Source organism: Calliphora vicina, chromosome 5 (assembly GCF_958450345.1).
Source record: "Calliphora vicina chromosome 5, idCalVici1.1, whole genome shotgun sequence".
Classification (NCBI taxonomy): Eukaryota; Metazoa; Arthropoda; class Insecta; order Diptera; family Calliphoridae; genus Calliphora; species Calliphora vicina.
Genome location: NC_088784.1, coordinates 58152882 through 58219949, shown reverse-complemented (window position 1 = coordinate 58219949; position 67068 = coordinate 58152882). Strand labels below are relative to the sequence as shown.

General features: G+C 29.3%; 1 protein-coding gene across 1 annotated transcript; it reads left to right on the top strand.

The window, feature by feature from the left end:
- The first annotated feature begins 18062 nt into the window (after nucleotides 1-18062).
- On the top strand, nucleotides 18063-25701 carry Or43a (Odorant receptor 43a). Its single transcript, XM_065513612.1, has 7 exons — nucleotides 18063-18365; nucleotides 21708-21846; nucleotides 21920-22190; nucleotides 25092-25191; nucleotides 25258-25359; nucleotides 25437-25544; nucleotides 25597-25701. Exons 1-7 carry the CDS (start codon nucleotides 18063-18065, stop codon nucleotides 25699-25701), a joined length of 1128 nt encoding a protein of 375 aa, XP_065369684.1.
- The last annotated feature ends 41367 nt before the right edge of the window (nucleotides 25702-67068 follow it).

Below are 67068 nucleotides of genomic sequence, written 5' to 3'. Positions count from 1 at the left end.
GTTTTTATGTAGAACCTACAAGAAGAGAGCTACAACTATATTTTATCTCTTATAGTTTACCTTAGTCTGGATTTTTGCTAATAGCGGATCCAAATCTCTCACGATTATTTAAAATATATATTTTTTAATTAACAACAAATTTATTAGGATAGAAAAAATTTATACTTAGTCAAAAGTTATGTGCTTTTAAGTTTAAAAAATGAGAAAAGTAGATGTAGCGTGAATTTTTTTTTGAAAAAAATACTTACGTTAATGTTTATTTGTACAGAAAATAAAAACAAAATAAATAATGTGTTTATATTTTTCTGAAAGGTAACATTTTGAGAAGACCTACAGAAGTAAATTACTACAGATCAAAATTTGTGTTATTGCGAGGTCCAAAGCCTTCCGAAGTAGACCTATTTTTTATGTAAATTTCAACTTTATGCCAAATTTTCTTTACTTGCATAGCTGCTTTCAAAGAATTGAAACCTCTTTTGTATGTGCCAATATATTCCTAAATATTTTGCAAACAGAATTAATAGACCGGACCTCGCTACCGTCAACAGAGTCAAAAATCTAAAACATATAATTTTTGGGATTTTTGAAAAGTTTTTTGGGAATTGTGGGATTGTCAAAAACAGTTCACTTTTTCTTTTTCACTTTTGAATTTTGATAAAAAATTTCTATATCATGATACAATAATTGTAGAAGGTAGAATCACTAGGGAGAGTCAAACTTAGATTTTGATTTTTTTCATATTTTTTTATATTTTCTTTTGTTTGGCGTTACAAGAATTGTATAATTGAGAATTTATTTTCTACTGGGTGTACCTTATGTTGTTGTATCATGGTCTATATAAGTTTAAAATTTCATCAAAAACGATTCATAAACAAAACATTTATTGCTTTTTAAAAATTAAAAATTCCCATATTTTTGAAAAAAGTATTTTATAAATTTTATTTTCAAAATTTTAAAAGCGGACATAATTTACTACACGACGATCTATAACATGTATCTTATCTTATCTTTTCCACTAGTCAAATTTATGGATTCAAAATACATAACTCGCAGTAATTAGCTTCATATTGTAGTGTTCTCAGACGTTTGATATCACTTTTAAATGATGCCCCACATTGGGGCATTGTGGCTCGGTAACCCCTTGGTGTTCAAATTCAAAACCTAAATTTATCAACACCCCCTCTATAGCCATGGGAAATTATATAAAATCGGGATATCCGTTTAGATGTTACAGATAATTTCTACTTTTTTCAGTTCCCCCACTGTGCGTTGAGCTGTAAACAAACATTGTTTTCAATCTTTATCTTAAAGTGTGCTTTTTTGAAGGGAATCTTAATTCGATATACATACATAGCTCTGTTACTTGAAAGAAAAAAAATGTGTTGATTCTAATAAATGCTAAATGAGGATTGAAAATGCAACCACACAATACGCGTTCCATAGGTTGCCAGACACCGCAACACAACAAAATGTGTTGCATATATCCATGTACAACTCCTACCCGTGCATGTTTAACACATTGTCCTCGAGTATGAGAGTGAAGTTGATGAAAACATTGATGTTTGTTTTAAACATTAAACAATGAATTTTAAGGGGTCGATACCGAACAATGACAAGGAAAGAAGGCCACTCTAATACAAATGGCACACAGTTCAATGTGTTGAACAAACTATTGAGTGGTCACTGAACGAAGTAATTAATGTCATCATGTGGTTTATTGGTTTGTTTGGAAATTCGTTTCCATAGATTTGCATAGAAAAATATTCTTACAGCCACAACAGCAACACAACATAACAATGTGTTTAATTTAAGTTTGAATGCAAGAAAGAGATTTTAATAAACAATTTTAAGCATTTAAAGAAATATATTAGAGGGGATTGCAAATGGAAAAAGGAAATTGAAACAGGTAAAAAGTTGCAAATGTTCCATGTTACCATGTTGGATTTTACCGTTTTTGTGAGCAGGACAATTTTTGAAATACCTCTCGATATTCCCGTTGAGATAAGATAACAAATTGGTTCCTTTTTACTTTTACTTTAGGAAGTTCAAAAGGTATAATTTGTATTATTAAAAAATATGTATTTAAAATTGTGTCTTAAAATGCATAAAAACAACACAAAAACACCAAAAACTTAAATTTCTATTTTGCAAAAAGTTTCCAAATTTATTTCGTTATTTTAAAGTATAAAAGTAGAAGTGGCAATTTTTAAGATATTTCGAACACATTTTTTACATAATCTTTTTCGGCACAAAAAAGCCTATTGAAATTTGTTAAAATCGGTCCATGATTAGCTCCCTATAAATATCCTCCCTGAATAAGTGTTAAGTCTTGCTGAATATCTTAAATATGTGAATGTTCATAAAAAATTCAACGCAAATAGACACATCACATACACCATCAAATTTTGTGAAGATCGGCCCATAGTTGACCTAACACCCGTATAAAAATATTCACCCCTATCGTGAAAAACATGTGACATTTGTGTTCCCATGAAATATCCATTTCCCTCGAAGGGAAAATTGTTATCGTGATATTCCCCTAAACTTTTCATTCACAATAGTTAATTTTGTTCGTAGCAGCTGTTTATTGTTTACAAAATTTCATCTAAAAGTTTCACAACATGGGGAATTTTTTCACGTGAACAAAGTTTATGAACTAAAAATGGGAAATGGGAACATATCTCATGTGAAATATTAATTCGCGATAGGGGTGATTTAAAAAAAGTTTTTTCCATTTTTTTTTTAATTGTTGCAATGGACTTTGAAATATCTATCATTAGATATCCATATTGTCTATATTAATGACTTAGTAATCCAGATATAGATCAAAAATAGGGCAAAAATCGAGGTTGTCCCGGTTTTATCCTTATATCTCAGCCATTTATGGGCCGATTTTAAATAGCAACCCTACCCATGGCGAAGGGTATAATTAAAATTAAATTCCGCTTCATTCTATAAGTTTAGGCTAAATCTTACTAATGATTCATTAAAAACTTAGTGATGATTTTACCAAACGTTAAATTGAATTTGATGTACATATCATTTATATACATACCTTCTTTATATAAATTTGACTTCATTAAATTAAAATTTAATTTAATTAAGCATTTCGTTAGCTTAGTGTACAAAGCGCTAAGTTCCTTTTTAGAAATATTGCAGGAGAGACATAAATTTTCTAAAATCATTGATTTTAAATATTTTTGAAATCTGTTAATGCAGTTTTATTACTTATTTGGTATGATATATAATGACAAATAATCACAGTTAAGAAGAAATGCGTTTGCACCTTATAGGTCCTTTTTGGGAGTTGAAACATTTACAATTTTAATAACTTCTTAAAGCTTTTGTTGAATTAATTTTTATATCAATATAAATTTACATTTTTATCAAATATAAATTTACTGTAAAAAATTGCACAAAGTTTAAAAGGTGGGTTCATGAAACACGTCGCTCAAATTTGGACAACTGCACATAGAGTGACAGCCGATTTTTTTTAGATTTCAAAGAGTTCCGGGTGGAATATTGTGACACTAGGCCTAAAAGTTAAGTGCTGAAAATTTGGGCCAAAGATATATGCTAAATTTTACTATTTATATGGAATAAGTAGGTGAAACTCGTTAACTTTCTGCATTGTTTTCTAGAAATATGTAGATTTATTGATATTAATGAATATTACATTAAAAAAAATGTTTGGAAATTGACCCTGTATCTCCTTTGGGTCAAAATGACCCAAAAACTGTATTATCGCCAAAATTCAGGAAAAATGCAAATTTTTCAGTTTTTGTAAAAATTTTGCTACTAAATAAATACTTTTCCAATTGAAATCGAAATGTGTACGTAGTTGTCGTTGTAATGAGATATAAACGACAAAATTTGGTTAAAAAATGGTAAAGTTATTACAAATTCGCCAGACCATTAACGTGTCTCAGGCCACTTGAACAAGAAATTTAAGAAAAAAAATTAACATATTTCGAGAAAAATTAAAATAAAAGCTAATTTTTATTTAAAATATATCCGTATTAACTTGTGTATGAGTTTTTGTCTTCGTCGGATACCGTTAACCTATTCAAAGGTATGGCCAAAATAAAATATTTTTTTAACGGCTGTTTCGAAACTCCATTTTTAAATTTTTAAAAATTTTGTTAAACTAATTTCATTTGATTTCGCTATCATTTCATTCGAAATTCCAAATATTGAAAAATTTGACCTTTGACCTTTGACCTTCACGATTTAAAGGTTAAAGTTATCCGATTTTAATAAAATGTTCAGACTATATTTAAAACTACCAGGGCTATAAGATTATGGATAGATTTTACTTAAAATTTATAACAGTAAGGAAATTGGGCTCACTCGCCAAAAATAGTTTTTCTTGAAAATCGCAAAATTTAAATCGCAGGTACGGAAATAAAAACTATTGACATAATTTTTTCATATTTGTATTCCCTATTATGATCTCAATAAATCCCAAGGAGATGATCGAAAAATTCTGAAATTAGTTTAACAAAATTTAAAAATGGAGTTTCGAAACAGCCGTTAAGAAAAATATTTTATTTTGGCCATACCTTTGAATAGGTTAACGGTATCCGACGAAGACAAAAACTCATATACAAGTGAATACGGATATATTTTAAATAAAAATTAGCTTTTATTTTAATTTGTCTCGAAATATGTTAATTTTTTTTCTTAAATTTTTTGTTCAAGTGGCCTGAGACACGTTAATGGTTTGGCGAATTTGTAATAACTTTACCATTTCTTAACCAAATTTTGTCATTTATATCTCATTACAACGAAAATTACGTACACATTTCGATTCTTTTGCATTCAATAGGAAAAGTATTTATTTAGTAGCAAAATTTTTACAAAAACTGAAAAATTTGCATTTTTCCTGAATTTTGGCGATAATACAGTTTTTGGGTCATTTTGACCCAAAGGAGATACAGGGTCAATTTTCAAACATTTTTTTTAATGTAATATTCATTAATATCAGTAAATCTTCATATTTCTAGACAACAATGTAGAAAGTTAACGAGTTTCACCTACTAATTCCATATAAATAGTAAAATTTAGCATATATCTGAACTTTGACCTCGATGCGTCGAGAAATCGTTGTCCGATTTGGCCCAAATTTTCAGCACTTAACTTTTAGGCCTAGTGTCACAATATTCCACCCGGCACTCTTCAAAATGTTTAACAAACATTTTTTTCCATACAACTGATTGTCACTCTACTGCACATATGAGAAACTTAAGCGTTTAAATGAGTTCCCTTATTAAGTTTAATTGTACACAGAAAAAAATGTTAGCAGTCATTATGTAATTGAAAAAATTTGTTTGAAGTATGATTTAAATTTTCAATAATTTTTTAATTCAATATGTTTTTTTCAACAATTTCTTTTAGATATTATTAATAATTTTAGTTGTTTAAATTCAATAGGAATATTATATTAGGTCTGTTCATTTACTTTCCCAGTAAATACTTGCAACGAGAGAATAAAATCAAAATTTACAAAATTACTCTCTTAAATTCTTAAAAATAGTAAAAAGTAAATGAACGATTTTCCAGTAACAATTGTTTTATACACACAATTTTCTTATTTTATTCCTTTTAAAATGTATATATACTCAAATTTTCTTAAATTTTATTGAAAATTCTTTTTATTTACATTAGCGGAGTTCAGTATTACGTGCGAATGGTCTAGCATCATTGAAAATGCAATATTTTACCGTAATCCAATAACAAATAACACGCAAAAACCTTTACAATTTTGCATTTGCAATGATGCAATACCATTCGCACTTAATACTGAACTCTGCTATTCTTTCACCACAAAAATAAAATTGTAAATAAATAAACAATAACACAAAACATATGAAATATAAGATGCTAACTATTACGAGTTCAAAATAGAACTTGTAATAGTTTGCAACGAGAGAACATTCTCTAAAATTTGATTTTTTCTCTACTTGCAAGTTTTTGGAGTTAATGAACGCTTTTCCAGTAACAATTGTTACTAACTAGTAACAACTTTTAGTTATTGAACATAGCTATTGAAAGTAACAAAAATAAACGTGTCAAGAAAATAAAAATTAAAGAAAATATACACATTTTTTTGTTTCATAAAAAATATGTTTTCTTTTATAAATTAAAAACAAATTGGAGTATTTAAGATGGTTAGATGGTTGAATATGTAACTAAAACATCGATCATGGATTTTATATACAAAACTTTTTTTCAACAGGATTTCAAAGGATTCTTTTCATCATCAAATGCTTCGTGTGTAGAAGGAACTCATTTAAGAACAATACTAGAGGAAAATTGATCATAATACTAGTTCAAAAGGTGAGAAAATGGATATATGCATGACTTAACTTTATATTTTAAATTTATATATGTTATTATTATAATAAATTGTAAATTTGTTTATAATAATAAAAAAACAATTAAAACCATCAAATTGCATTAATTAATAAACTAGTAAAAATATATTTATTCAATGTTACAAACCTATAGTTCAAATTATATTGTTGACTATTATCAAATTTATTGTTTAATTTGACAAACTCGTTAAAACATATTGTTGAGAGTTAACAATTTCAAGTAACAACAATATTTTTTGTATCTACAAAATCGGTTCTTGGTGTCTTTTTAATTAAAAAAATAATTGTATTGGCGAATGTGGTAATTAATATGACAATTGATTTGTCGTAATTTTTTTCTGTGTACGAATTTAATAAAACTCACCATAATTGATATAGCAGAACGTGCATTTTACTTATGTTATGTCGTTTTTTTGTTGAAATTTTTAATAGATTATTTTTTTTTTAAATAATAAAAATTAAAACAATAAGCCACTAAATATGGTTTAATAAATAATAACGAAGGATTATAACCAGACAAGTTGGCAAACATTAAAAATATTTGAAATATTTTTCTCTTTTTAGGACAAAAGCACAGAATGTGTGTATTTATATTTATAAATACATACTATGAGCCAAGTGAAAAATACACACATTGATATTGGTTTTATCAGAATATTTAAAGAATTGATTCTTGGTTTTTATTCAAGCAAGACACTCTAATATGAAAACAGTGTAAACCGACTTATAATTCACATACATATGTGCAATTCCATGTCATCGTACGTGGCATTTGCACTTGTGTAGAGTGGAATAGATTTTGCAAAAATAAGAGTATCTGAAAAATAATTTGGTCTTTATGTTTCATTCAGAGGGTACTATATTTTAAAATAATAAAAAGTACTTTCGAAACATTGTTGTCCAAAATATCAAGCGAAATAAGGGTATATCGTACGTGACATACGTACGCTAAAATTTACGAATCGTGAGAGGCATTATTTTTTCTTTTAATTTCTTACATTAAACCAAATATTAAAAAATTAAATATAGTCAGTTTAAACTATTATTTTTGCCCTAAAAAGTTTGTAACAAGTTCTAAATACCTTCACATAGTAAAATTTTAGTGTTATCTCCTATTCAAAACATCTTGACAAAAGTTTCAAGGGTTTTTGTGTTTTCGGTCGTGGTTGTCATTCTCGTGGAATTGCCCATATACTATTCTACCATTTCGAGAGATTTCTGTTTGGACCCATCTGGACCCATTCTAAATTTTTTCGGCAGAGTTACCTGCAAGCAATATAATATAAATTTCTTACTGAAAAGTATGAACTTCCTCTTCGTTTAGTCATTGTTGACTATAGCAAGACATTGAAAATAGAAATCCAACATTTTATAATAGTATCATAAATTTACACTTTAAAAGTCTGTAGAAAAGCAAGAGTTTTACTACGTGGCAAATAATTTTGGCAGTAGAATGTAATGCAATGTCAAAAAGATAGTAGAACACATGGTCTGGAAGAAAACGACAAAATGAAAAAAAAAAAAAAAAACAAACAGACAGACACACAAAAATTGCAGCATCAGCAAATATTATAAAGACTCATACTCGAATCGTACTCGTAATATAAAAATAAAAGGACAAGCAAACAAACAAACATACAAACAAACGTACGAACATTAATGCCACTTACTGAAGCGTTATGCCACAAAAAAGCACAAAGGCAGACAAATACGAGCAGACACAATGCGACACAAAACTCAAACTTAAACATTGGCACACACAGAACAGCACCTCAAAGGACATGCACATCCTTACAAAAGGACAAAAACCAATACAATTGCATGAACATGTGCGAGTATTTACATGAAGCTGCTTAAAACAAACAATATTTTGTGCAAACATGGACACAAATGGACGGAAACAACAAAAAAAACCGCAACAAAAAAAGAAACAAATATTAATAATGGCCATGATGTGGCTCTCACTAGCCTACTGGTTGTTATTGGTCTCGAATATTCAAAAATTAAATAAAAAACCAAATAATGTCAGTTACAGATGACAGGAATTGTTAGGTGTGTGCTACTGACGTCCCTGTTGTCCATTTGGTCTGCCAAAACAAAACTTTTCTTTTTCCCTATTTAGCTGGTTAGAGTGCAAGGTTATGTTAACTACGCATAATAAATCATTATGGTAGTTCCGGTAAAATGTTGTAAGTATTTTTTGAAAAAATAATCTATGTGGGAATTTCTGTTTTTATTTGATCAAACATCAAACACAGTTATAACGTAGTAAAAAAAATATGGGTACAATCATTGGGACCATACAAACAAAATATCTAAAGACATATTTCGTTAGGTATAGTCGAACCTGATTCGACTATACATAAGTTTGATATTTATGAACAAAATGTCCTTGAAAATTAAAAACTTATTAGACCGTCTCACAGCAAAAAGTGTTTTTGTTACCCCTCTCAAAATATATCTTCGTTATGTTCGTTCGCAAAATATTTGGGTCGAACGGTTACAACTAGACTAGAGAAACATCTTAAAATAGAACAAGATATATTTAGAAAGGCTAATACAAATTATTTGACCGTCTCCACCAAAGTTTGTCATTTCGTTTGTAATTTCATTTGCCACCTCATAAAGTATATACATATAATCTGGATCATTATATCATTATGAGTCGATATAGCCATATGTGTCTGTCCGTCTGTATGTTTAAATCAAATTTCAATAGCCTCCAAGTAACTTATATACATCATTCATACATCAATATATCCGCTATAGTCCTGGTTCGGTTCCAGAAATGGTTGATACACACACAGTTACTAAAGTATACATAGAAACCGACTTATTGGCTTTTGAGTGAATGAATGTGTCAGGCCTTGTATTTTTATATATATATATATATGGGGCATTTCACCTTTTTTAATCTTTTTTTTTAGGTCAAACAAAAGCTTAGATATTATCCTTGAAGACCCTTTTGGTCGCTTAGTGGGATGCGAGTGGGATATCTATCAAAATAAATATTTTTTAACTCAAGACTTACAATTTTTGACTTTTTTTTTTGCAAATACGATTTTTTTTCCAAATGGGCCCTTTTTTTAAAATTTTTTTTGTAGTCAAAAGAAAGCTTAGGTCCATTCCTTTAAGATATTTTTAGTCCCTTAGTGGGATGCGAGTGGGATATCTATCAAAATAAATATTTTGTAACGCAAGACATACAATTTTTTAATTTTTTTTTGCAAAATCAAAATTTTTTTCCAATATGGGCCCTTTTTTAATTTTTTTTTTTTGCTCAAAAGAAAGCCTAGGTCCATTCCTTTAAGATATTTTTAGTCCCTTAGTGGGATGCGAGTGGGAAAAAAAATCGTATTTGCAAAAAAAAAAGTCAAAAATTGTAAGTCTTGAGTTAAAAAATATTTATTTTGATAGATATCCCACTCGCATCCCACTAAGCGACCAAAAGGGTCTTCAAGGATAATATCTAAGCTTTTGTTTGACCTAAAAAAAAAGATTAAAAAAGGGTCCATTTTGAAAAAAAAAGTCAACAAAGTTTTTGATTTTGCAAAAAAAGTCAAAAATTTTATGTTTTGAGTTACAAAATATTTATTTTGATAGATATCCCACTCGCATCCCAATAAGCGACCAAGTAGGTGTTCAAGGAAAATATCTAAACTTTATTTTAAGAAAAAAAAAAAAAAAAAAAAGAGAAAAAATTTTAAAAAAAAGTCAAAAAAGTTTTTGATTTCGGAAAAAAAATATTAAAAATTTTTTATTTTTTTTTTTAAATATTTTTTTTCGAAAGATCGAAGAAATAGCTATCTATACTATTTGGGACACATTTTGCTAAGAACAATAGGTAATAAGTTACATGGATAAGAAAAAACCCCTGTTTGACCAAATTGTCAAAATTTTACCCCCTATAACTCAGAGAGTTCTCGACCGATGTTGTTGAAAAATTGTGTCTGAGTTACTATCCAATAGAGCTAACCTTGGTGCAAATTTCATCCCGATCGGAAGACATCGATTTCAAAAGTTGGTTCACTTGACATGAAATTCCCCATATATATACAGTGGTGGCCAGGAATTTAAGACAAAAATTGTTTGCTAAATTCCACGTGATTGTCAATTATTTTTTCAAATATTTCCACAAATATGTATGCATGAGTTTCGGTCATATCATGTTATTAACAGCGGATGTTCGCTGAGGTGGGTCAAGGTATTTCCCTATATCTTTGTCCATATATGTTTTACCGATTTTTCCAAACATTTTTCAGAAACTAGAAATATTAATAATAAATTTCATACCATTAGAGGTCCTTTTATTTTGGCTCTATCGCACTTAAAATTCAGTTGAAGAAAAAAATACAAGTATTTGTCTTAAATTGGTGGCCACTACTGTAGATCTTTACAAAAAAGCCAATAAGTCGGTTCGTACGTATACTTCAGTAACTGTGTGTATAAGCAAAAAGCACGACTATCTCGATTATTGCTCTATATAAGGATTACTAAGTCATTAATATCTGAGCTGTAAATGAATCATTAATTTTTTAATTAAATCACGAATAAAATGAATTGAATTAAATTTGAGTCAATTCAAATAAATTTATAAAATTCGTTATTTTTCCTGATTTTTGATTATTTGTGGAAGACAGTTTAATTTTTTTGAAATAAATATTAGCAAAAAGTTTGTTGTTGGGTGGTCGTGGGTCACAAAATTTCATAAATTATTAATTGCTTCTTGAATATTAAATTTGTTTTGTCGTTCAGTGTATTTCAAAATAAAAATCAGTTCTTCTTGAAGAAACAAACTCCTTTGAAAAAGCTGAGATCAAGAAAAATATTTAAAAAACTTAAAATCCACCCAAATCCACTGGCCCGCAACATGTTAGATAACGGGTGGCCACATTCGATTAGTTAAAAATTGATTTAAAATATTTTTTAATTTTGTAATAGTTTTCATGCAATAGCTTTTTTAAGTGCCTATTTATTGACTTATTTAACTAAATATTTGTAAGCTAGGTACATCTAGGTACATAACACCATTTTTTGAAAACACGAGAAAAACACATTTAACGTTTTAAACATATTTCACTAATTACTAGGGTATTCAATTAATCGGGTTTCTGGTTTAATCGGTTAAGCGAGCAAATAATTAATCGGGGTTTAGATTTATTCGGTTAATAATCGGTTAATTTAAAATTATTCGATTAACCGAATAATGTCTCTTTTAATTTTAAATTGAAAATATAACCACGAATTTTGTGTACAAAAACATAAAAAACAAACTAAACATAACAATTCAACCAAAAAATAATAGCAAATATGGTATTTGAGATACTTATTGTATATACATTTTAGTTTCTTTTAGGATTTTAGTGAGATCTTCTGAAATAATATTTTAAAAAAAGAATATAATTAATCTTTAGATTTAATAAACTACTTGGAAAAAACTCTGTCGCTGATTGTAGATGCTGGAGAAATCGAAAGCATGATAAAGAATATCCAATATCTAAGTTTTTTTTTAGTTTTTTCTAAGCATATCAGATCTTTCCTTATACCATTGGTGTCCTTTTTGGATTGTTTTAGATATTCAATACTTTTGATATTTTCGTTTGGTTTCGTTAAGTTCTGTACATGTAAATGCAAACAAAGTTTTAAATACATGTACATTAAATATCTCAGTAGTTATTCTCACTAAACATTTTTCTTGGATGTTCGAAAAACTAAATAATTTTAATTTGTATTTGAATTAAAATGGAAAAATAAATACAAAACGATATGTTACAGCAAAAAAAAGGAATTTTGGTTAATCGGTTAATCGACGCAAATTAACCGTTTTTTTGTTATTTGAAAATCGGCAATTTTAAATTATTCGAACAGTTAACCGTCCAAAATTAATTAATGAGTAAACCGATTAACGGTTAATCGATTGAATACCCTACTAATTACACAGGGCAACAAAATCGAAAAAATTTTAGAGGCTTTTTAAACCACTACACAATTTTGATGTATTGTGGTTCCAGTGGTACAAATATGGTCTAAATTTTAAATTCTATGGAGAAGTTTTTTTTAAATTTGTTTTTGTAAATTGTGAATTTTTTTGGACGTTTCTCCACATAATTTATGACAACTCAAAAAGGGTTAGTCCGATATTATTGAAGTAAAAAGTACAAATTTACATGACCTTTATTATGAGGAGACAATAATAAATAAATGTTGTAACCGAACTTGTTTTAATCTAAGCCATAGTCCCGCAAATAGAGGCATTAAATTTGTGTGCATGTATGGGTAATAGAGTGTTTGGAATTTCGGAACGCACATTTTTTTTTTATACATATAAAACAATAGTTAAATATGAAATTTTGTCTTTCTATCATGATTGCAACCCGTGCCGACTTGCGATTTAGTTTTGTGGTGCATTTACAAGGGGGAAAATGCAATTTTTTCAGTTTTTGTAAAAATTTTGCCATTAAATAATTACTTTTGCAATTTAATTTAAAAGAATCGATATATGTACGTAATTGTCGTTTTAATAAGACATAAAACACAAAAATTGGATAAAAAATGTTAAAATTATTAAAAAATCGGCAGGCCATTAACGTGTCTCAGGCCACTAGAACAAGAAACGTATGAACAAAATTAACATATTTTGAGATATATTAAAATAAGAGCTTATTTTTACTTAAAGTATATACATATTTACTTGTATATGAGTTTTTGTCTTCATAGGATACCATTAACCTATTCCCAGGTATGACCAAAAAAAATTATATAGTCTGAAAGTTTTACTAAAATCGGAAAACGTCAACCCTTAAATCGAGAAGGTCAATGGTCAGACATTAAAAAATAGTCAATTTCAATAGTGCTGATGAAAATTTGATTTTTATAGGAAACAAACTTTAAAATACTGTGTTGTGTATTAGAAAATAGTATTACGAAGCTATTTTGAAAAATGTTCACAATTTTGTTCAATTTTTCAAACGCCAAAATATTGTATTTATAACTGATTTGAGGATTTTTGAATAACAAAATTGATTTTAACCCTTTAGTGTACTTTTGATTTATTAAATTTAAAAAATAAAATGATTGAGTTTATTTAACTCTGAAAAACATTAAAGTTAGCACCATTCATATCGAATGTGTTTTCGTGATTTTAAAAGTTGAGTGTCTTTTTAACCCAAAATTTTTTACGCTCTATTGTTTGCAACTAAATGAGTTATTTGTATTTTTTTCGTTCTTGCTGTGTGTTTTGTTTACATTCGGGTTGTGTACGTGTCAATTCACGAAAATGTTCGTTATCTCTACAATATGAACGCCTACCAATGATCTGTACATTAATAAGCTACACGTTTACGAATTAATTAAAATTAAAATGGCAAATTCTTTTTTTCGTTATTTAGTTATTCAATATTTTTGTGTTGGGACACCGGTGTGCCCGTGGTCGTCAAACAAACAAAAGATAATCATAATATTAATAGGCAAGTCGATTTCTTTAGACCCCTTTTACGCTCACATTATACATTCAATTTGGGCAAGAAATATACCATTTTAAAGGGATTTATTCGCAGAAGTGCAGAATATATATTTTATTGAAATCGGTTCAGTTTTTTATGAGTTATAAGCGTTTAAAGATGTTACTAACACATATGCAAAAACGTGTACATGTGAACCTTAAGCTAAAAAGTAAACAAAGCAATGCGTGTTTGTTCAATTTGTTGTTGTAAATAAATAAGAGAAACAATTAAACAATATTGATTTTGCTCTGTTTTAAGTGAGAGTTGTTATAGAAAACAAAGAAGAAGACTTTAGTAATTTAAAGTCACAAAAATATATTTTGAAGGTGTTTTTCTTATTTTCTAACTCCCATAAGCATTAACAATTTTTAAATTGATCAAAATTTAACAAAATTTCCATTAAAAATTTCTTTTATAAACCTTTGACAAATTTAAAAACTGTTAATGGATATGTAAATAGTAATTGTACATGAGTAAATAGTTATTTTTTTTAATATGTGCAGAAATATAATTGTGACGGTTTTCAAACTTCATACGAATCAATTACTTATCACTGCATGAAGTTTAATCAAAAATGGGACGGGTCGGAAAAAATGGTAAGACGCCTCCCATACAAAGTAAATAGATGTTTCTAAATATTTTGTGAACTATAATTGCAAGATTCTTCAAACTTAGTCTAAATGGCTCTTTTATAATTTTGCATAGTTTCGCTGAAATTGTTCGGGATTGGAATAGTGGGCGTGGCTTAACCTTTACAAAGTATATAATTCATTTCAAATATCTGTAGAACTATAATTGTAAAAGTGTTTAAACTTTTAGCGAATTAATTTCTTATTACTGTGCGGAGTTTAGCTGAATATAGACGGAATTAGATTAGAGGGCATAGCACAATGGGAGGGGTCGGAAAAGGAGGTGAGTCACGTCCCATACAAAGTAATAATTACAAGGTTGTTCAAACTTTGTCCGCATAGATCTCTTACCATTTTACACAGATTGGTTGAAAATAGTCGGGATTGCATTAGTGGTTGTGGCACAAAGTAAATAATTAATTTTGAATATCTGGAGAACTAACTATAATTCTAAAAGTATCTAAACTCTGTATCAAGCAATTTATTACCATTCTACGGAGGTTAGCTAAAAACGAATTTATTCCTGTTCCCTGTTCGATGTTTAGCTAAGCATGATCGGCTTAGTAGGAATTACATCTCCCTTATAAAGGAAAATTAAAATAAATATTGATATTTACATAATTTACATAAAAGGTTAAAAAAATGGGTGGGATCAGAGCAGTGGAATCCCCCACACAAAATTAGTTAGTTATTTTCGAATATCAAGTGAACTGTAATTGAGAGATTCAAAAATTTTGTATATGTTATTTTCGTATTTCCATTCATACATTTTTTAATTTTACTAGGGTAGGGGTAGCGAAGTGCACCGGGTTATCCTAGTTTTAAATAATTTTAAAGATTTATGGTTCCACTGAACTCAGTTTTGGACATTAAAACCGAAAATCGATGTAGTTACCTTGTTTTTTTTTCGAAAAATGAAGTTACCTAGTTTTTCCAAAAAAAAAACTTTTTTTTCAATTTATTTTGATATTTTATGGAATTAAAGCAACTTTAGAAATCATTTGTGAAAAAAACATTAACTAATTAACTAAACACGTTAATTTACCCGTTTTATTACGAAAAAAAATGGAGTTACCTAGTATTTTCAAAAAATATTTGTTCCTTTAATTCTTATATAGATATCTAAAATAAGCCGAGTTTTTTTTTTAAATTTGGACCCATAGTGCTTGTTCTATTTCACTCTTTCTCTCTTAGTTTTCGAAGCAACGTCGTTTTAAACTTCTAATTTTTCTGTTTTTTAAGAAACTATGGAGTTACCTTGTTTTGTTTTAAAAAATGCATGGAGTTAGCCAGTTTTTACATTAAACTAACTTTTAAATGAGAAACTATATCAAAATTTCAATCTGACAGAGCGATAGTAAATGAAACGCACTTTCTATTTTTAGCAGTTATCTAGTTTTTCCATACGACCAGAGACTTGTTATAAAGTCTAAGAAATAAATATTTAAGGCCTTATTCATACAGTTTTTAAATTTAAACATCGTTTTAAAATCAAATTTTGTATGGAAATTTTGCTTTAAAACATTGTTTAAATATCATAAATAAAACGTAAAAATGGTTTTTAACAAATATTTTATTATTGTTTTATATTTTGTTCTCCTGGAACATTTGTATGGAAATATATATTTACCGAATAGATATAGTGTTTAAAAACAAACTCATATATCAAGCTATACAGATGAAACCTTGTATAGTTTAAAGACCTAAAGTAGTTTCACTAAAATAAATAATTATTGTATCATTTCTCTTTAATGGTTTAAAGCGTTTAAAATTTACTGACATCATTTAAACCAACTGGCTATTTTGCTGGTTTTATTATGTACAATTGAGTAAAACCAAAATCAATTGTATCTGAAACCTATAATCCAACCACTGTAATAGTGTAACATTCAATTAGTAAAATTGGCACTTGTAATACACTAATTGGCAATTTTGCGCCATAACGACATCCTTGCCACCAAAGTGGCGAACAATTTTAAATTAATTTAAAATGTACGTATTCACAAACACACATACATACACCTTATACACACACAAATCCCAGGAAACACTGAGGTTTGAACTTATTTAAATCGACTTTTCGACTATTTACGACTTTTTTCAACTTTTTACCATATTTTGTGAAAAATACATGGTTTCTACATTCATTGATTTTGATTTTGTATTGTTTAGCAATAAAAATAAAATGTATCGAAGCGATATTTTATTAAATAATATTATCTCTTTTCTTTCTAATAGTTAGATTTAAAATTAAATTAATTTTTCATTTACAAAATAGTAAACAAATTTATTTATTTATTATTCTCAATTTATTGTAATTTTTTTTTACAATCTAAAAAGTCGACTTTTGGGATAACTTAATCGAATGTTCGAATATTTTCCGACTAAAAAGTCAATTTCGACTTTTTTCAGCAAAAAGTCCATTGTTCGAACAATCGACTTATAGAACCCTAGTACTTTGAGAAATTACTTTATAATCAACATACTAATAAACCTAATTCAGTAATATTGTTACGAATTTGCATTAGCGATTTGAATTTAACGGTCTGTGGCCGAGGATAAAAACACTGAGTGAATACTTAGTTCTGTTGTTGTACATTTGAATAAATAAAGAGTTGTTACAATTTTTAAACTACTAAACAGATTTTATTTGCAATCAAAAGTATCCGATATATTTAAAGGAAATAAACCAATGTTTTAAAGATGTTAAAACGTAACAATGTTTTTCAAATGTGGTTCCTAATTTCCAGTATTTTTTCCATTTCAAGGAAATGTTCTAATATTAAGTTAAATCTGAAAAAAATCGTAATTTGCTTTCGAATAATTTGAAAAAGCGTAATTTTTAACAACCAGTTTTCAGTTTTTTCTATCAAAAACCGTTTCTAATAACCAATTAATTTATTTATTTATTTTAATTAAATAATAAACAAAAAAATACAAATACACTTATATTTGAAGTGGGATTGGTTTTAAAATGCATTATAATTTATTTAATATTTTTTAAAATTTTTCACAAAACTAAATGAAACATCTTATATAACTTTACACAATATGCGTAATAAAAATAATGCAAATTTATTTTCTTCGTTTTAGAACAGCTTGAAAAGATATTTCGAATTATAGAAGTTTGATTAGTTTTGTAAAATCATATTTGCTATTAAATGTTAAAGTCATCATAAGTCAAACGTTTGACTTTGTGTATGCTGGGATATTGTGTCGCAGCATATGAAGGCGGCGTCAATTAGTGGTTGGTGTAGCCCAACAAATACTTGAGGATATTTAAGTGAGACTATTTTGTCAAAAACTTTCATTTGAAATACAAATATTATTCGACACTGATTGCCGTCTTCTCTAAGACTCGTTCGCACTGTGTGTGCTCTTCTAGTGTTTGGCATATAAAACTTGACTATTTCCGTTTCCTTAACATCATCATTGTACTTACGTACGTATTGTATTGTTCTGCGGTTTGTCTTCAGTTTTTTTTTGTTTAAGTGTGATAAAAAGACATCGTTTTTATTTCTATTTTTCATACTTGAAATTGCTGCCTGCAGAGGATGCTTGAAGACAATCCAATGTTGGCGATAAATGTTAAATTGTGGAAATATTTCGCTGTCATATTTCCGGGTCGTGACAATCAATGGCGTGTGTATGTATTTGTGTTGCCCATTTGCGTAATGAATGTGATGCAATTTGTCTATTTGTTTCGAATGTGGGGAGACTTGGCTCCATTTATATTGAATACATTTTTTGCGGCCGCCATATTTGATGCTCTACTGCGGACGTGCCTTGTCATTATCAATCGGGATAAATTTGAGGCATTCATTTTGGAATTGGTGTCCATGTATAAAGAAATTGAAGTAAGTGTTTATTTTAATAGTGTTGTGCTGCGAGTAATAGAGAATCAATTTAAACGAAATATTTAAATTAGTCAATATTTATTCATACTATTGTTACACATACAAATAAATGTCTTCCTTATGTCTTCGATTGGTTAGGGGAAAATGTAATTTCGTTTTGAATCTTCAATAAAATGTAAAATCGTAATTTTATTAAATTCTTCGACAGATTTAAATCAAGTAAATTCTCAAACTTATTTTTTTCCTACATTAAAAAGTTATTACGGGAATACGGGAATGGTAAGATTAAGTTTTCATGTTCTGAATTCCGAATTAATATAAATTCACTGAAATTTAATGTTGGGGAATAAGTTAGTTCCTATGCGCATTTCAATGGTTGCCTAGGCCAGATCATCGGGAAAACTTTGCCCAAACGGCTTTAGAAAAGCTAAAGATATTATACAAATAAAACTATAGAGTGAATGAGAATTACAGACACTCCAGCTTTATTTGTAAAAAATATCAAAGATTAAACAAAACACCAACAATAAAACGTTCACCCTAACCTTGAAAGAAATTTTAAAGTTAATTATTGTTAAAGTCGGCTTTATTTTAAAATAGAACTTCTGTTTTTTCGTACCATAAGAAATATTTAAAAAAAAACTTTAAAAATTTTTCCAACATATACATTCAAATAATTGAAAATATTTTGCAATGAATGTAAATAAAAAAGAGAAATTTAAAAAAATTAAAAAAACAAAATGTACATAAAAGTTCAAAATAAAAAACTTTTTTTGAAATAATAAATCAACATTTTAAATTATATTTGAAATTTGTTCTATAGTACGAAATTTTAAATAATAGTCAACTTTATGGACTTAAAGTTGACTTTAGGCTTTTGTAGTTAGGCTGAGTGATTTTAGTGTTTCAAAAAAAAAAAAAATAAAATAATCGGTTTTAATCGATTTTGTGCTCGTTTATTAAATATTATGGATACATAAAGCTATTTTTAATATTGAAAAATGATATAAAAAAGTTGCTCATATGTTGAAAACTTGTAAAGAACTTGTGCTGTCTTAACTCAATTTGAAGTTTAATTGTCAGGAGATATGATCAATATTTGTCAATGAATTGGTAAGATTTCAAAATAATTGCCTCAATTTGAGCTTAATTCACTAAAATCTTAATTCGTAATTAAAAAATGTCAGACATTCATTTCATAAATCCATTCTCAACATCTAATTTTTTAGCTTCATTCAAATGCTTCTATTTAAATAGAATTCATTATTAATTGAATTAATTCATAATATATTTAAAATATTTTCTCTTCATTTAATCATTTACAAAATGATTAAAAGCCATTTTGTAATAGATTTCACTTCAATAAAAATTGCATCATTCAATACATTTTTAAAGCTATTTTGTTATGGATTATAATTCAAGAAAATATGAGTGGTTTAATAAGGAATTAATTCAGTAACGAATAAATTTTCAAAGGAATGAATTCAACACGTTTGAAGTACAAAGAAATTAAATATGAAATAATTCATAATAAATTCATTAACCGAATGGTTAAGAGATAACATTTATTTTGATTTCGAAAATGGAATTAAGAATTAATTTAATTTCTAGTTACATTTTTATATCGGTTTGACTTCAGACAACTTAAGCTCATTGAATTATGATTATGTTTCCAAATACTCCTTTAAATCACTGATCCGGGTCTCAGTTATTTATTTCATAACTTGAAAATATATCTTCAAAAATCGTATTTTAATCGGAGCATGTGGCTTCCACAAAGCATCTCCATCTTATACGAATTGTTACAGTTGTTTTTTGCGTATTTCCCATGTAGATTACACTGTCCTAATTATTGGAATATTGTGCGTCTCCATGTACGATGTTGCCATTTGATCCATTGTTATTTGTTGTATCAGTTTAAACGGTTATTGTTCCAGCTAAGTAGATGATTGGTCTGCTGTAGCGGGTCCTCGGATACATGTATGATGTTGCCATAAGGATCCAATCGATTGTTATTATTGCCTTGTGTCAGTTTCGTTAATCGGTTGTTGATGCAGCTAAGTAGATGATTGGTCTGCTGTAGCTGGTCTAGGATAATGGAGCTGCCATCTGTCGTTGCCTAGAAACAACATCCTCAGGGGTGGCGGGCTGCATGACCTTTTCCATGATGTTAGAATCTTTTCCAGGTGGAGGAGTGATCAGGGGGCTTCTTTGATGGATTATTTAGAGGGAGGTTAAAATCGTATATTTCACATTTAATTAAATGCATGTGAACAATTAGTATTTGAATCATAAGGATCTAAAATCCTGCTATTCAATGTTAGACCTACTTTTCCATACAAATTAATCCTTTTGGAAATTCAATTAAAATAATAATCTTGATTTTTAGTTCTAAATTGAAATTAGTTTTAAACGAAATATTTTTATGATTTTGAAAATTAGTGGGCCCTAAAAAAGTGGTGTCATCAGTTTTTGACCAACAGCTAATTCAGACTTAGTGATAGCGCTTTACTTTATATGGCAATAATATAGCTAAGAGTCCACCAAACTAATTTTGTTAACATTTTTTTATGAAAAAATAGCTTACGTGCATTTTTTTTTAAAAAAATATAAGAAGAAAACATATATTTTTTACTTTTTTTAGAATAAATTCAAGGGATTCCTAATTTATTACTAACAATATTTAGCAAAGTTGTAGCTACGGTAAAGCTGAATAACTCTTGTGAATATATCAATGCATTCTGAACGTGTCTAATCACTCTAAATAGGACATAAAGATCACTTTGTACCAAAAAATAGTAAAAAACTAAAATTTTTAATCTACAAAGTGATTTTTGTGATTTAGAGTGCCTAGATATGTTCAGATGGCATTGATATGTTTACAAGAGTTGTTCAACTTTACCGTAGCTACAACTTTGCTAAATATTGTTACTAAACAAATTAGGAAGCCCAGGAAGTTATTATTAAAAAATAAAAAAAAAAAATGTTCCTCCTATATTTAACAAAATTTTTTTGGCGGACTATTAGCTATATTATTGCCATATAAAGTTAAGCGGTATCAGCAAGTGTGAATTAGCTGTTGGCCAAAAACTGATGACACCATTTTTTGAGGGCCCACTTATTTTCAGAATCTTTGGGGGCCCATAAAAAAATTGGTCACCAAAATAGACAAACTGAGTATAGGATTTTACTACCCTTTGGTAGTAGAGTCGAACGTATACTGTCATGCAACAAATGAAGTCTTCATTTGTTGCGTAGTGTTTTTATTACATAAAAACTACGAAATTTCTGTTTAACTTAACTACTATTCTGTATTCTTCTATAATATTCCTATGTTTACAGCTAAGTAATGATGCTTATGCCAACGCAATTTTGAAAGACGCAATCATTTCAGCCAGGAAGGTATCAATTTTCAATTTAACAGCATCCTTTTTCGATATTGTAGGGGCTTTAATATACCCTTTGTTGTGTGACGGAAGAGGTATACATTTTAAACATCCTACCAATTAAATGTACAATGTAGTGAATAAACTTTATTTTTATAATATTTTTAGTTCATCCCTTTGGCGTTGCTTTACCGGGTGTTGATATGACAGCATCTCCAATCTATGAAATTTTCTATATCATACAATTTCCAACACCTGTGATTTTGACGGCCATGTATATGCCCTTTGTTAGTTTATTTGCTTCATTTGCCATGTTTGGTAAAATAGCATTAATGATATTGCAACATAAACTTGAAGGAATATGTGAGGATGGCAGGACTGAAGAGCAACAATATATTGCTTTAAAAGCTTGTATTAAATATTATAATCGTCTAGTGAGGTAAGACAGGTTAAAGTAAAATAAGTTTAATTTATATTTAAAAGTTTAATGTAAATCATGCGATCATAATGTTCCATATTATTATACCCTCTACCACCAAAATTGGTGAATGAGTTTGTCGTTCCGAGTGTAACATTGAGAAATTCGAAGTCGATTGAACTATGTATATCTGTCTGTACGTCCATTCGTCTGCCTGCGTAAAACACTTCCCAGTGCAAAATACACAACCAAAAATAATTAAATTTAAATGTTTAAACTTTTCTAAGGCAGCTTGTTATTGAAAACCAGTAAGTTCGGGTCAGTAGAACCTAGCTAGTAGAAATTTGGGGCTGAATTGCCGCACTCAATATGTAATGAGGATTTTAATACAACTAAGTCAAGATTTATACGCGACCCGGTTATCATCGCATTTTCCCTCGTTGAAGCGTTTCCTGCAATATTTGCATGACAATCCATCGAGGAGGCTACCCTCTTCATTTCCTAAAGCATCAATTAGGACATTGAATGTGTAGCAGAACTTAATCAATATAAATGTGATCAGAAAAGGAAAACTCAATCGTCACTTCTCAGTTCTTTAACAAAACTAGTATTAACTTTACTCTCTACTATAAATTTAAAGAGTGACTTGTTGGTTGCGGACATTGATATTCGCTTGGTGGAACGCTTGCGTAGATGCTTATTAGTCTGACTGTTCCGTTTTAATCTTAATAATAGAATAAATGCTTATAGGTTGTTTTTAACCTAATAAAGGCTCAAGTCATACCTTCTCCAGCTGCGTACACAATACTATATCCATCGCAGTTTAATCCGCAAACACAATCTTTGATTGGATACGGATGAACTCCTTCGCGAGTGAAACTAATGCGACCACTATTGACCGAATTGGTTGCTGTCAATAGTCATCATCCTATTCCAGTAGAGCGTCTTCATCTTCTCTGAAACATCAATCTGACCAAATAAGTTTTTGCTAGCAGCTAAATACGAAGTTTCGCTGTCACAGCTCATGTGCTTTGGTTCTTCTCTTTGTCGATACTAGAGTTGTCAATTACTCGAGTTTTATCTTAATCGAATAAAAGTTTATACTTTTTTGATTTCGAGTGGTCGATTAATTTTTGAAATTTCCTCGATTATTCAAACGAATAACTAGTAAAATTATTATTCGAATGATTTAATAAAATATATTTAAAACCAGAAAAATTTCGATACTTTCAGAAAAATTTAAGGCGTTTGACTAAAATTAATTATAAAGTTATTTATTGTAACTCTATTGTAGAACTTTAACCTTTCCTAGGCATGTATTTAGTAGTCACAATGTATTCGATAGACTAGATGATTGTGTGCTCGACTACCGATTGCCCCTGGTTATTTCGGCAAACAAACTAAAAGGCTTTGTAGTTTGTGTTTGTAAAAAAATTAATGTAGAAAGTCGTTTCTAATAATATTTCTAATGTAACCAACTTGAAATAACAGTATAAACACTTGGTCTTATTTCTTTGAGATATTTTTCTAGATTTATTCGAGTATTCGATTATTCGACAATTATTGATCAAATAATTTTTCATTATAAATTGAACAAATTTATTCATTCGAATGATACCTTTGTAGACTCGGATAAAGATAGTTTCAAAATCATAGAACACCTTTCTCAATGTCTCCCGAAGTAGCAGAGTTGTATCACTCACCAATATGACAGATTCCCTACTGGAGACTACTGTTTCTGTAATATTTGAAACTTTTTTGTTCTGAGTATCTGAGGTTAGCTGAAGGTTATTGAAGATTATTCATCTCCAAGCGAGAAATCCATTTTCTTTGCGCGAAATAAAGGCTCATTGGACATCAAATATACGTATCCACACGAATAATAAGAAGGCGCTTACAAGAGTAGGGATTCCGTGGATGCGGAGCTGTTTGCAATCGAAATGCTTAAAAAAAGATTCACGTTACTGGAATATAGTTCTATCGAGCGACGATGCCAGTTTTTAATATGATGGAAAAAACGTATGCGAGAAACGTACAGTGTATAGTACCCACTGTAAAACACGCTTATACTGGAAATTCATTTCTATGTCTCCAAAAGCCAAAATTGCGGAAAAAATTATTTCCAAGGGAGCTAGCATCATAAAACTTTGTGAAGAGACCCCTGTTGCTAAAATACTTTACTTTATAATGTATACGAATTCACTTGAAAAATACAGCACACTTTAAGGCACTCAGTTGATGTTTACTCGAATAGCGTCTCTGATAAACTCACTAACGACTGCAACCTCTGCCACTATTTATAACACTGCATTACCATCTATAAAGCTCTATTTCTACAATGTTCTTTAACTGAATATTCGAATTCGAATATACGGTCGCAGCAAACAGCGTTGCCAACTTACGATCAATGGTCAACTGAAAGCTTTTATTTGATAATGCCCACAGATATGTTACAGTTTGCTATCACAGCACTGTTATTTGAAAGCATTATGCTACTTTTAAATCAGCCCTAGAAATCGTTATATTTGAATTCAAGTACAATTTCGTAACAATATAAACATTTAGTAAAATATTTTAAGTTTTTTTTTAAGTACACACAGTTATAATAAATTTTTTACAAAAAATCGCTTTTTCCTTAATGCAATTTTTTTTTAGTTTTTTCAACTTGAAAAATTCATTTAAAAAATGTAAACTTTCACAGCCGTTTGTATATAAACTGAGTGGCCAATTGGAATACATTTCTGGCATTTATGTCATCGTAATATTAGGAATTGAACCGAATTTTTTTTCTACAAAAAGCGAAAGTTGAACATTTGAATTTTTGCCGAAAAAATTGGAAATGGGTACATAGTGCAGTGTACATACATATTAAAGATATTTATATTCATACATACATTCACATTTTTTCAATATATATTTCAGTTACATTAAAAATTTCAATTCTTTGGTCACATATATTGTCTTTGTTGAGTTTATGCTGTTTGGAGCCATAATTTGTTCTCTGTTATTTTGCATGAATATTGTAAGTTTTAATAATTGATGAAGATTAGATTGATGAAATATTTTGTTTATTACATACAACTTTTAGATAGAAACATATACTCAAATTATATCAATTATAATGTACATATTGACAATGATGTATGTTCTGTTCACCTACTATTGGCATGCAAATGAAATGTTAATTGAGGTACGAATACAAATCCTAAAGACTCTAAGCCCATTTTAATTAATTTCAATCTACTTCAAAAATACTTATAATTACAGAGCATCAAAGTGTCGGAGGCAGCTTATTCTATACCCTGGTATTGTTGTAGCAAACGTTTTCGTAAAACATTATTGTTGTTCATAATTAGAACACAGAAGCCTTTACAGGTAAATTGACTTATTGAAAACACTTTTATGATTTAAATATTGCATTTTGTAGATAATGGTCGGCAACATTTATCCCATGACTTTGGCTACATTTCAATCTTTACTTAATACATCTTACACATATTTCACCATGTTGCGGGGTTTGTACAATCAATAATGGATTTACATTTGGCCTGTAACTAAATGGAAAATTGAAATTATGTATTATGACTGGCACAATACAGTACAATACATCCACTACTTTATGGCAACTTTAAATTTAAAGTTTTCTCACTTTCACCAGGTAGCACAATTATGGAGGAAAGCATTTCAGCAAGGAAAATAGCACTTTCAAATTTGTTTCGAAGCACTGGCAGTTAAACTAAATAAACGTTTATTATAATGACATTCAAATTGTTTTATGTGGAAATTTAAACGAAAAGAAGCACAAAATTTGCTGTAGAAAGGTGAGCTATTTTTACTTCGTTCAAAGTGTTTGGCCACCATCATTTGTACAATGTATTTAGAACAGAGCCAAGAGCTCAATTTACAGTTTGTGTGTTTTGCCAACATTTTGTTAATTCACTGCAGTGTTGGAACTGAGTAGTAAGTACACTCAAAAAATATTATGTCTTAAGTATAGTAAAATCATTTGCAGGATTTCTTACATAAGACATTAAATAATATATAGTAGATCTAATACTTTCGTAGAAATCTTTACTTACTACCAATGAGGAATACACAAATGGGGGATTTTATGTCAAGTGAATCAACTTTTGAAATCGATGTCTTCCGATCGGGATGAAGACAAGATCGGTCAAGAACTCTCTGAGTTAGAGGGGGTCAAAATTGAGATTTTAATCCATTTAACTTATTACCTAATGTTCTTTCCAAAATGTGTCCCAAATAGTTTAGATAGCTATTTCTTCAGTCTTTCGAAAAAAAAAAAAAAATATTTAAAAAAAAATTTTATATTTTTTTTCCGAAATAAAAAACTTTTTTGATTTTTTTTTTCAAAATGCGCCTCTTTTTTTTCTTAAAGTAAAGCTTAGATATTTTCATTGAAGGCCTATTTGGTCGCCTAGTGGGATGCGAGTTCGATATATATCAAAATAAATGTTTTGTTTTGTAACATGCAATTTTTGACTTTTTTTTGCAAAATCTAAATTTTTGCTCAAAAGAAAGCTTAGGTCTATTCCTCTAAGAGCTTTTTGGTCTCGTAGTGGCCTGAAAGTTTTCCTAAAATCGGAAAACTTTAACCCTTGAATCGTGAAGGCCAAAGGTCAATTATTCAATATTTGGAATTTCTAATGGAAAGATAACGAAATGTTATATATTTTTGCGCCGATTTTGATGAAACTTAAGAAAAATATAACATGAAGTCTAATATTTACAATAACAGCACAAAAATGGAAATTAACCCCTAAGAGCACTTGAAATATAGCTGCTAGGTATTTTTAGAAATCCATTTCTCAACAAAACAGTACATAAAGAGTGAGTCAGAAAAAACATATACACACTATTCCAGATAAAACTTATCCTTGGTCCAACAAATGAGTGTTTTTTAATCACGTTAGCTTTTAAAAATATGTCAGATATTATATTTTCTAAATCATTAATTTACAACTGTTATTCCGGCAAATTGCCAACGAAAAAAGGACATGATAAAATAATTAAAACCAATATGGAGTTTCAAAAAAAAATAGCAAAAGATCTGAAGTAGAGATGCCAAACGGGGAATCCCGTTCCCGAAAATCCCGGTGTTTTCGGGATTTCTTAAATCCCGAAGCCCGGGATTTTTTACTTTAAATCCCGGGATTTTCCAAATCCCGTTTTTCAAAAATAAATAGGGGAAACTGTAATTTTTGTGTGCTATTTTCATTCATTTTGACATTCTACATGCCCGAATATCGCAAAGTGATGTTCAACAAAGTTGTTAAGCTCAACTCCTGCTACAACATAGTTAATAAAGAAAAGCGGTATTTTTGTTTTTTCTTGAGTGGGGCTCTAGAAAATCAATTCTTCACCTTTTTTTGTAAGTTGTCTAACAAAACTCAATTTAAATCCTCCTCAAACGAAATTGATTTTATCTCAGATGAGGAGCTCGAACAAAATGAAAATATTTCGATTGCTCAAAGGCTAAAAGATATTATTAATAAATAAAAAACCCAAAATAACAATAACGAATCCAAGTTATAATGTAGATTTGAACATGCAAAAGAAATATATCATTTTATCTCTGAAGGAATAAGAGGATTTGCAGATTTGTTATAAGTATTTGTAAACGGTTTTGTCAATGTGAAAGATGTTTTTCGGCAGCAGTATATGTCGGAATCAAAATTCCTTCCAGAATGGCAGATGAAACCATAGATGCAATAGTATGCATTTTAGCGTCTAATAAAAATGTATTGCTAAAGAAAAAAATTATTTTCAATTGTAAAGACATAATTATGTACGTTTCATTCTTATAATTTTCGGGATTTTAGATTTCCCGAAACCCCGGGATTTTCAAAAATCAGTCCCGATTAGCAACGCTAATCTGAAGGTTCATGGTAACACTGTTTCTAAATCCATTAAACAGTATAAGGAAGACTTGAACTTTGAAAGAAGATCAGGAAGAAAAAAGGTCCAACGGATATTGGTAAGGAAAAGTAAGTCGAACAACTCTTTCGAACACTTCTATGAGAAAAACAGCACGTAAAGTTAAATGCTCTGATTCTTTTGTACGCAGAGCCAAAGCTAATGCTGATTTAAAGACGTATAAAGTTCAGAAAGTTCCAGATCGCAATGCGTTAAAGAACTTAGAAGCAAAACAACAAGCAAAAAATTGAGGTAAAATTTTATAAAAAATACACATGTTATGTGATGGATTATGAAACATGTGTGTTGGCAGACTTTTCACAACTTCCGGATCAAGAGTTTTATGTGGCTGATGGACGAGGTAATGTTCAAGAATAATACCGGACAAAAAAACAAACAAACAAAATGTCCCAAGAAGGCACGATAAACACAGAAACATATATTAAGGAGTGTCTACAAAACCGGCTTTTACCTTTCTTAAAACACAACAAAGTGCTTTCTCATATTGCCGGTCCGATTTGGCACCATGCCACTATGGACAAAAGGCGCTTGAGTAGTATTCAAACAATAATGTCAATTTTGTAAAATGGGCAGCAAATGCACCCAACTGTCCAGAACTTTGGCCTGTAGAAAGGAGTTGGGCTCTTGCAAAAAAGAATTAAAGAACACAGGAAAGGTATCCCATGACAGTTTAAGCGGAAGTGGACCACTTCGTCCAGAAAGGTAATGGAAGCAACTATACATAAATTAAAATGAAATCTATCTGCGATTTAAAACTTTGTCTACATACAAGAAAAATTTTATTAAAAATATAGAAAAATTATGGAGTAATCACAATTTAAAATTTAAATACACTGGAAACATTATAAAAAATACATTAAAGCCAATGTAAAATATGTATGTAATTTCTTTTAGTGTAGAGACTTCTTTACATAGTTTGTAAAACAAACATTTATTTGAATGCGTGTAGGTATGGACTGTAGCAGATACTACATAGTTGTTGGCCACTTAAAGAAATCATGGCATTTAACCATAACGTGGAATTAAAAATACATTAAGTTTAAGTTTGTTTATAGAAAAAACTCCAGGCAAGTGATAAAATGTGATTGCTGGCAAACTTACTTCTGTAACATGTTAATAAAAGGAACCAAAAAATAAGATAATCTTATACTGAAATTACAAAAAAAAAACTTAAATTTAGTGGACTTTTAAATTATGGCTATTTTGTAATTAGCGAAATCGTATTACGATACTAAAATGGCCAGGTAAGTTTGTGACATTATAGCTTTTAAGTTAATGGGCTAAATAGTCTAATTTATTCTGAATGTAACCTTTAAGGTTACAGTCTTTAAGACTTAGCAAAAATTTCATTATCAAATGATGATTAAGTGATTACTGAGTATTAATATTTGTCAAAAACATACATTCAAAATAATCAAATTATGATTTACAGTCGATATTGATAAATGTTTTAAACAAATACAAAAACTTTTTATTTTCTTTTGTATCGGAAATGTATTTATGAATACAAATAAGGCAAGTAGTAAATATGAAAAAAATATAAAAATAAATAAAATTTTCAGAAAAACATCAATAACACAGTTCAAAAGCAAAAAAGGCTTCACTAACCACAATATAGATTTGACGGTTACCTAAGTACAAAAATGGTAAAATTTTTGAATTCTATGGATAGACAGCTAGTATATTATAGAAAAGTTCAAATTTACATAGCCTTAAATCCGTTTATATTCTTACGTTTTAACCTTTTCAAAACGTTTGGTTTATTTCCTTTAAATAAACCGGATACTTTTGATTGCAAATAAAAGCCGTTTAGTAGTTTGAAAATTGTAACAACTCTTTATTTATTTAAAATGTAAATGTAAATTCTCAGAAATACAGACACTTTATAATGTATACGAATTCACTTGAAAAATACAGCACACTTTAAGGCACTCAGTTGATGTTTATTAAAATAGCGTCTCTGATAAAATCACTCACGACTGCAACCTCTGCCACTATTTATAACACTGCCATCTGCACTCTAGATTGCTCTTTAACTGTCAAAGTTCGAATATTCTAGATCTTACTAATACATACGCCATCTGTGGTGTACTTTCTACAATGTTCTTTAACTGAATATTCGAATTCAAACAGCGTTGCCAACTTACGATCAATGGTCAACTGAAAGCTTTTATTTAATAATGCCCACAGATATGTTACAGTTTGTTATTACAGCACTGTTATTTGAAAGCATTATGCTACCTTTAAATCAGCCCTTCAAATCGTTATATTTGAATTCAAGTACAATTTCGTAACAATATATTGCGTTTTAATCGGCTAAGTAGTTTCGGAGTTATGAAAACATATTGAAGCAAAAAATATATATTTTACGTTAAAATAGCAAACTTTTGTTTTTTAAAAAACTCATGAAAAATTGCAAAGCTGCATATAATAGCAACAAAATGAGATATCGAACATAAAAATCGATTGATTCTTTTCGAATTTATTCACAATTAAGTGAATTCGCTCATTTTCACAAAATTTTACTTTTTAGTTTGATATACATAAAATTGAGTAGTTAATGTTCTTCTTTCGATTGATTGAATTTTGAAAACATTTTCCCCATGCTATGTACAAATTTACACATATATATTGCATTTCAATCGGCTCAGTAGATTTGGAGTTATAATAACAAATTGAAGCAAAAAATATTTTTTTTTTAATTGATTATATTTCAGAAATTTCTAATTGTATTTCAGAATTTTTAATTTATACTTAAAAAGTTTATAATTGTATTGTATTTCAGAATTTTCCAATAGTTTTTCAGAAATTTCCATTTGTATTTCAGAAAATACTAATGGCAGTACCAATGGAAATTTCCGAAATACAAATAGAAAATTTTGAAATACAAATAGAAATTTCTGAAAAATAATTAGAACATTCTTCTGATATACAATAGAAAATTCTGAAATAAATTAGAAATTTCTGAAATTCAATTTAAAATTTCGGAAATACAATTAGAAACTTTTGAAATACAATTGGAAATGGTGTAGTACAGAAATGTATAAAATATACAGTATAATATTAAAAATATGAATAAAATTTATTTGTTGTTTATTTTTTGAATTAAAAAAAGTTAAATTACAATTGAGTCAATACTTGAAAAGTATTGAGTAGTACCAAGTATTGAATGTATATACTTTTTAAAACAATACTTCTAATCCATACTTGGAAACCTCCTAATAAAGAATGGTATTAATTCATTTTAAAATATATAAAGCCGAAATCGCCGTTTTCGATTTTGTCGGTTTTTTTTGGAAACTCTAATATAAACTACGATACAATTTTATTTAAGGCATGTTTAAATGAAAATAAACCAGAGGTAGGTTTCATAATTTTCTGGACTTTTTCTATTCCCGGGAAAAAAATTGTTTAATGCAAAATTAAGCCAAAACAACTCGATTTCAGTCATCATGAATTCGGAAACATACCATTGCGACTTCTTGTATATTAAATCCAATTATAATATTCAATGAAGTACTGGATTTTGTAATATGTAAGTTCTAAATTTCATGTCAAAAAATAAAATTACACTTTATTTTTAACACAACCACATGTGCTCGCTTCATGACGCAAAAGTGAAGGTGTTACAGAGAGGAAGGACTGTTTAATCTATGATCCCAATAAACATTTTATGCTGTTTTTATAACAATTAATTTTTAATGGCCACTCAGTTAGAGCTGCTTCCCAACATTGCAACAATGTTGCTTCATAAAACTATAAACTTATGAGTTGCGACTAAACGATGATCAAAGTTCTAAGTATAAATTCTAAAAAAATAGTATGTATATTAAAACAACAATGATGCGTGTTTTTCAAGAACTAGTCTGCACATGAATGAAGGATGTTGGGTGTGCCTGGAGTGAATCGTAAATTAAAGTGTCATAATAATACCTGATATTAATGTCAATTAGCAACTAGAAAAAGCATTTACAAAAAAAACTAACTGGAATTTAATTGTTTTGAGGCAATTACAATGTTGCATGCAAATATTTAAATATTGTGTAGGGATTTAAATTTTTGCCATAAATTTTCTATTTTCATTTTTAATATTGATCAACAAACATTCGACAAACTACGAGCATATAAACGCACAGCAACAGCAAATAAAAACCCTTGAGACATTTTTCTTTTGTTGAAATATCATCAGATATCATGAATGTGTAATATCCAAAGTATATGTATTAGAGTGTCCCAAAAATATATTTTTTGGAATTTTGGAAGGCATAGCCTCCATTTTTTTTTATATATAAAACTATAGTTAAATATGAAATTTTGTTTTCAGGTGAATTTACAAGAGGAAAAATGAAATTTTTTCAGAAAATTTGACCATTAAATAATACTTTTGCAATTTAATTTACATAATTTTCATTATAGTAAGATATAAAACACAAAAATTGGATAAAAAAATTTTAAAATTATTAAAAAATCGCCAGGCCAACAAGAAACAAGAAATATAGGAACAAAATTAACATATTTTGAGAAATATTAATATAAAAGCTTATTATTACTTAAAGTATATCCATATTAATTTGTATATTTTTGTCTTCGTAGGATACCGTTAACCTATTCGCAGGTATGACCAAAAAAAAATATTTTTTTAACGGCAGTTTCAAAACTCCATTTTCAAATTTTGTTAAACAAATTTCACAAGTTTTTAATCATCACATTGGGATTTATTGAGAACATAATAGGGAATAAAAATATGAAAAAAGTATGATAAAACCTCCTACAGTTTTTCCTTACCTGCGATTTAAATTTTCCGATTTTCGAGAAAAACTATTTTTGGCCATATTTTGGCGAATGAGCTGAATTTCTTTATATTACGTACACATTTTGATTCTTTTAAATTAAATTGCAAAAGTAATTATTTAATGGCAAAATTTTCACATAAATTGAAAAAATTGCAGTTTTTCCAATTCTAAATTGCAAGTCGGCACGGGTTGCAATCATGATAGAAAGACAAAATTTCGTATTTAATTATAGTTTTATATAAATAAAAAAAAATTCCAAAAAAACATTTTTTGGGACACTCTAATATGACATCGATAATTTGCTCTTGTGTAAGTTTGAATGTTGTTTCATACATCAAAGATATTCTTTGAATATGGAAACATGTATTACATTCATGTCACAAAACATATCCATGAGCATTTATTTACATGCACATTAGTGAGCTACAAGATTGTATGGATAAAAAAAGCAGCTACAGGCCGTAACTCCCTAATGCTTTACCGTTCGAATCGGTTATATGTATATATTATCAGCGTTGCCACTCATAAAATATTTTTCCTACCAAATTTCTAATTAAAAACTACCAAAACCTACCAAATTTAAAACATTTGAGAAATGCTATATGGATTCGTTTCAAAATTAATAGTTAACTTAGGGCACTGCTACACGTTCAATATATATTGACCGCGATCCAGTATCGCGATATTTATTGAACGTGTAGCATACGGTATTGATGGATTGCGATCCAAATCGCAGAATAACCTCATTTTGCATGATCCATTTCAATGGATCGCGATCCAAATATCACAATATATATTGAACGTGTAGCAGTGCCCATAAAATTATATAAATCGTTCAGTTTTCGAGATTTTATTTTTGAGTCGATTTAACGTTGTCCTTCCGTACGTCTGTCTGGCTGGTTGTCCATGTATTTCACATAGCCCCCATATAAATGTCCTCCAGAAATAAGACATTATCCGTCATAAATGCTTGATTTATATAGATATTAAATAACATTTTTACAAATAAATTACACCTAAAAATTAAATTCATAACTGACCATAGCTCCCACATAAGGCCCTCTTCCGAAAATTACATAAACGAGCATAAAACTCCTAAAAGTGTTGGTATCCCGAAAAAATTCAACACAAATAAGTTTCATATAGAAATAAATTACGCGTCCTAATTTCCATAATTGGATATTTAAAGGGTCAGATGAAACTGAAATATTGAAGCAGAGTTTAACACATATTATTAGAAAATAAAAGTTTTGAGAGCCCTTTGGCATTTTTTGAACTCAACACTACTAAATAAATACACATTTACCTGACTAAACTAAATATTTAAGAAAATGATATGTTGATATTTTGCAAATATGTAGTTTTATTATTTTGGCTTAACATAAGTAGTTTTTCGTTATTATTTTAATTATTTTGTTCTTAAAAATACTTATGTATTCAGAAATATCGTAGCCTACCAAAATACGACAAATATCGGAACAAACCAACCAAACTACCAATAGTCAATTTGTTAACTTGGAACTACCAATTTTGGTCCAATTGGACCAAAGCGGCAACGCTGTATGTTATTCACATTTGCGTTTACTACAAAAAAATCGGAATTTCTTGTATCATATAGCGACAGCGTTGCCAAAACATAATTAGGAAAAGTGTTATATTTTTTTTTAAAAAATTGCTAAAAATTGTTAAAAATAATAAAAATGTTGAAAGAAATATTTTTTTTTAAATATAACTAATATTCAAATCTTGATTCTTAAAACAGCTGAAACTCCAGGAAATGTTAATATTTATTAGGAAAACAAGTATAGTCGGTCAAGTCCGACCATATGATACCCTACACCGAGAAGAACAGTTTTCTTTTAAAATTTATATGGGAGCTATGACTATTTATGGACCAATTGCCATGAAATTAGGTGCATTGTCATCTGTATATATGAAACTCATTTGTGTTGAATTTTATTTGAATACCAAAATTTTTAAGAAATCTATACTCGTTAAAATGATTTTCGGAAGTGAGCCTTATATGGCAGCTATGACTAATTATTTACCGATCATTACAAAATTTGTTGTTTGTATATATGTATATATATACAACTTATTTGGGTTAAATTTTATTGGAATACCAACATTTTTAAGAGATGCGAGTTAGGCTTATATAAGACTTATTTGTACTGAATTTGGTTTGGATATCTATATGGGGCATTTCATGTCTAGTGAACCAACTTTTGAAATTTGCACCAAGGTTAGTTCTATTGGATAGTAATTCAGACACAATTAAACAAGATCGGTCGAGAACTCTCTAAATTAGAGGGTGTCAAAAGTTGACATTTTAGCCAAGCAGGTGTTTTTTCTTATCAATGTAACTTATTACCTATTGTATAAAAGAAAATAAAAAATAAAAAAAAAATTAATATTCTTTTTCCGAAATCAAAAACTTTTTTGACTTTTTTTTCAAAATGGACCCATTTTTATTTGCTTTGAAGACCCTTTTGGTCGCTTAGTGGGATGCGAGTGGGATATCTATCAAAATAAATATTTTGTAACTCAAGACATACAATTTTTCAATTTTTTTTTGCAAAATGCAACTATTTTTCCTTTTTTTAAATTTTTTTTTCTCAAAAGATAGCTTAGGTATTTTCCCTTAAGACCTATTTGGACGCATAGAGGAATGCTAGTGGGATATCTATCCAAATAAATGTTTGGAGAAAATTGTATGTCTTGAATTACAAAATATTTATTTTGATATATATTCCACTCGCATCCCAGTAAGCGACCAAAACCATCTTAAAGGAATAGACCTAATTTTTCTTTATAGCAAAAAAAAAAAAAAATTAAAAAAAAAGTCAAAAAAGTTTTTGATTTTGCCAAAAAAAATTCAAAAATTGTATATCTTGAGTTACAAAACATTTATTTTGATATTTATTCCACTCGCATCCCAATAAGCGACCAAAAATATCTTAAAGGAATGGACCTAAGCTTTCTGTTGAGCAAAAAAATTTTTTTAAAAAGGTCCCATTTTGAAAAAAGTTAGATTTTGCCAAAAAATTTCAGAAATTTTATTTCTTGAGTTACAAAATATTTATTTTGATAGATATCCCACTCGCATCCCACTAAGGGACCAAAAATATCTTAAAGGAATGAACTTAAGCTTTCTTTTGTAAAAAAATTTAGATTTTTCAAAAAAAAAAATCAAAAATTGTATATCTTGAGTTACAAAACTTTTTTGTGCAGAATTTGGTTTGAATATCTATATAACTAAGATATTTATGAGAGCTAAACTATTTTCAGTTAGGGCAATCGTATGGGGGCTAGAAAAAATAATGGGCCGATACTAACCAAATTCAATAGGCTCCGTCCTTGGGGTAATAAAAAAGCTTGTACAAAATTTTGCCCAATTATCTTTGAAATTGCAACCTGTAGTACAAGGTTTACATGGACGGACATCACATAAACGACTCAGAAAGTGATTCTGAGCACAATGGCATACTTAAAGGAGGGTATTGGGACAATATTTTAGAACGTTACAAACATCAGCACTCACCCGATATACCCTCCCCACTATGGTGACCTTCATATGAATCATTCGAGAATTAGTTCTTTCACCAGTGATTTTGATTTGAAACTGTTAAGCTTTTAAATATTTCCAAGAGTTCAATTTAGAATTAGTATGTCATTCCATTTGTAATAAATATTTGTCACCCACATTAGTATATAAATTCAGGGTACTCAAAGTTCTATGTCTGTTGAAAACATGTAGACTGAATACAAATGTCCCTCCAAATATAGTTTGAGCAGTCATAAATATGTTGATTATGTAATCTAACGTAAAGACAATTGCCAATTAAGTGTCTCTAAGTAATCTATAGTGTAGTCACTTTAATCAATTAGGACATGCACGTATTAAAATAACTAATCACTAGTTCAGGACAGTCTCCTAGAACTTGTGGGAAATGACTTTCAGGAGCGGTAACTGTGTATATAAAGTTACAAAATCTTTCGATAACGAAATCTCTTATAAACCGAAATTGCAATGAAAACAAATATGAATGTTTTCGATACCTTTAATGAATTTTTGATACTTAAAAAAAACTCTAAAATATATTGAAATAATAATTTTCAATTGGTGATAGTGAAATTAAGAACTTAATGGGAGTTTCTAGGTGTCGAAAGAAGTTAGACGATAACATTTAAAGCTATTTCTATTACAAATTCTACAAAAAACGTTTGGGCCATTGACGACAACAAATTATATTTGTATTAAATTTAAGTGAAAATACTAATTTATTATTTAAGGAATTGAAATTAAATTGTAATATAATATAACACGTATGCTAGCTTTTAATTTTCGGAAACATTATTAATAAATTAAGTAAGACTGAAATCGCTAAAATACCGTTACTGAAATAATCCAAATTAGCGTTATCGTTACCTTTTTACCGTTTCGAATCGATAGCTAAGTACGATTATAAGAAAACAAATAATAAAATTAAAATGTTTGCTAAAACTGGAAAAAGGTAGGTTTTCCTTTGCAAAAACACCTCCAAACTTCAGGTCCGATGCGACACGAGTTAACAATACAATAATTGTAATATATAGAAGGAAGTGTTTTTACGATATACATAAATATTTGGTCGATTCACAAGGTCTCCTATTGTAATATTGAAAAAAATTGTAAATTAATTTATTTGGAGCAGTCTAATGCCCATGTATTTATGTATTTCTGAAACTATTCAATAATCGTTGTTGGTATGTTTATCATAAAATAATTCCAATCATTCAAACTTAATCATACTCATTGTTAGATACATAATTTATACGAAACAGAGTTTATAACGAATGAATACTTTTTTTATGGGAAAACTGAGCACTTTGAGAATTATTCCCAGTATGCAACATTTCGAGTCAGTTCTTTTTATCGAACTTATTTCGAATTAAAATCGAAAATATGAATTTATTATGATGCTCTATCCAATCTACATTTTTTATAATATCGTATTTTAATATTTTATAGAAATGGCGAATAATGTTCGAGTTTTTTTTTTAATGTCAAATTTTATTTTTGCACAAATTGACAAATTCATATACATACATATTATTCTTTTGTTAATTTGTGAGAAAATAAAATTTTATTTCTTATCCTATCAATAACATATTCATAAAAATATAGTTTAACACGAAAAATTGATCAAAGACGTCTTAAAAGAAAAGCGCAGTAAATTATTGATGTTGTTTTTGACAATTCGAATCTCATAATTAGCAAACATCAGAAATATGTGCAAAATTTATTGCATTTGAAAATGAAAACACATCTAACGCAACATTATTGGATAATAATAAAGGTATTGAATATGCATTATTTCAAGAAGAAATTGCTCGATGGTATAAAGTATACGAAATTGTTCATATATTTAATCGAAATCGAATCAATTTAGAACATTTTTAATACCGAAAAAGGTATAGTATATCGATAAAAATTAGAATCAGAATAATAAATAATTTTCGACTCTTTATCGCTCTGTACTCTACTCAGGAAAACACGCACATTATCGACATTATATCGAAGTCGATATCGATAAAATTTTACGAAATGATTCATTTTCGACATAACTTCGAATCATTTTGCATACTGGGTTGTAGTCAATTCATTTCTAATTTTAATACATCGAAATATTGCACATATCGCACACCCAGTTCAAAAGTGACACAATTCAAAATTAATTTGTCGGGTTATATAAACCCGAAAAGTGAATTTTATGCTTAAACTATGCACAATACACTTGTTAACTGTGGCTAAAAATAACACTAATGTCTTTCATTATGTTTCAATTGGTATATATTTATTTCCGATTTCTGGAAATTTTGAGTTGTGTCACTTTTGAACTGGGTGTGCGATATATCTAGTATCATAAATTTCAAAGCTTTGGACAATTTGTTACACATTAAATTTTTTTATAAGAAAATTAAATGGATTCTTTTAAATAAATATTTGTTACTGTAGATGAATATTTGATTATTTGATATTTTAGAAAATATTCAATGGCAACTATTTGTGTTTACAATGAAAATATGTATTTATATATGTAAGTAAATATTATTTTGTAAAACTATTTTCAAGCATAACTCAAATATCTATGAAAAGAAAAAAATGTGTGTTTATGTACATAGGTATTTTAATACAAAATGCAGAGAAAACAGATCCTTGGGGACCTAAAGAAGGGGACCTCGGGTATATGAAAAATTCAAAATGATGCCAATCTTTTATGTCGTTGTTTCATATTTTTCAACATACTGTTAAATTTCGTTCTTTTATACATTAGCGAGCTGTGATCTTCAACTGGTATTATTTTTGTTATAACTGAATCCAATTCACCCATCTGCTATTTTTATACTTTTTGTGGTCATAGTCACTTAGTGTATGACGTTTTGTCTAATATTTTTGTAAGTAAGGGTAATTGTACAATTACTAGTTTAGTGGTAAATTTGTGCGAACAAATAAAATGCAACTTTAAGAAAATTTAATAGATTTGTAAATTGTTTTAAAAAATCATTATAAAGAATGGCTAAAAACTAAAATATTGTTAAATACAATAATTTACTGTTAATACTAATAGATTCAAGGATATGAAAAGCACTCGTAACAACTAGAGAAAGTAACAGATACTTTTAATGTCGTTCTTTCACAAAAATTAAATTAATGCAAGTTAGTGGTTTGTTTATAAGGTATATTCCGCAATCAAAATGTAATGATGAGCATGATTTAACGCAATAATCTTTAATCATTATCATATAACATATATCCTCTTTATTGGTCTATTAAATCAGGCGCTGCTACAGGAAATAATATTTGTTTAATTTTAAATATTTATGTATGTTTTTTATAGTAGTACCCATAAAAATATAATTGTTTAAGATTAATTTCCGAAATACATTAAAATTGTAAATCCATTTAATAACAAACTAAATACATGCAATCTTTAGCAGGCTAAAAAGATTTTTCAAACATACACACACGTTTCAAAAAAAGCTAAATAAAAAGTACAGAAAAGTTTAATCAAAGATTCTTATCACATGAAAATGTAAAATTCCTGTTTACGAAATTTTACAACTCTAGTGCCATTCCATAAATGCCTCTGTGTCTGGGAGTTTTGACTAGCAACGGAAATAAAAATGCAAAACACACTACTTTAGATATACATGCATACACTCATACATGAATATTTTATACACACAGACTCAGTAGTTATAAAAACATACCACAGCAGGATAAGATGCAGTAAAGGGGCCCTTCTAAAAGCCTTTTTTGGAAGTCACGCGAAATCTTTTAAATTTTACAGGGCGTAGAACTGGGGGGAAAATACTTGTCCACTCGTTAGGTCGTTAATATATTTATATGTAATAATTGTGGTAAATTTCGTTAAAAGCGGAGACGAGAAATCGGAAATGTGATGTTTTCTGTAAGCTTAGGATGGATTCTCCCAGCAGGAATAATTGCAAAAACACTCATGCCTGAGTTTTAAGTAAAGATTTGTTAGACCTTATTTTATAATGCAATTTTGAATTTGTTTGACATTTTTTAGAAGAATTATGATAGTCATTCTAGAACATCTTCAGAGAGACGCCAGAGATGAATGAATTTTGAATCTTTTAGAATGTATAAATAGGTATTTCAGAAGGCCCACAAAGTGTAGCCCTAACAATACTTGTCAATGGTATGTATACACTGATAATATGACTATGATGATAATAATCAAAGTATATATTATAATAATGTGAATATATGGAAGGTTTTTCCACAGAAGTATATTGGAGTATGAAGGACTATGTTTTTGGCATTGTATAGACGTACATGTAAATATAAATACAGATTGTAAATATATTTATCATTACATAGCTTTATTATATAATAAAATAGCCCTAAAATCTTTAATTTTTCCGGAGTTGTTCCAGATCTAATACCAGTTAAGATGCTTGCCAAACCATTTGACCATGTCGGATCTTTAAAATTTTTCTAAACTATTTTTTTCTAGCTTTTATCTGAAAGGCAACACTGCTCCTGTCAAAATTTGCTGCTTCATTTAGTTTGTGTTTGACAGGCATTGATAGCAAACTACCTCGGAGAAATTGAATAAAGGTGATTTTCGTCTGCTCATTAAACATTATTTTTTCCGGAAAAACAACCATCACTCAAATACAGGCTAAGCTTGATAAATACTATGGTAACTCTGCAACATCAATTTCAATGCTAAAAACAAGGTTTACTGAATTTCGTTGTGGCCATACATGCACGGAAAATGCCGAGCCCCAGTTGAGGTCTCTACACCTACACTGATCGGAGATTGAAAGTGCGAGAGATTGTGGAAACCATAGGCATCTCAGGTGGCTCAATGGTTTCACTCGCATTATTATTTTTCTTCCAAATTGTCCATTTATGTATTATAAAATCTAAAACTTATAATTAGTTAAATTTCTTGCCTATTTGTATAAAATACAGAATAAATTAATTTCAAATATTAAAATATTTTTTATTAGATCAATATTGAAATCAGACAAAGTGGTTAACGAAAGCGGAGAGTAGTTGTGTGCAAAAAATTATGACTCTTTCATTATTAAATAAAATAATAAAATTATCATAACCATAGATCTATATATATTAAAATGGTGTAAAAAATGTAATGTAATTCATAAAATGAGAACGGCGCGTCTCAGGTAATTAGGTGACAGAAAGAACGCACATAGTCACTGAAACTCAGCCGTGTATCATAGTCGGGATGGCGATTATAAACTGGCAGCCCCAGTACCATCATAGGATACAGTGGACCAATCACTCGCTTATCTGAAATGTAAATGATTAATGAAACTAATACAAGACAAATAGAAAATATATCTCCTACATTGATGACAACCTTTGGCACACGAAAACGGATACGAATTGGACAATGGAACGTTAGAACGCTAAGTGAAACAACAAGACTTGCTCAATTAGAGGCTGAAATTTAATGTTGCCATTCTGGGTATTAGTGAAATGCGGTGGTGTGGAAATGGGCAAATAGTATCTAGAAATGTATGCTAAAATTGGAAATGACAACCATGGCATATCCCAAATCATGGGAACACATGGCATGGGAACTAGGAACAAAAATGGCGAGCGGTTCATAGAATTCTGTCAGACCTTCCAATTAGTTATTGGTGGTTCAATCTTCCCTCACAAGAACATACATAAATATACGTGGACATCTCCAAACGGTAATACTCAAAATCAAATAGACCACATTTGCATTCGCCGTAAATGGAGAGGATCATTAATAGATGTGCGCACTAAAAGAGGTGCTGATATAGGCAGTGACCACGAGCTAGTGGTGGCGACAGTAAGAATTAAATTAAAGAGAATGTACAAAAGGGATACACAACAGATACGTAGACGTTTTGATGTTGGGAAACTACGGGACAGGGAGAAAAATAATGAAATTGGAGAAGTTCTAATAGAATGTATACCGGAAAACAACACAACATTTGAAGAAACGTGCAACTCACTCAGGGCCATTGTAGAGGAGAAAATAGGTTACAAACAAGGAACAGAAAGAAAGAAATGGCTGTCAGAGAACACCTGTAAACTATTTCAGAAAAGGAACAACTTGAAACAACGGAAGATTGATAACCCAAACTTCAACCCACAATATACCACCGCTGCGAAAGCCGTAAAGAAATCAGCCCGAAACGATAAAAGAAAATATATTGAAACTATGGCCAGTGAAGCGGAAGCAGCTGCAGGCGCGAACAATATGAGGGAGTTATATCGGATAATAGGTCGCCTCTCAAACCAAAGTATGAATCGAAATCATGCAGTGAAGGATGTAAATGGTCAAATGCTTACGAACGTAGAAGAACAAACACAAAGATGGAGGCAACATTTCGAGGCAATCAGCAACATTGTCGATGATGACACAGAAAGCTCCTCACATACTGATGCGCCTTGAACTACCAACGACACAATATCTACAGATCCGCCTAGCATTGAGGAAATTACAGCACCGGGTGAAGATGGTATACCCCCAGAATTACTCCAAACTAACCCAGGAATAGCAGCAGAAACATATGTGATGCTTGGTTAAACAAACAGCTACCTAATACCTGGACAAAAGATGAAATAGTAACGCTACTAAAGAAAAATGATCTGACTGAGTGTGATAATTGGAGAGGTATTACTCTGCTTAACACTGTTTACAAAGTTATTGCTACCATAATAAATAACAGATTGCACAGCATCGAAAAATCACTACGTGATGAGCAAGCAGGCTTCCGACCACAACAATAGCACACTCCAAGTTCGACACAATGGCATGATCAGTGAATCTTTCATGACAAATGCTGGAGTTAAACAAGGTTGCCCTCTATCTCCATTATTGTTTGCCGTTGTTTTGGACGAGGTTATGATACAAGTATGTAGTAAAAGAAGGGGAATTATCTGGGATCTCCAAAACCACCTAGAAGATTTGGATTTTGCTGACGATATTTGCCTCATATAAATAACACTACTGACAACCACTTGGTAGTACAAGACCAACGCATAGAATATATTAAATCTTTCTGTTATCTACGATGCATGATGGCGATAGATGGAAGAGTGGAAGAAGACGTGTCACTCAGACTAAATAAGCAAGGTCAGCTTTTGGTCGATTGAATAAAACGTGGATATCCCCCCAAATCTCGAAGAATACAAAGATCCGTATTTTTAATGCCTTTGTGAAACTATTGTATGGAAGCGAAACATGGCTTATGACAAATACTATAGCTAGAAGACTGCAAGTTTTCATAAACAAATGTTTGCGCATAATATGCCGCATTTTTTGGCTTAACGTTATCACCAACATTGAACTCTGGCGACTAACGAACGAAGAGCCCATAATTCGCCAAATAGCAAGACGAAAGTGGAAATTGATAGGCCACACATTGCGAAGACCAATTGGCAGCATCACACGGACTGCATTAGAGTGGAATCCCGAAGGTAGCCGACGCTCAGGCTGTCCAAAGAACACCTGGTGCAGAACAGTCCTAATGGAACTTAATATCCAAAACAAATCGTTTGACGAAATAAAAGTTATATGTAATGATAAAATAAGTTGGAATTTTCTTGAAAAAGCCCTATGTTCCCAAGTGGAATGAATAAAGGAAAAAAAAAATGGCTTTCCAAATCAAACAATAGAAAGTTCTTAGTCTAAATCATGCGAAATGTTGTATTATTACTCTAAAGTTTGTCTGTAGGCTTAAAATTGGGGCGAGGCGAAGTTCGCCGGGTCCGCTAGTTTCATATAAAATAATGAAATGTTCCAAATCTATCTATATCTATGTGAACCAACTTTTAAAATCGATGTCTTCCGATCGGGATGAAATTTCCACCAAGGTTCCACCTATTGGATTGTAATTCAGACACAATTTTTTAACAAGATCGGTCAAAATTTGTCATTTTGGCCAAACATGTATTTTTTCTCATACATGTAACTGATTCGTTTGAAGCGAGCATTTACCGAAAAACGCCTAGAATATGTGGACGGACATGAATCCGTAATATTCCATCATGATAATATTCGGCCACATGTTGCAATACCTGTTAAAAACTATTTAGAAAGAAGTGGTTGGAATGTATTGCATCACCCGCCTTATATCCCAGACCTTGCACATTCCGAATACTATTTGTTTCAATCGATACAGAACGCTCTCTGGGATATGCTTCACTTTCGAACAGAGTATCCCATATTGGCTTGATTCGTTCTTGAAATCCAAAGACGAGCATTTATTTTGGCTCGGAATCCATATGTTGGCAGAAAGATGGGAAAAGGTCATATCTAACAATAGCGAATACTTTTAATAAATTTATATTGTACAAATGCTTCAGAATAAAAGATAAAAATTTAAAAAAAAAATCCCGCAGTTTTAAGTCATACATCCAATATATTGTATTTTATCGGTTGAAATCGTGAAAATAATGAGAGTAATGCCCGTAATTTCAACAAATAGATATCTATCAGAGCTTAGTTACTTATGGAGTAAAAATATTTGGTAATTTTTACCCGTGGATATTGATTTGAAATTAATGTCAAGTTACCTTTTAGGTAAATTTATCTGCTGGGTATTTTACACCGTAGATATCTATTTGTTGAAAATACGGACAGAATATATACTTTATGAGGTTATATTAGGAATGTTTCCATAACAATGGCACTATATATCTTCGCCTTAAACTATTAATAATAAAACAAGTTTACAAAGAAATTCATCCAATTATCTTGGATAAGTCTAATAACACTAGTTTACAAGGTTTTTGCTCATGAATTGAAACATATGGGGATTTGTGTATTTAGGTCTTCTAAATTCGGAAAAAATTTAAAAAAAAAATCCTGGACGTCAAACTTTTGAGATATTTATTAAAAACGAAACATATAAAAATGTACTTTAAATTAGGACAAAAAAATTAAAAGTGAAGTGTTTTAGTCCTCTTTTTATAATTGTTTTCATTTGTCTCCCTCACGACACTCCAACAGTAGTCTCCTAGCATATTCTGATCCCAAAAACCTTGATAATTCCTCTCGAAAAACTTCAAATCTTTATGGAAACGCTCTCCATGTTCGTCACTCATGTGTCCGGGGTTTTCCGGGAAAAATCCAAATGAGAATGTTAAAGTGAATTTTGAGCGATATATTTACACCCATCGGTAAATTCGCAACAATATCTCTGTAATTTTGACTTTTCTTATTCCCCAAAAATTCTTAAACAAAAAGTTTAAAAGAATTCCATGCTGCATTTTCAACATCGATTAATAGACACTCAAATTTGGTATCAACCAAAATTGTTCATATTTGAGGACCCGCAAATATCCCTTCTTTTAGTTTAGCCTCAGAAAGACTCGGGAACACGCTGTATAAATATTGAAATGCTGGTTTTGTCTTATCTAAAGCTTTTACGAAATTTTTTAATATAAATAAGCATTTTGCAGTGTTTATGTCATAGGAAAACCTCGATTTGACTGAATAATTTTTCCGCAAATAAAACAAAAATGGTCTGGGTTTATTTTACAGTTTCTAGAAGACATTTTAAAATAGTTTTTACTTTAGGGTTTTGTATTTAATAGCGATTTATTAACGTTTATCTACAGGGACGATGTACTTTTATACAGTATTTATTTTTTCCGCATTAATTTTTTTTGGAATGTGTCAAAAGAATACAACTCTGAAAGTATCTAGTAGCTTCGCCAGAGTATTGAGTACCCAAAAACTATATAAATATTTAATTACTACAATTCGGTACAGTATGCATTAGTAGTACTCAGGGCAGGTGAAAAATAAAAACCCATATATCTCAAAATGTTGACGTATAGGTGGGAAACAAAAAATGGTCAATTAACTAGCGTTCCTAGCTCTTCTCAAAAATACAAGTTTCATTCCATGAGCAAACAAAAATGTTTGATTTGTAAACTAGTGTAATTGTCGAAATAAAACATAGGTACTTTTTAAGTACATTTTTCCTTTAATCTATTTGCTGCGTTTGTTATCGGTATTCAAATTGCATTTTAATTAAAAAATTAGTTTTAGATACTGGATTCATCTCAGACAAATTTATTTGACTCCTAATGTGATGTGATTTACATACTACTATAAACAGCAAAATCAAGAACTAATTCTTTTCCGCTCCTTGTTGTATTTCAAGTACAATGCAAATAAAAATTGTTTCTCCAATACCACTTATAAAATATTTTTCAGTTTTTTTTTGTTGTTACTTTTTTGTATTTTTGTTATTTGTATATCTGACAAATACAAAATGAAATGAAACGTATGTCTGCCTTAAAGGTAGAATATTCGTTTTTTCAGCTATTCTGTTTGCCTGAAAATTTTTGAATTTAACAGAGAAAAAACAACCAAAGTACACAAGTGTATGGAACTTTCCATTTTAATTTTTGAGTTGAGTTTGAAAAATATTTGGGAAATGAAAATGGAAATTGTTTTGAGGATTTGTTGTAGTATGTGTCTGCCAGCTAACAGTGGGCTGGATCGCAAAGAAAGTGTCAATAAATCTGAATCTTCTAAACTAACGGTCCGATTGCAAATGACCACATATGCTTTAAGAAAATTAAATTTGTGATGACCAAATGTTTTTCTAAGAACATTCTCTTATTTCTAATAAATTTCTAAATAACACATAAAACTTTTTTTGTTGGAAATATCTCAATCTGCCTAGTCGTGCAAAATAATCAAATTCAAAATTTGGAAATGAGTTTGAAAAATGACTAAATTTTGGTAAACATTTAACTTAATTGATTTTAATATTTCTTAATGATTTTTTAAAAATTTTGTATATTTTTGATAAGAACTGGCTTCAAAAATTACCAATAAGATACTTTTAAATCATCGATTCTTTTATATATCATTTAATAATCGGACCAGTAGTTAAGAAAATTTAGATTTATTACCATTTTTTTGTTGCAATTGGGCCCACTGTGCAACGTGTGTTTGCTCCCCTTTGTAAGTTCTTACTTGTATATTTTGTTTTCAATTTCCTGTGCTGCTGCTGCTGCCGTTGTTGGCTGCTTCAGATATTTAGCGCCCGAATTTTGTTTGGCACTGATTTTATGCTTTAGTAACTTCAATATCCTTACAGCAAACAAAAGTAATAATAATAATAATAACAACAACAGTAACTTAAATACACAACGACCGAATGTAGCAGGAGCATTGGAACACAACAACAAAAACACCATCATCATCTATGCCAAGTGTTGCTTTTCAACCTGAGGCTCATCGCATCGCAGTCGTATTCGTTAAAAAATTTTAAAGTGTTGCTGAGGGGATTCAGAACAACATTTATTGCACCACAAAATTTAAACGTTCAACTTATTTAATGTTGATATGAATGTATTTGTATTGTTTATTTGCATGTGTAAGTGTATCTACATGTTTTTAAGGGTATCTATGTGGATTGGAGTTTATTTCATATTTCTTTATGTTTTATTTCATGTGTGTGCAAAGATTTTTAATTTTATTCTTTGGTTAACAAGCTCAGCATAAATTTAATAAAATGAAAATAAGCACATAAAACATGCGCAATAAATCGAAAAATTTCTCAAAAATATGCACTAAAAACTGAAATAAATACACTATAAAATGTAAAATACAGTGCACTCGCGATAATATGAAGTAATTAAAACCAGGCCAGTTCACTTTTGTAAGATTGTTCGTATTTGCGAATGTCATATAATTCCCATCTACAGCTAGGGAAATCCCCTATGCCGTTTAATTAGAATTTAAAATTTGTTAATTTTGTTCCTAGATGTCTTGTTCTAGTGGCCTGGGACTCGTTAATTTTTAATAACTTTCACATTTTTTAACCAATTGAAAAAATTTAATTTTTTCCCCTTGTAAATGCATCTTAAAGCTTCAGAGGGCTTACCGGCACGACTTAACCCCAACCGATTTACCTAAAATTTGTTCAGGATGATCGTTTTTACCAATGTTTACCAAACTGACCAAAATCCAACTTTTGTATATTAGGGGCCAACCTAAGTTACACGCTGTAAAAGCTTACAGAAATGCATGAAATGTAAGCTTTTACTCTTAGTAACATAGTTTATTTATGAGTGGCAGACAATAACATTAACACAAAGCAACTGTCGCATTTCTTACTGGATAATTGTTACAAGCAAAAGCAATTCGCACTGAAAAATCAAAAAAAAATCAAAATAAATAAATTTTAGCACAAATTAGTTCTAGGTACTCTGAAATTATAATTATTGACTACAAACATTAGGGTGGCCCATAATAAACGAAAGTTGGATTTTGGCCATTCTCACCCTCCAGTTTGGAGAACATTTGTAAAAAAAAGTATTTTTTTAATGACAAAATTTTTACAAAAACTGAAAAAAATGCCTTTTTTCCCTTGTAAATGCATCTCAAAACTTCCCCAACCGATTTACCTAAAATTTTTTCAGGATGATTATTTTACTAATGTTCACCAAACTGGGGGGTGAGAATGGCCAAAATCCAACTTTCGTGAATTAAGGGCCACCCTAACAAACATACATTTGCATGAAAATCGCAGTCCTGGATATGGTAATTAAATAGTGATTGGACAAAAATAATAAGAATTGCCCTAGACTTATGAAATTGATTTTATTAGTTCAATAACTAATAGTTGTTACTAGTTAGTAACAATTGTTACTGGAAAAGCGTTCATTAACTCAAAAAACTTGCAAGTAGAGAAAAATTCAAGAGCGTATAAATTTTAGAGAGTGCTCTCTCGTTGCAAACTATTACAAGTTCTATTTTTAACTCGTAATAGTTAGCAGCTTATATTTCATATGTTTTGTGTTATTGTTTATTTATTTTCAATTTTATTTTTGTGGTGAAAAAATATAAAAAAAAGAATTTTCAATAAAATTGAAGAAAATGTGAGTATTTATTAGGGTATTCATTCGACTAATGATCGTTCGATTAATCGAATAATTTCTTACGAATAATTATTCGAACAATTTTAAAATGGCCATTTTCGAATAACGAATAATTCGAACAATTTTATGTAGAATAATCGAATAAACGAATAAATGTTCATATATATTTTAATTTATTAAATTGCTTAAAATTTTTCATAATTTCAAATTTAAATAAGAAATAATGACTCACAAAAATTGTATTGTTTCAGAAATTCGACAAATAACTAAAGACAAAGGGACTTTCGATCACTGTAGATGAGTGTTCCGATAGCTCCTTCTATAAATATATAAATATTACTGCAAGAAGTTACAATTCTAAAAACAAATCTTTCAAAATTTTTAACTTAGGAATTGAACCAATGAAAATAAAAGGTACGGAATAAAATATTTGTTATTTAGTGAAATATTAGAAGAATCGCAATTAATAATCAAAATTTTAACTTAGATTTAAGTGGAGTTGAATAAGATACAGAATGTAATTTTGAAACGGTCGTCGAAAGTGATATTGAGGATAACATTTATAATGATTACATTGAAATAGATGAAGGTCATGATCTTAAAATATATGTATAAAAGTGATGTTATAAATCGCGTATGTAAGTGTTGCAAAATATTTAATAAATCGAATAATAAACACAAATTTTGCAAACTAACGTTTTGTTGCGAAAAAACATGGAGTTTATATGATTTTGGCAATCTTATACATGATTTTGAACATCGTTGAACATCTTTGTCTAACATGGTAATAAACTTTTTGCGTATTTGTAAATGCGTCAATCATGCACTGCCTGACTTAAAATTAGCCACATTCACTGACAATGATATCAAATTTTGGACAGGTTCCCTTTTTTGTGTAATTCACCAAGACCACTTTATTAAGCAAAGATTCGGCAACGTTGATAGAGCTTGATGTATAATACAATTTGTTATAAATAATTTAGAAATAGTGAATAATTAATTCACTAAAGAATTAGTTACTCAATTTAAAACCCGAATTAATGAACGACATAAAAAAGTTCTTAATATATTGTAAGTGAATTCAGGATCATGTCCAACTAGCTCAAACTTTTTAAAGCATAGCTCCAAAACGGAAACTAAAGGGTTTGCTAGTGGAGTTTTGTAGATTGTTCGGGAGTTAATCTGATCAGAATATTTCTATTGAAAATTTAATGATGGACTTTGTTTTCGAATGTTTTTTAACATTACCAATACCTGAATTGTTAAAAATATTAAAAAACCGACATCTTCTTTACTTTCTTTAAATTATTCGAATAATTCGATTAATTTTAAACGTGTGATCGAATAATTCGAACAAGTTAATATCTCTTAGTCGAATTATTCGTTTTATTCGAACAAGAGAAAAATCGAATAATTCGAATCCCCTAGTATTTATACATACATTTTAAAAGGAATAAAATATGAAAATTGTGTGTATAAAACAATTGTTACTGGAAAAGCATTCATTTACTTTTTACTATTATTGAGAATTTAAGAGAATAATTTTGTAAATTTTGATTTTATTCTCTCGTTGCAAGTATTTACTGGGAAAGTAAATGAACAGACCTATTATTGATTACATGTATGTAATTTTTAAGCCCTGGAAATATAACCATTAGGGCGGTTCGATTTGTAGGGACGCAAAAAAATCGCCCAAGTGACAAGGAAAATCGTATTCTAGGGATCAAAATAAGCAACTTTGAACAAGGAACCCTACCTCTAAAATGAATTCTGATGTTTCTTATTTTGACTCAAAGGTCAAATTTCAAAAAAAAAAAAAAATTGGAGAATTTGACTAAGCATATTTTTCCAAATTTGTTTATTATTATGATACGAACGCCATTTTGTGCTTGTTGAATACTACGCTACTTAAGCACGCTAATACTATTCGTGTTAATCATTTCGCTCATTGCGAGTAAAAGTTATAGTCCCGCAAATAGAGGCATTAAATTTGTGTGCATGTATGGGTAAAGAATAAAATATCCTATCAAGACCTAAAACCGAAACCGACAATTATTCTTGTTTATTATATTGTTTTTACTTTTAATCTATTTTCAATAGAAAAATTTAGAAATAAAAAACAAACTTTTTCATCGAAAGATTCATCCAAGTATTTCTTGACCATTATAATTCAAATTACTGTTTATTTATTTAATTTAAAAAAAGAATGCAAAGTGTTTTTAACACAGACTTAGTTATTTTCAAATAACCAATAAAAGTATGGAGTACTGGCTGACCCGGTGCACTTCGCCACCCCAATTAGAAGATCGATATATTACTATTAAGTCTCCTTTTGTGAATTAATAATAATTCAGGATAACATGTCTCTAGTTTCAAGTTTATTGGTTCATTGGAATGTGGAATGTGGATTCTATGTCATTCGAAACGTATTATTAGAATTAAAAAGTAACATTTTGTATTCCCACTCTGCATCATGAATGCCCAATTTCATATTTCTGGCCCATTATTATTGAAAATGCAAAAGAAATGTACCACTAAAGTCACTTTTGTGAATTCTAACTCATACAGAATCATGTGTGTCTATTTTTTATGTTTGTTATTATAAAATATTCCAAAAGTACTATTACAATAAAGAAATAGTACTATAGCCAACTATTATGTACATACAGGCAAATCCCGGTATAACGAATCTCACTTTAACGAAAATCCGATTTAACGCACGGTCAAATTCGTAACATTGACTACCTTATATAACGAACGTTTCAAAAATTGTATGCTCGATATAACGAATGATGAGATAAAACAAACAAAATCAAACAAACGACCAAATTTTTAACATTGACAACCTTATATAGCGAATATTTAGAAAATTGTACGCTCACTATAACGAACAGAAAGTATAAAAAACAAAAGTAGTAAAGAATGTAAAAATAAGAAAATAAGTCGTTACAGTACCGTTTTCAATGATTACTTTCTTTAATAATAGGTGCTGCCATTTTTTGTGGTTTTAATATCTTGTTTTCACAATATCGAATAAAAATTTTTTTCGCATTCTAAGCGAAAGAAAACTCATTCGTTCACATAAACATGAAGTTAGGGAATCCAAAATCAGCTTTCATTCGATATTGTGAAACAGGCTATAATTCACGTGAATTAAATATGGGAAACCGTAGAAGAAAGAAAAACTAAAAATTTAGATGAATGAATGAAATATGGAATAACAAAATTATCAACATGTTTTTTGAAGAAAATAAAAACAAATATTTTATCGTGACTATGTGTTTCCCGTAAATTATCTTTATACAAATTAAGTGGAATCTGGAATCTTTAAAATCTGTTTTTTTAAATGTTTGTCCCTGAGTTTAATTTTCTGCAGGTTGAATCATTTTCAGAATCGAAATCCCTTACAATGAAGGCTTTATTAATCGTGTATGATGCACCAAGCCATCCTCCAGAAAGATACACAAATTTGCAGAATATTCATGCCTCCTAATGTCATACCGCTCATCCAACCTAGGGATTAAAACGGCATACGTTTAGTTAAATTCCAATATAGAAAAAGTTGTCCAAAATTAATAAAAAAAACATCTCGATATAACGAATTTTTCAATTTAACGAATGGGTCTAACAACATATCGTTCGTTATACCGGGATTTGCCTGTAAGTAAAATAATTTAATATAATAAAAAGTACAATTAGAAGATAAAATACCAATTTTCCACAGTTAAACAGCCGTCAAGTTTGAATTCAAAAAGTACCATTTTGAAGAACGATAAAGTACTCTTTAGTTTGGTTTAGTTCTCCTTTTGTGAATCATAATACTATTGAGCCCCCTATTCTTGATTATTTCTTTACTGAGAAGCATATTAGCCAACTTTAATGTATATAAGTACCATTAAAAGAAAATGTACCAATTTTCCTTTATTCTCTTGAACACCCGTCATGTTTGAATTTAAAATTTTGTTAGATTTTCTTATATTATCAACTGATTTTGTTTCTATAACACTTGATATTTAATAAATTAAAACCGACCGAAACCGATCGGTTTTCAATTTTTTAAAACCGAAACCGCGGTTTTTTAAACTATCATAAATAACAAAGTTATATCCAAAATTCAAAACAAAGTATCTCAAGTGAATGATTTTTTTAAACAAAATACCGTATACGTTTTGAGTAATTAATTAATAAATATAATGGTATTTTCCAAATACTTTTTAATCAATTTGTTGCAATTGAATCTTTTTGTAGTTTTTATGAGAATATAATGAAGTACCTTTTTATAAATACATACTTAGTATAGTATAAATAAATAAAAAAACCTTAGAAATATAAAAATATCTATAACCATAGAGAATAGACATAGAGCGGAAACTCTCCTGTCAAAGACCTAACTCAGTTGTCAGAAACCTAAGTGCTGAGAATGTATTAGTAGAAAAAACTACGTGAAAACAAAAACAGCACTCGTATGTGTGATTATTTTGAGTAAATTTTTTGTTTGAGTTTTTTTCTAGTTTCCGCTCTATGTTTCTCTATGTCTATAACTGCTTTTATTGAAAAAGATTTTATTTTTTCATACAAATTTATATTGATTAAGAAAATTCCAAATAAAATTAATGTGCTGTTTTTCTATCGCGAACGAGTGCTTTGAGTGGACGTTTTACATGTATTTTGTTTTTGTTACAATAACAAAACACATGTTAAATTTCCACTCAAAGTACTCCTTTGCTATAGAAAAACAGCACATGAGAATTTCAATTTGAAATTTGCGAAAATTTCTATTGAAATTGAAAATTCAAATGAAACTGGGAATTTCCATATGGAATTTATAATTTTCTCAATTTCAATTTGAAATTCTTTATTTAATTTAAAATTTTCTCAATTTCAATAAAAAAAGGTGTAAAAGTATGGTCGGTCAAGCCCGACCATATAATACCCTACACCAAGTAAATGAGTAAAAATATTTTTCTTTTAAAATATCAATAATTTATATTCGTGAGTGATTTTCGGAAGTGGGCCTTATATGGGAGCTATGACCAATTATGGACCGATCACCATTTATGTGGAATTTTGTGTATATACCAACATTTTTAAGTGATTTAAGCACGTTAAAGTGATTTTCGGAAGCGGGTCTATATGGGAGCTGTTACTAATTATGGACCGATCGTAACAAAATTTAATGACATGAATTTTGTATATATAAAACTTATTTGGAGCGGAATTTATGGAGATACATATATAAATTAAACATTTATGACCGATAAAGTCCAATTTCGAGAGGACATTTGTATGGGGGCTAGGTGAAATAATGGACCGATTCCAGCCAGTTTCAATAGGCTGCGTCCTTGGGCCGACATAAATTATACATGGACAGCCAGCCAGCCAGCCAACCAGCCAGACGAACGGACATCGTTTGATCGACTCAGAAAGTGATTCTAAGTCGATCGGTATACTTTAAGGTGGGTGTTAGACCAATATTTTTGGCGTTACACACATCTGCACAAACGCATAATACCCTCCCCACTATGGTGGTGTAGGGTATAAATACATAATATGATAAAATCGTACCCTCAAAGGTATTTTTTTTGATGTAAAAGCTTTTGTTTTAATAGGCTCTAGGCATTACCAATTGGAAAAATTTCATTTTGTCAGAAGTTAATTTAACATTTTGTTTTTACGATAATTTATTTACTTTAATATTTAAGTTTTGGGAAAGTTGTTTTTTATTAAAAAAATGTATCTGTTTTTCTATTTGTAACTTATTCTCTTCATTTGCAGTTTTTCTTTTCGAGTCATCAAGTGGTTGAAGGTGAGAATTCGGCCAACAAAAAAAGTCGGTGAGAGGAGCAGAATACTGACATTAAAACATTCGTTTTGACATAAATACCATCTTGTTACTGACTCGGCTGTAGGGGGAGAGGGAAGGATGACTTTGTTAGTCAAATTCATAGGAATATCGTTCGTTCGTTCCTTTATTTATTTGTTTTTCTATGTGTCTGACTGTCATTCATTCATTCAGTTTACCTTTATCTATGTTTATCAACATCAGTGTGTACCCAGACTCTGTTTAAGTTGTTGTTATTGTTGTTTTTGAATGTTTGAATATAAAATAAAAACATATAGTAAATATATACACACAGATACATACGTTGTCACTCTTACATTTTAGATTGTCACTGTGTCTGTTTGTTTGCGATAATGATGCAAAAAGAGAGATAAATGTTTTTGTAATAAAATTATGCACATACATTTGCCCAAGGATATGTTGGGCTCAATTCAACTTAAATACTTCGTACCTATGTATAGGTTACTGTGTGTGAGTGTATTTGCTAGTACGTCTGTATTTTTTTATATCCGACAAATATGAAAAAAATACTTTCACTTTCCCATTTCCTTCTACGTGTCTGTGTTTCTGTCAGTGAGCAAAGCCAAACTGTATTCAGCCATGAGTAAATCTTACCCATAACGAACCTTTATTTCGTTTTCAGTTCAGTTTTTATAATTTTTTTCCTGCAAAAAAAAATAAAAATTTTTACTGTTGGGGATTTTTTTCTTTGTTGGTTGTACTTTGTACGAAAGAAACAAGTATAAATAAAATAAAAAAATGCTTAAAGTTTGTTTTATGACATGTGGCCCATAAAAATTCTCAAAGAATCATCTCATCATCTTAATGGCTTAGATGTGATTTAGAAAATTTTATTTGCAAATCATTTAAGCAGAAATTTTTTAAAAACACATAAATACATTTAATCTTTACTTGTTGATTATTCTGTTGCGTCGTTAAAGTTGTGTTTAAATATTTATGGGGTAGAAACAAATTTGTTTAACAAAAGATGCGAGGCTATTTATTTTATGATGTATTGCTAAAGAATGTGCACTGGAGTTCTATTAAAAACTCAAAGAACTGTGAATTCTATCTTCCATATGGAAAGTTCATTGAAATGTATGTACGTACAAATGTTTTGTTTTATTAAAACAATTTATAGTAGCAGTAGTCAAAATGCTATTACTTAATGTAAGCAAAATAAAAATACTTAACTAAAGGTAGGGTCACACATGACAAATATTTCGGGAAAAAGACGTAACCACTAAATAAAATACATTTTAATTCTTTTATTTATTTCAAAAACTTATTTTACTTAGGTTGATTCAAAACAAAAAATTTAGTTGTATTATATTTTATTTTATTTGATGCTGTTTGATCTTACAAAACAATTGTAATAGTAAACATATCAAACAAATTTGTGCTAAAAAAAATGGTTACGCTTTTTTGAGCAAATATTTGTCATGTGTGACCCTACCACCTTAAGTTTTACGGACTCAACGAATTCAAACCTTACAGTTAAAAAATAAGTATACATATTAGAGTGGGTCGATTTTTTTCACGAAAAATCGTATAGCAGAATCTTATTCTACGGAAAATTCCAAGAAATTTTCCCCAAGAAACTATAGGTCTAAAATAAAATCCTATCTTGCGCATTTCGTCTTTTATCCAATGATATTTGAGTACATATTTTTTTAATAGTTTTTTATATTGGATAAAAGACGAAATGTACAAGATAGGATTTGATTTTAGACCTATGGTTTCTTGGGGAAAATTTCTTAGAATTTTCCGTAGATTTCGTTTCTGCTATACGGTTTTTTTACTCTTTCATCGTCCATACAATTCGACACGGCCAAATACATATAATTTTTAGTATCTAGCTTGAATCTAGATGTTGTTTCTACAAGGTTAATCTTTAAAATCGAACGAATATTTTTTCACACAAGAAATTTTTTAATAGAAGTTATCTTCTAAAATTACAATGTTGTTAATTTTTATAACCTAAACCACCAAAAGTGGTGAATGCGGGTCAATAATCAATTATTAAAATCACGAAAACCACAGTCGAATTGTCGGTCATTTTGACACCTAGTACTCTTAAGGATTAATTTCTGTATTTGTACCGTTATTGTAAATCTAAGACCTTGAGGTATATTTTTCGCAACTTTCATTAAAATTGGCACAAAAATATATATATAATATTTCTCAATCATTCATTTAGAAATTAAAAATATTGCAAAATTTTTTATTGTCCAGTTTTAGTAAAACTTTCAGAGTATATTTAGAATTATCTGGCCTATAATATTCTGTATATGTTTTACTTAAAATTCATAACAGTAAGGAAATTGGTATCATTCACCAAAATATTGCCAAAAAATTAGTTTTTCTCGAAAATCGCAAAATTTAAATCGTATTTACGGAAATACTATAGGAGCTATTGTCATATTTATACCCTACACCACCATAGTGGGGAGGGTATTATGCGTTTGTGCAGATGTTTGTAACGCCCAAAAATATTAGTCTAACACCCACCTTAAAGTATACCGATCGACTTAGAATCACTTTCTGAGTCGATTAAGCGATGTCCGTCCGTCCGTCCGTCTGGTTGGCTGGCTTGCTGGCTGGCTGTCCATGTAAACGTTGTGCGCAGAGTACAGGTCGCAATTTTTAAGATATTTCGATGAAATTTGATACATATTATTTTTTCGGCTCAAGGACCAAGCCTATTGAAACTGGCTGAAATCGGTCCATTATTTCACCTAGCCCCCATACAAATGTCCTCCCGAAATTGGACTTTATCGGTCATATATGTTTAATTTATATATGTATCTCCACAAATTCCGCTCCAAATAAGTTTTATATACACAAAATTCATGTCACCAAATTTTGTTACGATCGGTCCATAATTAGTCATAGCTCCCATATAGACCCGCTTCCGAAAATCACTTTAACGTGCATAAATCGCTTAAAAATATTGGTAAACACACAAAATTCAACATAGTTAACTTCAATATAAACATAAATCACACGACCTAATTTCATGGTGATCGGTCCATAATTGGTCATAGCCCCCATATAAGGCCTACTTCCGAAAATCAGTCAAAAATATAAATTATTGAAATTTTAAAAGAAACATTTTTTTTTGCTCTTTTACTTAGTGTAGGGTATTATATGGTCGGGCTTGACCGACCATACTTTCTTACTTGTTTTTTCATATTTTTATTTCCTATTATGTTCTCAATAAATCCCAATGAGATGATTAAAAAATTCTGAAATTTGTTAAACAAAATTTTTAAAAATTTGAAAATAGAGTTTTGAAACTACCGTTAAAAAAATGATTTTTTTTGGCTATACCTTCGAATAGGTTAACGGTATCCTAAGAAAACTCATATGCAGGGATATATTTTAAGTAAAAATAAGCTTTTTTTAATATTTCTCAAAATATGTTAATTTCTTGTTCTAGTGACCTGAGACACTTTAATGTCCTGGCGATTTTTTAATAACTTTAACATTTTTTAACCAATTTTTGTGTTTTATATCTTATTAGAACGAAAATTACACATTTCGATTCTTTTAATTAAAATTGCAAAAGTAATTATTTAATGGCAAAATTTTTACAAAAACTGAAAAATAGCATTTTTTCCCCTTGTAAATGTTCTCACGAACTTTAACCCTCGTGCGGCATGCCAATTATTAACCGATCGAGCTCAAACTTTACACAACATTTTTTTATCCTAACCTAACACAAAACTGCCCTTCGTTTTTGAAAAAGATGAGTTTTATATTTTTTCATACATTGAAGGTCTCCTTAGGGTATATACGGGGTGTTTCAACAAGAACTTTTTCAATTATGGCAACACCCACAAAATGATAGCTTTGACGTATTCATAGCAGATGTATTGGCAATTGTTACAATGAATTCAATTTCGCTCGAAAATCGCGTAACATTTATTAAAATCCACTATGACATGGACGGTGCCACATGCCATACAGCCAATGAAACGATCAATTTATTGCAAACCAAATTTCCTGATCGCATAATTTCACAAAAATCATCTGTTAAGTGGAACCAGATCGTGTTATTTAACACCACTGGTCGTGGTGGACATTTGCCAGATATAATATTTCATTCATAATTGCCGAACTTTTCTTTTCGTAATACAAATCTAAATTTTTTGTTTTAAAAAACAAAGTTCTTGTTGAAAACCCCTTTAATGTTTGTCATTCCGTCTGTAATATTGAGAAATATTCATCTGAAAGAAAGTATATACCATAGATGGGGGTAGTGCACTAATTTTGCAGTTTGCACTAATACTTAGTGATAGTGCAAAATTAGTGCAATCATTTTGTTTATATTTAGTGCTGAGTTGAAAATTAGCAGTCTCACTAAACATTAGTGATAGTGAGTTAAAAAATTTTGCACTCAAAATTAAATTAGTTGATTTAAAAAAATGCAATCATCAGTTTATTGCAACATTTTTGGATGCACTATTTTGAGTGCAACTTCAAATTGTGCACTAAATTTTTAAGTTCAAAATGGTTTAAGTTTATTCCTGTACACTAATTAAAAACTTAAGACTAATATTTCATTAAAAATAACAAAAAATATTTAAAATTTTTATTTTTCGAATTTGGATTCAACAATTTCATGACTACTAATTTTTGAAAATTTAGTGATAATATGTTTAATGCAGCCTTTTTTTGATTGCAGGTTAAAATTTTGCACTAATTAATTGTAGTGCAGATTTTTGCACTAAATCTTCGTTTAGTGATAGTTAAAAAATTATCACTATCACTATTTTTTTTTAGTGCTAGTTAAGAAATAAGCATTATCACTAAAACTGATAAAAAATAGTGCAAACTAATTTTTTTGCAATTTTAGTGAGTGATAGTGCAATGCTGATTTCAATCAACATTTAGTGCACTACCCCCAACTATGGTATATACATATATTCTTGATCCTTGTGATAAGTATCCTAAGCAGTTTGGCATTTGAAATCAGCCATATCGGTACAGTAGAGCCGGATTTATAAACCTAAAAGTAAGACAACCTATAAAAGAGTTCATATTTTTCATAATTTGTTTGCAACTTTGTTTAAATATATTGCAGATAATATCATGAAATTTTATATACGTAATTCTTGTCCCATCCTGGGGACCCCTAACCATTCGAATTTTTGTGAATATTTTACATTTTATAGTAAATTTTCTGCATATTTTTCGATATTTATGTGCAAATTTAGCTTTTTTAGAGCATGGAAACCTCAATCCTGTTTATGAATTTTTTATCTAAATTTAAAACATTTGTCTAAATATTTTCCCCCATATTCATAATCAAATTTCAAATTTATAAAAGGATTTTAAAAATTAAAAATTGATTATGATTTTCACTAAAAGTAACTCGTTTGGAATGATCTCTGTAATAATATCTTTAAGAAAATAATAAAACTATTGTACATTTTTAAAAAATTTTTTCCAGGCGATGAATTTTTACAAAAAATCGAATAATTCCGATATAGGGGAAACCCTAAAATAGGTATATGTATTGAAGATTACAGAACTTTGTTGTTCTCTCACGCCTGATTTCTAAAACTACATAAAATTTGCATTTTAAAAGAGTTGATTTCTTTCTACATATTTTTACATTGTTTCGTTGCTGTTTGTTAAATGCGAGCGTCCATAAGAAAATGTATTCATTGAAACATGAAAGAAAAAGAAATCTTATTTGCTTTAATTTTCATTGGTGAAAAGCTGAAAAAAATAGAAATTTACATAAAAGCGCCATCACATACTTTTGACAACAAACAGAGAGTACCGCTTTATATATTCACTGCAAAATATGACAAAAAAAGTATAGAATTACATACATATTGTTCATTAATGTCGACTTTACAAATCCATAAATTTTTGTTTAACATATTTTTACTTTAAAATTTATAATGAAAGAAATTCGATGTTATATACATAGAACACAGGAATATGAATTATGTCTCTGTAATGTGAAATGGAGTCAATTTAGGGAAATGCCATGGGTACTATACAGGAGTTATCTATGTCAATAATTTATGTATATGATATAAATTAGTATCAGAAATAGTTAAACATTTTTAAAGAATCATTTCTTAACCAAAATATTTAAAAAAAATTTACTTTCTATGGAAACTTGATGAACATATAAACCAAATACCATTAAGGCCACCTAACTATTTCAGATACAATTTTTTCAGTGTTTCTGTAAAATTTAAACGAATAAGGAAGCAACTTTGTGAAAATAATAAACGTTAAATATAAATTGACTAAAAATCCAACCATCAGTAGATCTAATTTATAATTTTTTTCTGTTTGATTATAAAAATTTTAAAAAATGAATGAAAGTAGGGGAATACTTATATTAATTTCAATAAACACCGCAGGCTTCTCACTTCAAGTATAATAACAAAAGTTTTTCTTTCAAAGGCGCATCATTTTTTTGTGACAGTTTTTATGATGATTTGGTCATTATATCGACCCTTTTTTGGTCATTTAAAATATTTTTTCTATTCATTGAGATTTTTATCCTTGTTTGTTATTACGTTTTGTCAATGATATTTGTTAATTTTCCGCTTGTGATTTTTTTTGTAACGTCCGTTTTGTAAATTTTATTTTCTAATTTTCTTCTCAGTGGTTGGACGAAACTGCTGTCCCATCAACATTATCGTCTTCATCACCAGAACTGGAGTCACCATCACAGTCTGTCTGCGGTATGTTGTTTTTTGTGTAATTATCTACTTATAGTCAATGTTAATGTTATTTCTTTTTTCTCTCTCCCTCTCTGTACTTGTGGTTCTTTTTTCCCAACTAAATAAGTGAAAGGATGTTTATTTATTTGTTTGTTTATTTTTCGTTTTAGTTGGAGCTTTTTTTTGTAATTTTCTCTTTTTAGGAAGAGAATGTTTGTGTGAGTGCAGCACAGTTTTGTGTTGTATTTATGTTATACAATATAGTTGTCATTTTAGGTCTGTTTTTGTTGTTTGGCATTTAAGCAGCTTAAGTTTGATACCACTGTATAGCAGTGTTTGTGTGTGTGTGTTGAAAATCATTTTACATTTCCTTTTCCGTTTGCATGCTTTGCCTTCTTTTGGTTTTGCAACAACTGCACATTTACTTTTGAAACGGATGTAATTTTAGTTCTTTTTAATGAGTATTTTAATGATAAAATTAAGCTTAGTTTTTGCTTTCTAATTAGTTTCATTATAATTGCTTAATATTTTAGTTGGAATTGAGAAAAAATAAAAACACATGCATGCATTTGTAGCGTATGATTATTATTTAATTGTCAATTACTTATACGTACACATGTATATATGTTTGTGTGTTTGTAAATGACAGCAGGGATAGAAAGGACAGAAAGGACTTTTGTGGTTTATTTGTATATTTTCTTGTATATCAAGTTAAAAGAGGCATACACAATTCTTTGAAATACTAATTAGTAAATGTAAATATGGTCTTTTCCACAGAATGATCCACCATGAACGAAAAATTCCATAAACTAACAACTTTTTCTAACGTTATATTTAAAAAAATTAAATTTTTTTTATAATATAATGCATTCTCAGCTATTCTCATGAGACAATTGGACTGAAAACTGAAAATATTTATATGCTTTTCCTTCTCTTATATACTTGTAATGACATTTCTCTTTAGTATTTATTGTTTAAATATTTATATATATCATGTTTGCAGTTTTCTTACAAACATTTTTTTTCAACAACAAATTATCACAAAAAAATAAATAGAGGCCGAACAAAACTCGATCGAACAGTAATTGTATAATTTTATTTTGTTCATGTTTTAATGTCACTTTAATTAAACAAAAAGTTACAGCATATAATAATCACAATAAACATTTTATTTTGATATTCAAAGCTTTATTATATGAATATGCATATAGCACATATATTCAGATGCGTTAAATGTGTGTTCGGATTAATATCTGAAGTTTATCCGATTTATTGATTCAATTCTGTTGCAAAAATATTCAATGGAACCATTTCGAAACTTCTCAGGAAAAGGTGCAGTCGATGTCAAAATATAAATTTGGGTAATATTCAAATAATATTACTTTAATTATGGATGTTCTTACTTCAACTGCGAACAAGAGCACAGAACTGAAAGTCACATAATGAAAAACTTAAGTAGCAGACAAAAACGTAGGATATACAAAATATTCCAATCATCCGAGAACTGCATTACTTCTCAGATGACGAACACTTAAAATTAAAAAATGTTCAAACGCCGTACACTCAGGGAAAAGCTGCAACTTAAAAATAAGAACGAGTCATATTATATTGAAAAAGTTATATTGAAATACGATAAATCAATATTTTTCAACTTTTAATAAGAGACATAACTTTTATAAGAATTTTTATTTTCGATTTATATGTTTTTACGTTGCTTAATAAGAGTTATTCTGAAGATATTTTTTTTCGTTTTTCAAAGAACCAAAGCATCAAAGTGCAAAGTAAACGAACCTTGTTTACTTTCAAATTTCTTTTTCAGGGGAAAAATATTTCGGTATCTTTCTGGCTGACAAATCTAAATATGTCATTGTTGCTTAGAACATCAATTAGAGAACTTGAAGTGGAATTATCTTCAGAAGATATCGAAGACAATACATCGCGAGAGTTATTTGCAGCTATATAGCTGAAATAGACATCTTTAAGCCTGTCAGACTGGACGTTGAAGCCGATTTGTTGCAATATTGGGAAGAGAAAAAGTATACTTTTCAATTTTTACATAAATTGGTTCATATTGTCCATGCAATGCCGGCTACACAGGATTCTGTTGAAAGATCATTTTCTGCTTTGCGTCTTTTGTTGACTGATAAAATGTGCAACTTGGTGGACAATGGTACTGCCAAAAAAATATTCTTGAGAATAACTCTTATTAGACAACGTAAAAATATAAATTTAAAAATAAAAGTTATGAGCAACGAAAAAAAATAAATACAGTTTGTCAGTAAATTGTTTTCAAAACTGAAAATATTCAACATATTTATAATTTAATTGATAAATATAATGAATATTTTTTTATTTTTTGCAGATTTTTTCGTACAATTTATCTTCTTTATTTATTTTAAATTAGTAAGACAAAGGAATCCTAAAATTCTAATTATAGTGAGGAAGAATGCAAAAAAAAAGAAAATAAGAAAGTATTCAAGAGTGTCAAATAACACTATACAACACCAAAAAAAAATTACGAGGTCCGACCAATAAATTTTGATAGAGGAGACAAAAAAAAAGACACGTGTATCGGCGTTTTGAAAGTTTACATCTGAATTTTATTTGAGGGGGGGTTAAAGTTTCCCAACTCTGGCACATTCTTATTGTTAATCGTCATAAGAAACCATGTGATCCTTACATTTTAGGTATAAAATGTGTTCAGCAAAGTTTGTAGAATATGTTAACCCTCTAAATCCTCAAGGCATGGGTATTTTTTGTCCTTCTTTTAAAAATGAGCAAAACACACCATTTCAACAGGAATTTAAGGGGTTAAAATGTTCCGCAAAAATATTATCTGTAAAATTTTACTATAAGTTCCTAAACAAAAGAGAGCCGAGGGTTAAATTCGCATTTATTAAGAATTTTATTTTAAAGAACATTGTTTGTATAAAATGCATTTAACAAATTTATGCAAAATGTTACGGAGAACATTTTTGTAGAATATGTTAACCCTCTAACTCCTCAAGGCATGGGTCTTTTTTGTCCTTCTTTTAAAAAAGACACAACAAAAGAGAGCTTAGGGTTAATTTTGCATTTATTAAGAATTTTATTTTAAAGTACCCCAAAAATTTAAAATGCGCACCCATTGAAGAACGCTTATAGCTGAAATATGCGTATGGTAATAAAGTGGAATTGCCTAGAGCTAAAAAAATGTAATTAATGAAGACTTCCATCCAAATTCTTAATAAATACGAAATTAGCCGTAAGCTCTCTTTTGTTGTGTCTTATTTCTGACTTTCTGGTTGAATTTTCCGTTTTGGTGTATTTAATGACTTATAGTAAAATTTCACGCATAATTTTTTTGCAGAACAGTTTAACCCCTTAAATCGCTGTTTTAATGGTGGTTTTTGCACTTTTTTAAAAGAAGGACAAAAAAGACCCATGCCTTGAGGATTTAGAGGGTTAACATATTCTACAAAAATGTTCTCCGTAACGTTTTACATAAATTCGATGAACACATTTTATAACTAAAATGTAGGAATCACATGGTTTATTATGGCGATTAACAATAAGAATGTGCCAGAGTTGGGAAACTTTAACCAGCCCTCAAATGAAATTCAGATGTAAACTTTCAAAACGCCGAAACACGTATCTTTTTTTTTGTCTGCTCTATGAAAATTTATTGGTCGGACCTTGTAATTTTGGAAAAAATTTGATTTTGTTGTATAGTGTAATTGTTTTCAAAATAAAGTACTATGGAATTATACATCTATTTTTAGCGATTTTGGTAACGTAATCTTCTAATATTTTGTGCGTATACCTTTACCATCAATCGCAGATGCCAATCTGCTCGGTATCAATTTTAGAATATCGTATACAAGGGAAATTTTTAACCATTCTTCATTAATAAATCTAATTAACTCATTTTTTGGGGGAGGTGTATCAATAACCTTTTTGCAGTTAAAAAGAAACCACGGTCGTCATAAATAGGATTTATGTTTTGGTTTGTTGTCATCGTATTTAAATGGTATTCGTAATTTTCACGGTAAAGAAACCGAATTTTTGAGCACTAATAGTCAGTAAACCTTTTAATGGTCATTAAGTCTACTAAAATTCTAATTTATCTCACTTGTTTACTTGAAATACAACCCCACACCATTACAGACAATTTTCTAAATTTGATCGTGGGTATTATATTTTTGTTTTCGAGGGCAGTCAGTGGTTTTCTCTAAACCATGTTTGGTCCACCGGGGCTGTAGAGCATTATTTTGTTTCATATTTTGTTTTGTAAGAGCCTTTTTTCTGCAAGTTGATTTAATTCCAATTATTCTTCCTCCCCAGCACGGTATATAATGTTATATACGGTTCTTAGTTGCAAATAAAACATTTTCTAAAGTTTTTTAGGAGATTTTTCTTATAATATTGTTAATAAACTAATTGAATAATTTTCAAAAAGGTTCGCTTTCTGGCATCTTTATATTTTCTTTTTTTGTTACAAAACTTCGTTATATTGATTGCTGTAGTTCAATGTTAATGTATGTCAACTGGCGTTAACAGTATTGTCGAAATAAGAAAAAAAATTCTAATTAAAATTGTCAGTGTAAAAATTTTAAAACAATTGTTTGACACCATATTATTTATGTTTTTTCCTATTTATCCTTTTTCTTACAGCTTCATTTTGATAATAATTTATTTTTTTTCGAATATTTATACTTAAGATAAATAAATTAATAATCGTATTAAGATGAATAATAAAAAACCTTAATATTTGTTAGTGTTTGTCTTCATTCAAATTAAATGCTTTACAATAATTTTGTTTTGAAAACAATTAGTTGACAAACTGTATGTATTTTGAATAACTCTTATTTAAAAACGTAACAGTTATTCATTGATTTATGCCTAACTTTTTCAGTCTCAAAAAATTGAATAACAGTTATTTTTGGTATCTGCTTTAAATTAATATTTTTTCATACAGAAATAAAAAATGTCAACATTACTTACTTATTAATTTTATGTTGTTTGTTCTCTGGGCATATTAATTGGAAAATAGTATTTGACAATTATGTCCGTTATTAGCTTTATATGTGGATTCTATTATCATCACAGAAACTTGACATATGATCTAAAAACCAAAGTCTATATAATGTTTAAAGCCAACAAATAATTTTTAACCAATATTTTTTTAAAAAAAAAAACG

Excerpts from the sequence above, each read along its gene's own strand:
- Or43a (XM_065513612.1), top strand. The coding sequence starts at position 18,063 with ATGCTTGAAGACAATCCAATGTTGGCGATAAATGTTAAATTGTGGAAA. Across the intron at positions 22,191-25,091 it reads TATTATAATCGTCTAGTGAG|TTACATTAAAAATTTCAATT; the intron begins GTAAGACAGGTT and ends TATATATTTCAG. Across the intron at positions 25,545-25,596 it reads GAACACAGAAGCCTTTACAG|ATAATGGTCGGCAACATTTA; the intron begins GTAAATTGACTT and ends TGCATTTTGTAG.